Source organism: Cynocephalus volans, chromosome 5, assembly GCF_027409185.1.
Source record: "Cynocephalus volans isolate mCynVol1 chromosome 5, mCynVol1.pri, whole genome shotgun sequence".
Classification (NCBI taxonomy): Eukaryota; Metazoa; Chordata; class Mammalia; order Dermoptera; family Cynocephalidae; genus Cynocephalus; species Cynocephalus volans.
This window is the reverse complement of record NC_084464.1, coordinates 13,487,755-13,559,843: the sequence shown is the minus strand read 5'-3', so window position 1 is coordinate 13,559,843 and position 72,089 is coordinate 13,487,755. Positions and strand designations below refer to the sequence as shown.

Genomic DNA, 72,089 nt, shown 5'->3' with positions numbered 1-72,089 from the left:
TATAGTGATTTTCCTCTTCATCTTTGCTTTACTGAAATGCTTGAAAGCCTACTCTCTCTCTCTCTGAGCTGAAAGTATAATTTGCTATTCCCAAACTATTTTAGTCTGAGCAGAGATGGATCTTGCACGTGCATTTTCTACAACTAAGGCTGACTCCCATTAGGGGAAGGAAATAAAGTATGCGATTCAAAACAAGAGATTGCTGCCTTTGAAATCACTTCCTACCATAATACTGGCCACTTTATTACAGTGGTAATTAGAAAGAGAAAAGCCAGAAATGGCCATTTGAGGGGAAATTAGTGCTTAATTTCCAAGACTGTTTTATTTTAATGGATGCAACTCTGGCAAGATTTTATACTTAAATTGCAAACCTAAGAATGATAAGTCTAGTGCTTTAGATCTGTCTTCTAAATGGAAAACACTTAATGCAGCATGTGATGAAATAGTATCTAATGACCGAATACATCCCTTCAAGTCAAACATACTATCTTTGAAAGAGGATTTACAATATATATATATAGGAAGGCATGTGTGAGTGTAAGTGACATCCAGTTAAACAGTTGCTATTGTCATTAACCAAAGAGCTACTGTTTCAGTGTGCACCTTGAGCTTGCTAATAATACTCTAAGAGAAAGTACTATTAAAAAGAAAATCTCATGTTGAAAATATCTGATGCAGTCCAAAAGGAAAAAAATGGGTCTTTTCCTGGAAGTGGAAAGTAAGACTTAAGACAAAGAAATAAGCATAGGTTCATCTAAGAGTCCCCATTGTTTAGAGATCCAGTGAGTCATTTTCTAAAGAACATTTGTTTTATTTTTTTCTCCCTCTCCTTCTTTTAGAAAATTCTTTTATTGTGGAATGTAATACACATACAGAAAATTATACCTAATAAAAATATATGGCTCAATAATTTATCTCAAAGGGCACACTAGTGTAGCCATGACACAGGGCCATAGACCATTGCCTGCACCACACAAGCCTTCCTGGGTCACCCCTCCCCATCTCCCTTGCCCCCAAAATGCAACTGTCTTTTATGTTATCATTTCCTTACTTTTCTTGATAATTTTACCATCACAACCTGCATCCCTAATCATTATAGTTTTGCTTTCACTTTTTTGGGGGGAACTTTATATAAACAGAATCATACAGTTTATAGTCTTTTGTATCTATGCTTTCATGTGACAATATGTATGTGAAATTTATTCTTGCTGCTATGAGTTGTGGTAAATCTTTCTTATCTATTACATTATATGTACAAGTGGACTTCAAAAAGTTTGTGAAAAAAATGGTAAGATAAAAATAAAACATAAAAACTTTATTTCTCAACCTGAGCTCCATCAAGTTCAAGACACTTTTGTAAGGGATTACACCAACCATCTAGTTCCTCCCTAAAGAATTGAGCGTTCTGGGAATTTAACCATATCCATGTCATCTTCTTTTACATTAGTAAGTGAAGAAAAACGGGTGCCCTTTAAAGATATTTTAGGAATGGGAAACAAAAAGATGTCAGAAGGAGCCAAATCAGGCCTATAAGTTGGACTGTTGTAGAAACGGACTCAGTAAGGAAGTGTTGAACATTCAAGAGGATTGGACACAGTGAGGAGTTTATGAAGCCGGTGGGTCCAGACAGGCTACTGCCTGAAAAATCTGGACCCTGAGCTCAGATCTCACACAGTTTTTATAAGTGGACTCTTCCAGGGCTTTTACACATTTTTTTTTCTTTTTCTCAGCATTCACTAGGCCAGCAGTCTGTGCAGATAAGCGACTTCTTGTTACAAAAGCCAAAAATACAAGCAGTGATTACTAGCCAGGCTAGTGGAGCAAGCAAACATAGTTTCAAGGACAAGATATTACTTCAAGAACAAAGCACACTTATGAGAATATTATTTCAGCATTTTTCCCAACAGGATGCCTAATAACTTCCCATAGAAACTCTCACAAAATTGCCCTTTTTTTTGAGAGAAATTGTTTGATGCATTGTCGTGGTGGAGTAGGACTCCCTGGGGAAGCTTTCCTGGGCATTATTCTGCTAAATCTTTAGCTAACTTTCTCCAAACACTCTCATAATAAGCAGAAGTTACTGTTCTTTGGCCCTCCAGAAAGTCAACAAGCAAAATGCCTTGAGCATCCCCAAAAACTGTTGCGACGACACTTGCTCTTGACTGGTCACTCTGCTTTTGCTTTGACTGGACCACTGCCACCTCTAGGTAGCCACTGCATTGGTTGTGTATATACCACACTTTCTTCTTTTTTTTTTTTATTTACACATTTTACTGTAGGTGGATACTGTATCCGGGTGACTTGCAGTTTTTTCTTTTATGAATATTCTTGTGTCTTTTGATATACAGTGCACACTTTTCTGTTACATGTGCCTATGAGTGTAATTTCTGGGTCATCAGATATGCATTCAAATTTGGTAGATAATACCAAATAGTTTTCTGAAGTGACTATATCATTTCATGCTTCTACCATTGGCATATGAGAATTCCTCCTCCAGATGGTTGTCAATATTTACTAGCTCCAATCTTTTCCATTTTAGCCTTTCTGATAAGGTTGTAGTAGACTTTCACTTAGAATTCAATTTGATTTTCCTTGATGACTAGTTAGGTTGAGCACCTTTTCATTGTTTATGGCTATTAGGGTATCCTCTTTTGTAAAATACCTCAAGTCTCTTCCCAACTTTTGTATTAGGCTGTCCTTTTTCTTATTGATTTTTAGGGGCTTTTTCTATATTCTAGATACAAGCTCATTTTGGTTATACGTATGGTAAATTTCTTCTCCACTCCTGGCTTGCTTTTTTACTTTCTTAATGATATATTTTGATGAATATAATTTTTAAATTTTTGAAAAATTTTATTTTGATTTGCAGATTCACAGAAGAGTAGAAATGAGTACAAAGAACTCCCATATACCCTTCATCCTGCCTCTGCTAGTATTAACATATTGCATAACCATTTATCAAACATATCTAACACTTATCAAGCTGCAAAATTAAACTGGTATGATACTGTTAAGTAAACCACAGAGTTGATTCAGATTTTAACAGTTTTCCACTATTGTTCTTTTTCAGTTCCAGGATCCAATCCAGGATACCATGATGCATTTAGTTGTCATGTCTCCTGAGTCTCTTCTAATCTGTGGGCATTTCTCAGTTGATGTTTCTTATGGCCTTGGTCAGGCATTTAGCAGAATGAACCTCAATTTGAACTTTGCTGATATTTTATCATGATTTGATGGATTTATTAATGCTCAATGTAATATACTTCCAATCTTCTCCTTTATTCCTTAATGCTTTTTGTGTCCTCTTTAAAAATTCTTCTCTTTCCCACAAAGTTTCTGTTTTGCCTTTCATACCTTCAAAAAACCACTGTCCACTTCAATGTTTAATTTATAAGTTTAGGCCAAGTTTCATAGTTTTTGTGTCTAATCCAGCTCATTTATTGGAAAAAAAAAAAAGTTTCCTCAATGATCTGTAGTCCCATCTTTGAGGTAAACTAAATATCTTTGTGTACGTGCATTTATCTTTGAGCTTTCTAAGCTATTCCGGTAGTCTATTTGTCTCTTCTTGCCCTATAGTGCACTGCATTCATTACTGTAGCTTTGTGACAAGTCTTGATATCTGGTGGAGCACATGCCCCCACCACTTTGTTCTTCTCAAGAGACCATTGGCTATTTTGGCCCTTTGCATTTCCTTATAAATTTTAGAACCAACTTGTTGATTTTTACACATACACACAGAAACACAGGCATGCAGGAATTGATTTGAATCCACAAATCATTTGGGAAATGAAAATTTACAATATAGTATCTGCCAATACATGAGCATGATATCCCTTCATTTACATAGATATTCTTTCATTTTGCTCCATGATTTATAGCTTTCTGATAGAGATCTTGCATATCTTACATTTATCCCAAAGAATTTCATGGTATTTGACATATCTGTGGGGTACAGAGCCGAGTATCAATACCTGTGTGCAATATGTGATGCTCAAATTAGGATATTTAGTATATTCAGCATTATATAATGTAAATGTTTTTCATGCCTCTTTATCAATTCCTCCCTTACCAACCCAAACTCCTTTCCCACCTCTGGTAACCTCAGTTCTGTCCTCTCATTTTGAAAGTTCAATGTATTAATTATGATTGTTATATCTTTCTTTGTTTTTAAAAATTTGTTTACTTTTTAGCTCCCACTTGTGAGTGAGGACATACGGTATGTCTTTCTGTGCCTGGCTTATTTCACTTAATTTTCTCTAAGCTCATCCATGTTGCTGCGATTGGCAGTATTTCATTCTTTTTTATGGCAAAGTAGTATGCCACTGTGTATATACCACATTTTCCTTATCCAGGTATCCGATGCCAGACACTTAGGTTGGCTCCAGCTCTTGGCTGTCGTAAATAGAGCTGCGATAAACGGGAGTGCAGGTGTCCCTTCACCGTGATGATTTCCACTCCTTTGGGTATATACCCAGCAGTGGAATTGCTGAATTGTATGGCAGTTCAATCTGCAGTTGTTTGAGGAAACTCCACACTGTTTTACATAATGGCTGCACTAATTTACAGCCCCACCAACAGTGTAGAAGTAAGTGTTCCCCTTTCCCCACATCCTCACCAGCATTTGTTATTCTCCGTCTTTTTGATAATAGTCAGTCTAACTGGGATGAGATGATGTCTCAATGCGGTTTGGATTCGCATTTCCCTGATGCTTAGTGATTTGAGCATTTTTTCATGTGTCTGTTGGCCATTTGTATATCTCCCTTTGAGAAATGCCTACTCATCTCCTTTTTATCATTTTTTATTCATTTTTTTATTGTTAAGTTGTTTGAGTTCCTTGTATATTCTGGATATTAATCGTTTATCAGATGCATAGTTTTCAAGTACTTTCTCCCATTCTGTAGGTTGTCTTTTCAATCTACTGTTTCTTCTCCTGTGCAGAAACTTTTTAGTTTGATATAATCCCATTTGTTTATTTTTTCCTTCTGTTGCCTATGCTTTTTGGGTCATATTTGTAAAGTCTTAGCCCAGTCCTACTTCCTGAAGTGTTTCCCATATGTTTTCTTTTAGGAGTTTTATATTTTCAAGTCTTATATTTAAAACTTGAATCCATATTGAGTTGATTTGGTACATGGTGAAAAGAACAGGTCTAGTGTCATTCTTCTACACACGGATGTCCAGTTTTATTAGCACTATTTACTGAAGAGGCAGTCTTTTCCCCAATGTATGTACTTGGTGCCTTTGTCAAAGATCAGCTGGCTTTAAGTTTGTGGGTTGATTTCTGGGTTCTCTATTCTGTTTCATTGGTCCTAGTGTCTGTTTTTATGCCAGTACCATGCTGTTTTATTACTATAGCTCTGTAGTATAATTTGAAATCAGGTAAGTGTTATGCCTCCATGATTTTTTTTTCCCCTCAGGATTGCTTTGTCTATTTGGGTTTTTTGTTTTATTGTTCCATATGAATGTTAGGATTATTTCTTCTATAGCTGTGAATAATGTCTTTGGTATTTTGATGTGGATTGCACTGAAACTGTAGATCACTTTGGTAGTATGCACATTTTCACAATGTTAATTCTTCCAATCCAAGAGCATGGAATGTCTTTCCATCTTTGTGTCCTCTTTCACTTCTTTCAACAGTAATTTGTAGTTCTCATTGTAGCAATCTTTCACTTCCTTGCTTAAATTTCTTCCTAGGTATTTCATTTTTTTAGTGACTATTTTAAATGGGCTTGCTTTCTTGATTTCTTTTTCTGCTAGTTTGTTGTTGGAGTATAAAAATGCTACTGATTTTGGGGTGTTGATTTTGTATCCTGCAACTTTACTGTAATTGTTTATCAACTCTAAGAAATTTTTTTTTGTAAAGTTTTTAGGTTTTTCTATATATAGGATCTTGTCATCTGCAAACAGGGACAGTTTGACTTCATCTTTTCCAATCTGGATGCCCTTTATTTCTTTCTCTTGCCTGATTTCTCTAACTAGTACTTTAAATACTACGTTAAATAGGAGTGGTGAGAGAGGGCATCCTTGTCTTGTTCCCGTTTATAAGGGAAAAGCTTTCATTTTCCCCCATTCAGGATGATATTGGAGGTGGGTTTGTGTATATTGCTTTGACTGTGTTGAGATACTTTCCTCCTATACCTAATTTGCTGCGAGTCTTTTTCATGAAGGGATGTTGAATTTTGTCAAATGCCTTTTCTGCATCTGTTGAGATAATCATATGTTTTTGTCCTTCATTTTGTTAATGTGATGTACCACATTGATTAACTTGCATATATTGAACCATCCTTACATCTCTGTGATGAATCCTCTTTGATTGAGGTGTACAATTTTTTGATGTGTTGCTGTATTCTATTTGTTAATATTTCATTGAGGATTTTTGTATCTGTGTTCATCAGAGATATTGGCCTATTGTATCCTTTCTTTTTTGTTGCTGTATCTGTGTCTGTTTTGGTATGAGGGTGATGCTGGTCTCATAGAATGAGTTTAGGAGAATGTCCTATGTTTTAATTTTTTGGAATAGTTTGAAGAGAATTGGTATTAATTTTTTGGGGGGAGAATTCAGCAGTAAAGTCACCCTGTCCTGAGCTTTTCTTTGTTGGGAGACTGCTTCAATCTCATTGCTTGTTATTGGTTTTGTTCAGGTTTTCTGTTTCTTCTGGGTACAGTCTTGGTAGTTTGTATGTGTCCAGAAATTTATCCATTTCCTCCAAGTTTTCAAATTTGTTGGCATATAGTGGTTTTTGCTAGTCTCTAATGATTATTTGTATATCTGTGGTATCAGTTTTAATATCTCCTTTTTCATTTCTGATTTTTGTTATTTGGGTCTTCTCTCTTCTTTCTTTAATTAGCCTTGCTAATTGTTTGCTATTTTGTTTATCTTCTTACCAATTTTTTTTTTCACTGATATTCTTTATCATTTTTTAGGTTATTTCATTTAGTTCTGCTCTGATCTTAATTATTTTTTATCTACTAATTTTGGGATTGCATTGTTCTTTTTTTTTAGTTTTTTGAAGTGTAGCATTAGGTTGCTTATTTGAAATCTTTCTATTCTTTTGATGTAAGAATTTATTGCAATAAAATTCTCTCTTAGCATCCCACAGGTTTTGGTCAGATGTGTCTTTATTTCCATTAGTTTTGAGAATTTTTTTGATTTCCTGTTTAATTTATTCTTGGACCCATTGTACAGGGGCATGTTGTTTAATTTCCATGTTTGTCTGGTTTCCAGAGTTTTGCTTGTTATTGATTTATAGTTTTAATCTGCTGTGATCTGAAAATATACTTGAAATGATTTCAATTTTTAAAAATTTGTTGAGACTTGATTTGTGACCTAAGATGTGGTCTATCCTGGAGAATGTTCCATGTGCTGATGAGAAGAATGTATATTCTGTGGTTGCTGCATGAAATGTGTTGTAGATATCTGCCAGATCCAATTGGCCTATAGTGTGGCTTAAATCCTGTGTTTCTCTGTTGATTTGTTGCCTAGATGATCTGTCCAATGTTGAAAAAGGAGTGTTCAGGTCCACAATTGTTTTTGTACTTGGTCTATTTCTTTCCATAGGGCTAATAGTGTTTGCGGTATATACCTGGGTGCTCTGATGTCTGGTGCATGTATATTTGTACTTCTTATGTCTTTTTGCTGGATAGATCCCTTTATCATTATATATTGGCCTTCATTGCCTCTTTTTATAGTTTTTAGTTTAAAGTCTTTTTTATCCAATGTAAGGATAGCTACTCCTGCTTGCTTTTGATTTACATTTGCATGGTATATCTTTTTTGCATCCCTTCACTCTTAGTCTGTGTCTGTCTTTACAGGTGAGGCGAGTCTCATAGACAGCATCTAGTTGGGTCTAGCTTTTTAATCCAATCAGCCAGTCTGTGTCTTTTGAGAGGGGAATTTAATTCATTTATATTAGGGTTGGTACTGAAAGGTATTGTCTTACTCCTGGAGTTTTATCAGTTTTCATGTGGATGTTTTAAATGTCTTTTGTTTCTTTCTTTCTCTTTTATTGTTTGTCTTCAGTGTTTGTTGGTTTTTGAGGTGGTAAGAAACAGTGTGTCTTTCTTATTTGCATTTCTGTTCTACCAGTGGGTTTTGTTCTTTCTTGTACATTCATGGTAGTGATTATCGTTCTTTTGGATTCCAGATGTAGGACTCCCTTGAGGATTTCTTGTAGGACTGGTTATGTGGTGATGAACCCCTACAGTTTTTGTTTGTCTGGGAAATACACTATTTATTCATTTCTGAAAGATAGCCTTGCTGGGTATAGTATTCTTGGCTGGCAGGGGTTTTTTTGTTTGTTTATTTTTGTTTAGTTTTAGTACTTTGAATAAATTATATCATCCACTTCTGGCCTGTAGAGTTTCTGTTGAGAAGTCTGCTCTTAGTCTGATGGAGACTCCCTTATATATGACTTGACATTTTCCTCTTGCTGGAAAATCCTTTTAGGATTTTTCTCTTTATCTTTGGGTTTTGCCAGTTTGACTATAAGATCTCAGAGAGGACCTATTTGGAATGAATCTGCTTAGGAATCTTTGATCTTCCTGAATCTGAGGGTTCGTGTCTCTTGCTATACCTCAGAAGTTTTCTTCTATTATTTCACTAAATCCATTATCATGCCTTTTCTTTTCTCCTCCCCATCAGATACACCCATGATTTGGATGTTTGTGCACATAAGGTGGTCTGCTGTCTCTCTCAGATTTTCTTCACTTAAAAAAATTTTTTTTCTTTTGTTTGCCTGAGTTAATTCAAAGAGACTGTCTTCAAGATCAGAAATTCTGCTTGCTCTAGCTGCTGCTAGAAACTCTCAGTTGTGGGGTTTTTTTTTTTTATTTCATTGAATGACTCATTTGGTTCCATGAGCTATGCTACATTCTTTCTAAAAGTATTAATCTCTTTGTAAATTTCCTCCTTCTTATACTGGATAGTTTTACTCAGTTCCATGTGTTGCCTAACTCCCATCTTCTTGCATCTCATTGAGTTTCCTTTAGGCCTAATTCCTTTTCAGTCATTTCTAGGGTTTCTTGCTCTATTGAGTCTAGTTCTTGAGAGTTATTGTGTTCCTTTGGTAGACTCATATTTTCTGGCTTTTTTCTATTTCTAGTTATCTCTACTTTGATGTCTGGTCATCTGGTAGAGCAGTTGCTTCTTCTATTACTCTCCTTTCCTGGTCTCCACTGGTGACCCTTTTAGTGTCAATGCAGTCAAGTGGTTAGCAATCCACCTGTACAGTGGCAGTGGCTGCTGTTGTGGTAACAGGCCACCATTGTGGTGATCATGGTTGTGGTGGTGGCTTTCGCAGGCTGCCCACATGGCAGCCATGGCTCCAGCTTTGGTGGCTGCTTGCATAATGATGGTGGCTGCTTAGCAGCACCGGTGTTAGCATCAACTGCTGTAGTGGCAGTTGCAGAAGCTGCCTGCTTAGCTGTGGGGACTGCAGTGATGGCCCATTCAGCTACAGTGTCCGCAGTGGAAGTAGGGCAGCAGTGGCACTGGGGGTGGCAGTAGCGCTGTGGGCTGCAACGGCCTTCCTGGTGTTTGTGGTGTCTGTGGTAGCAGCAACTCCCTCCCTGGTGTCTGCAGTGTTCTTAGAGGCAGCAGGGTCACCTTGTAGGGGCTGCAGTGGTTATGGTGGCTCCAACTGCCTCCCTGGCACCTGCAGTGTCCTTGGTGGCAGTAGGGTTACTTTGTTGTGGCAGCAGTGGTGCTGGTGGCTGCAACTGCCTCCTTCAATCTGTGGTGTCCATAGTGGCAGTGGGGTTAGTTCGTGGTGGTGGCAGCAGTGGCAGCAGTGTCAGTGGCTGCAATTGCCTCTGTCACATCTGTGGTGTCCTTGGCAACAATGGGTTTAACTTGTGGTGGCAGCTGCAGTGCTGGCGGCTGCAACAGCCTCTCTCACATCTGTGGAGTCCACAGCTGCAGGGATGGGCCACTCACAGGACTGCTGCTCTGTGGGGAGCTATTCTGCAATGGGCAATGGTTCTGGGACCAGACAATGGCTCTGGTGACTTTGGCAGCAGTGGCAGAGGGCCCATTTTGATCTTCTTCTACAGGAGGAATGCTCCTGGGCACCTCTAGTCCACCATCTTCTCAGAAGTCTTTAGAATCATTTTTAAAATTTAATTTTTCTAATTGATTTTTGCTGGTATATAGAAGTAAAATTGACTTTTTTTTTTTGCATATTGACCTTGTATCTGGAGACTTTGCCAAATCCTCTTAATTGCTGTAGATTGGATGTCCCCCGCAACCTCACTTAAATCTCCACTGTAACAGTTGACAGTGAGAGATCCTATTATGGTAATTGAAAGGTGGGGCCTTGAAGAAGTGATGACATTGTAGGACCATGCTATAGTGAATGGATTAATAATTGTGATCAGGGCATGGTTCTAGGGGCTTTAAAAGAAGAGCATATAAGAAGTTCTCTCTCTCTGCTCCACCATTTCTGTCATGTGAGACTCCTGGGTCACTGTCACCGCCAACAAAACCCGCACCAGATGTGTTGCTTGGACTTTGGATTTCCTAGCCTTCAAAGCTGTAGGCAATATATGTAATACATTTCATTTTCATCATAAAAAACTCAGTTCTGTGTATTTTGTTATAAGCAACAGAAACAGACTAATACAATTGCACAGACACAAAACTTAAACTACAAACTATTATGAACTATTGTGAATAAAAACAGTTTTTTTACCTATAGTTTTTATTTCCTCTTCTTGCTTTTTCTTTTTTTTTTTTTGTCTTTTTCGTGACCGGCACTCAGCCAGTGAGTGCACTGGCCAGTCCTATATGGGATCTGAACCTGCGGTGGGAGCGTCGCTGCGCTCCCAAGCACTGCACTCTCCTGAGTGCGCCACGGGGCCGGCCCTTCTTGCTTTTTCTGTATTGGCCACAGACTCCAGTGCAATTTTGAAAAGGTGTAGATAGAAACAAATAGTAGGAATCTCATGTATTCCTAAAATCAAAGTAAATACATTCAGCAATTTGCCATTAAGTATTATGCTTGAAGTTGGGTTTTTTTGTTTGTTTTTGTAGGTACTTTGTTATCTATTATTTGTTTGCTAAGGATATGTATCAAGAATTGATACTCAATTTTATCAAGTAGTTTTTATGCATCTATTGAGATGATCATATACTTTTTTCTTTTATTCTATTAATGGGGTGAATTACATCAACCGATTTTCAAATGTTAAGCCTGCTTGGTTGTTGAAAGAACTTCAACTTGGTAATGATAAATTATGCTTTTTATGTATCACTGAACTTGGTAAATATTTCATTAGGATATTTGTGTTTACATTCATGAGGGGGACTGGCCAGCAATTTTCCTTTTTCATAACGTCCTGGTCAGGTTTTGTTTTCAAGATCATATTAACCTCATAAAAGAATTGGGAAAGGTTCATCTTTTTTGTACTCTCCAGAAAGGTTTTTGTAGGATTGGTGTTTCTTTTTTTTAAACGTTTGTTAGAGTTCACTGGGAAAGACTTCGGGCCTGGAGTTTTCTTTGTGGGAAGGCTTTTAATTAGATACATTTACCTTAAAAAAAAAAAAAGATACAGAACTATTCATGTTTTTTTCTTCTATGTCAGTTTTGGTAGACTGTATTTTCATAGAAATTTGTCTCTTTCATCTAAACTTTCAAATTTATTGGCATAAAGGGCTTCAAAACACTCTTATTTTTATTAAATGTGTGTAGGATATATAGTAATATTCCCTTTTTCATTTAAAATATTGCTTATTTGTATCTTTTAAATTTCTTGGTCAGATAAGCTAGAAGTTTATTAATTTTAATAGTTTTAAAAATAATCAACTTCTGTCTTAATATTTTCTATGTTATATTTTATTTATTATTTCATTAATTTCTCATCTTATTGTATACTTCTTTCTACTTTCTTTGGTCTTCATTTGCTGAATATTTTCTTAACTTCTCAAAATAGATACTTAAAACAATAATCATGTATGGAAAATGGGTTTTTTTTTCTGTGAATTATTTTGTTCGAGCTTCAAAATCACCTTGCAAAGATGTGCTAATTCCATTTTTTCTTGATAAAGAAAATGAGAAGGTAAATAATTTAGTCAAGATTAATTGTGAAGCCGTAATTTAAATTAGGTCTATTTGTATGGAAAGTCTATATGCTTTTAAAATAGCCTGCACTTAAACATGATTAATATAAAGTATAAAATACAATTTTATTTTCTTCAAAAAATTATATTTTGTGATTAAAGAAAAATTTGGAATATGGTAAATATTTCATTTTTGCCTTATGAAGAATATAGTGTCAATAAAGGAATTTAATTTTTTAAAATCCATCTTATGGCTGATCATGTTTTGAAAATTTTTCAATTATCTCAAAAACAGAGCTGACCACTTACTCCTTTTGACCCTGTGTCTCCTTCTTTTGGCTTCCTTGAGATCGTGCTCTCCGCCTACTCCTCTGCCCACTCATTTTCAATCTATTTGCAGGTCCCTCTTGCTTTGTCCACCATTAAATGTCAGTGTTTCTCAAGTCTCTGTAAGCACTCTCTTCACTTAAAAAAAAATCTACTGGAAAGCTTACTCATGCTCACTACTTTAACTGTTACCATACTAATGACTCCCAAATCCAGATCCCCAGACCTCTGGAACTACATACTCTCACTGCCTTCTGAAATTGTTCATCTGGAGGTTCCAAATGCAAGACTTTAAGCTCAGTCATGTCCAAAACTATACTTCAACTTCACCCTATATATACTCTTTCTCTGGAATTGCTTATCTCAGCAAATAACATTCATAACAGAACCACAAGTAATCCTGAAACGTTTCCCTTCTCCCATGCCCCCTTATTAATCACCTACTAGATATCTCTATTATTGGTTCCATGCTCTGTAGCCCCAATGCCTGAGTGCTTACTTAGGTCCTCATAATTTCTCACCTAGACTTGTTTAAATGCTATCTCTTGGAAAAAGTCTTTCTGAACACTTCTATTACACTTCATACATATTCACATAGTAGAAATTATTGTACCATAACTCTATGCCTGCTTCTCTTTTCACTAAGCTAATTGAGTTAAGGAGCTATGATGGTGTGTATGTTTATGTGTGTGTATTTCCAAAGAGCCTTGCAAATTGCTCAATACATATTTGGTCAATGGATATCACTAAGAAAAAAAAAAAAAAAAAAAAAGGAAAGCTTACTATTTTCTCAGTGGTTGTTATAATTGTGGATAATTCATACTTTTCAGTGAAGGGGTCATGTGGGCCCATGGTTTGTTATTATTAACCTTTTTGAATAGTCAGTTCATTTGGAACTATTAATTTGAGTGAACTTGTGTTTTCACTTTATAGAAATAGAGCTGAACCATTTATGATCATACTCTGCTGTCTGGGAAAAGTCTGTTCATACAGTCATAATAAATAAAGCCTTCTAACATTATAGCCACTTCATTTGAATAGTCATGTCTATTTGGAAGATAATAGTCAAATCATAATACTATTGAAGTTGTATGCTTAGAAAAGCTCAGGATACGAGTTTTGAATATTATAATTTCAAATTATATACCACTTATTAACAAAGCTATCGTAAAGAAGTAAACGTAATTCTATGGAGAGGGTTGTTTTAAATCCCTTCTTTCAATGTGGTGAATGAAGCATAATAAAATCAAGCAATTTATGCTAGATCTCATCACATTATTGACAATAATTCAGAAGTATAGCTTCCTAATTCTAGATTCTCCCCTTTCTTACTGTGGTAACAATGTTTCCAGCTAACACAGGAGAGTCACATAAAATCATTACGTATAACTTCTAATCTGGCTCTTACGTCCCTTATTTTTAAAATTTCCATTGTTAATTACATTTAATCCCTGCCCCTTCAGGATCTCTTGCTGTGGGAAACAGAAAGACCTTGGAGTTTATAGCTTAGCAAGGCTGATTCTCCTTGGTTCTCCTCTGACTTTGAGTCCACATTCTCTATTTTCTCTCCTTATGATTAAGTTTCTGCCTTATATTCTATTTCCAGTGACACCTTCTTTGTCTTCATGGCACCTTCTTTGCCTTGGCTCTTTGCTCCGTACCTCACCTCAATTGAAACTCAGATCCTGATTGGTCCTTTGATTCTATCTTCTACTCCCAGTTGCCCCTAAACACCTCTCTCTGTGGTTGCTGCATTACCTGCTAATAGACCACTCGAAGTGCCTACCTGTAAAATAGGCTATCTCACTCACGCACAGGTGGATTTGGCTGATCAGGAACAGCAGGCAGATAATCCCTTCTTCTTTCACCACTGCATATGCAATCTTCTAAAGCCTGGCTGAGGAAGCCAATCTCCTTAAATGTGTTAATAGGTACACTAGCAGGATTGTCCACAAAGTCCTTCCTTGGAAAAAGTTTCCCTCAGTTTAAGTGAGCCAGCGAAGGAAGGCAATGTTACGTCTTTTGGGGGGACACAAATAGCAGGAGAGGATGCCAATCCTAACTTGGTGGTGCAGTGGCTGGAAAGCACAGGGATTCAGAAATGGTGGGTTATCAGATACACTTTAGGATCCAGAGTAAAAGACACTGATTAGGTCCATTCTGCCATTTACTACATGTGAACCTTTGGCACAGCATCTGTCTTCCTGAAGCCTATTTCCATGTCTGCAAAATACAAATTCCCTGACAGTTACAGAGGATTTTGTAAAAATGATGTGCACCAGACAATAGCAGAATTGGGGAATCTCACAAGGTGTATGAATTGGTATCATCTCAAAATATCAAAGCTTTAAGATGAAGTAGTTTTCCAATCTCAAAGAATTATGCACATGTATTAAAAGCAATCTTATCTAATTAGACATCACATGAAACATAACTTTCTATTTATTGTTAGGACTGACTTCTATTTTATACTTCCATCACTTATTCTCCCAGAAGAATTGTAAAACATGACAAATCTTACTGCCTAAATTTGAATTTTACCAATTTAAATTGGTAAATGAACCAATTTTTTCTAAAATAAATTGAATCGAAATAGCAGCAAGCAAACTATCATTTACATGTATGAGAATGACAAATCCAAGAATCATTAGAATGAACCACTAAGACAAAGAGCTGGGAAAACTTCCCTTTTTAAAGTCTTGGCTCCTATCAAAGTGGTGAGCTAGCACAGGCTTCGGGCTTTGCCCAAAATAGTCCAGGAGAAACTAGGAGAGAGACAGAAAGAGAGATACAGAGATTGAGATCGATTCTGACAGACAGGTGGGTGGTGGATTCTGTGAAAAAACCAAACAATATCAAAAAGTGAGATATTCTGGGAGACTGAGGCTGTCATAACCTTGGCGTAGGGACTAGAGAAGGAGGAGGAGCAAGGTGCAGAAGGCAGTGAGAAGAAAGGTTGGAGGGAAACAGCTAAGTGCTATGTTAAGGATTATAATTACTGTAAAAGAAAGACAACTAACTGAAAGACATCTGCCACTAGAAACAGAATGACAAGAACAGAGAGCTCAGGAATTTAAAATAACCATGATAAGTATAAGGAAATGAGGAAAAATACTGATAACATAAAGCAAAACCAAGAAATCATTTAAAAAATCCAAGTGGAAACATTAGGTATGAATATAAAACAGTTGAAATACAGGAAAAAACACCACCACAATGAATAGGATAAGTAGGTTGAATAAATGAAGAACAGATTACTGTGCTGAAAGATCAGACTGAAAAACTGTCCCAGAAGCAGCAACAACCAGTGGAGATGGAAACCACTAAATAGCTCAGGGATATGTAGATAAAAGTATAATTGCCAACACAGGAGTCCCAGAAGTAAACAAACAAACAAAAAGAATAATCAAACTATTATAGATGTTCTTAGAATCTCTACACGGACAAGCCCTCAGAATTACAAAATAAAAGACTGTTACCCATCCTTCAGTTTTATGAGAAGGGCAACCTGCTAAGAAATGAGTAAACAATAATTAAATATGTAATAGTTAGATTAATTTGCAGAATTTACCAAATAGCCAGGACATTTAAAGCAATAAATCTCTTTATTCAGTGTATGACTAATTGCCTGTGGATCTTACCATTCTTACATAGACCTGGTTAGGTCTAATCAACCACCTTGTGTCAACAACGCTGCAGCACTCTTCTGATTCTATACTTTTCCTGAATTGAGCAATAATTCCTAGTTGTTTAAAGATAGACATCTATTTCACTCCAACTGGCTATGGATGACTCAAACTGGCTATGTTTTGTAGACATTTTACAATCAATTTCCCCCCACCCTATTAGATCAAGTCTTTTTAAGAGCAGACATTTTGATTGTCTTTTAATGACAGGTGTCCAAACATCCAGTCCTGAGATTTTGTAATTTTGTGTTGCTTAACACAGATATGTAGACCATCATCATCAATTAAAACGTGGTTAAAAACTGAAGAAAATATTACTTGCCTATATGAATCTTCTCTGGTTATATATACAAAAAATATTCCACACAATTAAAATTAAAATATACATTAATGAATTTTTTTCCAAAGTCTTATTGCTATCATTGTCCATCGTGAATAGTTATTCACATTTCTTTATCTATTTGAATCTTATCAATTGTGTTAAAACCGATTAAAATGGTCTAATTAATTATGTTTTAGAAATTTTGGGTTATCATTGGATTAAGATATTTAATAAAAACATTTTGTGATTAAAGTCTCAGAAGAATCCCTGACGTGTTAAGACCTACTTCCCTAACCCTCTGTAATACACAATTCATTCCAAAACAGCAGTAGATCATGGAAGTGAACATCTTCTTCATAATGTCACTATAAAATAACTTAAAAAGTATCCTAACTACATGCCATGAAATTACAACAACAGACCATGACTGGGAGGTAATTATGGGTTTATCTTACTTTTGTGAAGATTGAAAAAAAGGTAACATTTATGGAGAAAGTAATGAATATGAAATCTGTCAAACACCTACAATGAGTTAAGAACTCTTTTCACTTCTGCCAGCATCTCTTCAATATAAGATTTCTGTTCAGTTTTAACAAAGAAACTTAGAGATGTTAAACAGAATGGGAAGTTTAAAAAGCAAATGGAAGAAAACGAGGTGAAAATTATCCAGATAATTTAAGATGTCCACTAAATTAAGATATTGAAAACGTGCAGGTTTGTAAGATACACCCTCAATACTCCAACTCTGGTTAATGGATCAAAAGGATCAGCATACCTTGAGAGCTTGTTGGAGCAGAATCTCAGGCCCTACCTCAACCCTGCTGAATTAAAATCCTCTTTTTAAAGAAGATTCTCAGGTGGTTCATATGCACGTTGAAGTTTCAGAAGCACTACCACAGTGCGGGAATATTCTGAAAACTTAGGGCTAATGTGGTACTCCGTGACTGCCAGGAAACCAGCATAAGCTTAAGTATTTTTTATATAGCAATCACAGCAAATCTTCTCTAGTCTAGAAGTTCCTCCTGAGTGGGGCTGAAGTTTTACTATTTTTTGCATCCTCAGCATCCAGCTAAATGCTTGGCTCATATTTGATCCAGTGAGGATGATGAATGATGCAATAATAACAATAGAGCAGTCATGTAGCAATGATGCTACATTACCTGTTAACAAAGGTTAAATTAAGATGATTGGCTCAACTGGCAAGTATAGTCATACCTCGGAGATATTGCAGGTTCCGTTCCAGATCACTACAATAATGCAAATACTGCAATAAAGTGAGTCACACAAATATTTTGACTTCCTAGTGCATTAAAAATTATGTTTACACTACAGTGTAGTCTATTAAGTGTGCAATAGCATTATATCTAAAAAAAATTGTACACGCCTTAATTAAAAATCTTTACTGCTCAAAAATGCTAATAGTCATCTGAGCCTCCAGCGAGTTGTAATTTTTTTGCTGGTGGAGGATCTTGCCTTGATGTTGCTGGCTGCTGACTACCCAGGGTTGTGCTAGTTGAAGGTCAGGGTGGCTATGGCAATTTCTTAAAAAAGACAATGAAGTTTGCCGACTGACACTTCCTTTCACTTGGACATGTACAGGCCATTGTATTAATTGTGATACACAATATTGTTGAAAGTAGGACAATTAATACAATGCTACACAACAATATTGAAATTAGGCCAATTAATACAATGGCCTTTAAGTGTGAAAGGGTGGCCTGAGGGGAGGGAGAGAATGGGGAAATGCTGGTCAGTGGAGCAATCAGAACACGTACAATGTTTATTGATTCAGTTTGCTGTCATATATGGGCACAGTTTGCAGTGCCCCAAAACAATTACAGTAACATTGAAAATCACTGATCACAGATCACCATAATAGATATAATAACAATGAAAAACCTTGACATATTGTGAGAATTACCAAAATGTGACAGAGACATGAAGTGAGCACATGCTGTTGGAAAAATGGTGCTAACAGACTTGCTTGATGCTGGTTGCCACAAACCTTCACTTTGTAAAACATGCAGTATCTGGGAAGCTCAATAAAGTGCAGTGCAATAAAACAAGGTATGCCTGTATAAAAACATTCAATAGGGACCAATGAAAAGGAAAATAAGTATAAAATGTTTTTGCTCAAACACATAATAAGGAAAACTTGTCAAGTGCTTAATTAGGAAGGAAGCACACAGCAAAGGTTTTGTGTCGATATATAACCTGATTCTTTGATAACCAGGTAGTTTAAAGAACAGACGTGATTTTGCAATGCATAAATATTTTCAGTACACTAAGCTGTATTACTGGTCCATTACCATGCTCAAATTTTACTAGAATGCTACGCTCCTTGACCAAGGAAGAATCTAGAATGTAAAGTGGGTTTAAGATAAAAATTACTTGGGAAAATTAACAGCATTAGGTAACAGCCCAGAGAATGTTAATGGTTATTTAAAAACGATTGTTAACAAGCATGAAGTATGCAGTGCAATTCTGATCCTAACTACCCAGAGTTAAGTCAAATGTCACAGGTGAAGCAAACAGTCTCCACAAGACTGCCTTCAATTCAGACACCAGTTGCAAGCTTCGGGGTCCCCAGGCGACTCCCACTTCTGACTAACTGGCTACAAATTCAGGGGTTGCTACTATTTCTCAGGTTCAATAATTCACTAGACTTACTGAACTTAAGAAAGTGGCTATACTTTCTATTAGAGTTTTATTATAAATATCAGGACTGGCGTAAAGAGACACATAAGGGCGAGGTATGGGAGGGTTGCAAACACTAAGTTTCCGTGTCCTCAGGACACATCACCCTCCTGGCACATAGGCATGTCTCACCAACCAGGGAAGCTCTCCCAAGCCTCCATGTACAGAGTTTTTATTGGGGTTTCACTATGTAGCCCATATGATTAATTAAGCCATTGGCCACACAATTGAACTTAATCTTCAGCTTCCCTCCTTTCCCTGGAGGTTGAGCTGATGTTACATGACTTAAAGCCTCAACACTACAGTCACGTCGTTACTCTTTCCAGCATGGCCAGCCCCAACCCTAAGACTATCTAGGAACCCATCATGAATAAGATAGACACTTCTATAAGTTGGTAAGTTCCAAGGATTTAGAGGCTCCCTCCTAGGAACCAGGGACAGTGGTCAGCCAAATTCCTTATTATATAACATTGCCTTATTGAGAATTATGGCTAGACTGGCTTAACTCTAGGTCAAACCTTAACGTAGCGATCAACAAGACTTGGACAGATTCTTATGCTGTTATCTTGTTGCATGGAATTTTATGCCAAAAAAAGGGAACATGATATGGTAGATTTCAGAACATTAACTATCCAGTATATTTTTGGTCTAAGTGTATTCTTTGTGCATTTATTTGTCTTGCATGACACATATTTACTGAGTGCCTATTATATGACTGGCAGCTAACATAAGCACATCTGAAGAAACAATTTTTTTTTTTTTTTTTTGTGACCGGCACTCAGCCAGTGAGTGCACTGGTCAGTCTTATATAGGATCCGAACCCGCGGCGGGAGCGTCGCCGCGCTGCCAGCGCAGCACTCTACCAAGTGTGCCACGGGCTCGGCCCCTGAAGAAACAATTTATGTCTACATACTGCCTTAAAAATTACATCTATCTATATTTGATTATTGTTTCAATCAAATGATCCTTGCCTGTTCATTTAAATATGTCTTATAAATTCTTTGTCTTAGTTTGGGCTGCTATAAAAAAGGCACCATACAGGGCCGGCCCATGGCTCACTCGGGAGAGTGCGGTGCTGAGAAAAAGGCACCATAGATTGGGTATCTTAAACAACAGAAATTTATTTCTCAAAGATCGGGAGAACAGAAGTCAAAGATGAGCCTGCCAGCAATGGTTGAGTTGTGGTGAGGACCTTCTTCTGGGTTGCAGATTGCCATCTTCTCATTGTAGCTTCATATGGTGAAAAGAGAGCAAGAGAGCTCTCTGGGGCATCTTTTATGGGTAATAATCCCATTCATGAGGGCTCCACTCTCATGACTTAATCACCACCTGTATTAGTCTGTTCCTGTTGCTTATAACAAAATTCCTGAATCTGGGTGATTTATAAAGAAAATGAAATTTCTTGCTTATGGTTTCTGAGGCTGGGAAGTCCAAAGTTCAGGGAACCTAGCTGGAACATAGGCCTTGGTGGTGGTGACAGTGACCACCACCATTGCAAAATGGTGGAGTAGAGAGAGACTAACCTCTTCATTCACTCTCCTTTTAAAGACCTCCAAACCACATCCGTGACCACCATTTTTAACCCATTCATTACAGCATAGCGTACAATCTAATCACCTCTTCAAGGCCCTATCTTTCAATTACCCTAATAGGATTTCCCATCCTTAACAATTACAACGGGGGTTAAGCTCCTAATGTATGAAATTTGGGAGACACAATTCAATCATTGCATTCCACCCTGGTCCCCCAAATTCATGTCCTTCTCACAGGTAAATACATTCATTTTGTTCCCAAAGTCTTAACCTGTTTCAACTCAAAAGTCCAAAGTCCCATCTGTGAAATCAAAAGGAAGTTATCTACTTCCAGGATACAATGGTGTAACAAACAGGGTACATATTCTCATTCAAAAAGGGAGAAATAGGCCAAAAGAAAGAGGTAATAGGTCCTAAACAAGTCCAAAACCCAGCAGGGCAGGCATCAAATCTTACAGCTGGTGAATCATGTACCTTGACTCCACGTTTGGTGTCCTCTGCATGCTGGTGTGGAGGTTGGTATTTTGATGGGGTTTCAATTCAATCTGTATATCGCTTGCAGTGGTATGGACATTTTCACAACATTGATTTTTTTCAATTTAACAGCATGGAATGTCTTTCCATATTTTTGTGTCCTCTTTAATTTTTTTCAACAGTGATTTGTAGTTCTCATTATAGAGATCTTTCATTTCCTCAGTTAAATTTATTCCTAGGTATTTTGTTTTTGTGTGAGTGTGACTATTATAAACGGGCTTGCTTTCTTGATTTTTCTGCTAGTTTGTTATTGGAGTATAGAAACACTACTGATTTCTGGGTGTTGATTTTGTACTCTGCAACTTTACCGAAATTGTTTATCACCTCTAAGAATTTCTTTGTAGTCTTTAGGCTTTTCTGTACATAGGATCATGTCATCAGCAAACAGGAACAGCTTGTCTTTGTCTTCTCCAATCTGGATGCCCTTTATTTCTTCCTCTTGCCTGATTGCTCTACTAGTACTTCCAATACTATGTTAATTAGGAGTGGTGAGTGTGGGCATCCTGTCTCGTTCCCGTTCTTTCAGTTTTTCCCCATTCATGATGATACTGGTGGTGGGCTTGTCATATATGGCTTTTATTATGTTGAGATATTTTCCTTCTACATGTAAATTGCTGAGTCTTTATCATGAAACAATGTTGAATCTTGTTAAATGTTTATTCTGTGCCTATTGAGATAATCATTTGGTTTTTGTCCTTGATTTTGTTGATATTGACTTGCATATATTGAACCATCCTTGCATCCATGAGATTAATCCCACTTGACTGTGGTGTATAATTTTTTTGACATATTGCTGTATTCTATTTGCTAATATTTTATTGAGGTTTTTTGAATCTATGTTCATCAAAGATATTGGCTTATAGTTTTCTTTTTTTGTAGTATCTTTGTCTGGTTTTGGTATGAAGGTGATGCTGGCCTCACAGAATGAATTTGGGAGAATGGCCTCTCTTTCAAATGCTGGTGAGGATGCAGAGAAAGGGGAACTTTCTTACACTGTTGGTGGAACTGTAAATTGGTTCAGCCATTATGGAAAACAGTATGGAGTTTCCTCAAACAACTACAGATAAAACTGCCATAAGATCCAGTAATTACGCTTTTAGGAATATACTCAAAGGAACAGAAATCATCATGTCCAAAGGATATCTGCACTCCTATGTTTATCACAGCTCTATTTACAACAGCCAAGAGTTGGAACCAACCCAAGTATCCATCATTGAACTGGATAAGGAAAATGTGGTATATTTACACAATGGAATACTCCTTGGCCACAAAAGATAGTAAAATCTTGCCATTCACAGCAACATGGATGAACTTAGAGAAAATTATGCTAAGTGAAATAAGCCAGGAATGAAAGAGAAATACCACATGTCTTAACTCATAAGTGGGAGCTAAAAAAATAAACAAATACATAAAAAATTGAAAGAAAGAAACAACAATCACAATAATACATTGAATTTTCAAAAAGCAAGAACAGAACTGAGGGTACCATAGGTGGGAAAGTGGGTAAGGGGTAATAAGGGAGGAATTGGTGAAGGGCCAGAAAAAACGATTACCGTCTATAATGTTGAACATGCTCATTATCTTGATTTGAGCATCACACATTGCATGCAGGTATTGATATTTAACTCTGCACCCCACAGATATGTGCAATCAACTATGTTTCAATTAAAAAGAAAAAAGAGTTTAAGGCAACATAACAAATTTCAAATTCAAATCTTTTCCATCTTAAGATATAAAAATTTGAAAATGATTACCAGTTGGGAAAAAAATAACAAGAGCATCTTAACACAAGAGACAAATGAAAAACAGAATGCCTTATGCTAGACCATGCCATCACCATGGGTTCTGTTGTACCCACATATGCTATGTACATAATGGGTTAAAGTAACCATTAGCATAAAATGAAATTTTAATAATAAGTTAAATATTCCAAGTATATTATACTCACAAAATAGAAATCATATCACCAATAGCACACAGATAGTAAGCTTTTTAAACCAACATTACTTACATTGAAAATAAAGATTAAAAGGATTTTTTTTTTTTTAATACAGTGGAAGCAACTCCAAAAATCACTGTTAATGAGAAGGGCTGAAATCTTTGAGTTTAGACTCAAAACTATGCAAACAACATTGCTATGGTCTGAATACATACATTGTGTCTACCTTCCTCAGTTCCTTACCCCCTGCAATTCACACTCTGAAATCCCAACTGCCACGTTAATTGCATTAGGACGTGAGGTCTTTTGGGAGGTGATTAGGTCATGAGGGCATAGCCCTCATAAAAAGGATTAGTGCCCGTATAAAATAGACCCAAGGAAGCTTGTTTGCCCTTTCCACCATATGAAGACACAATGAGAAGTTATCATCTATGAACCAGAAACCAGGCCCTCATCAGATACCAAATCTGCCAGAAGCTTATTCTTAGACTTGCCAGCACCCAAAACTATGAGAAATAAATTTCTATTGTTTATAAGCTACCCAGTTTATGGTATTTTATTATAGCAGCCTGAATGGACAAAGAGATAAAAAATTGTCCAAATTTGCTAAATCTACTTGTATTTCTTAAATTTATGCTACTTCATCTTCAAACTTCCATGTTAAATTTCTTTCATGGGAAAAACTAGGAGGATTTTATTTTATAATAATTTCAAAACATCAATTACTTTCCCTTCAATTAAAAAATCCAAATCATTATTCTTTTAGTACTTCTTTGGTAAACAGTAGTAAATTTTTCTTGTGATACATACTTCTGTGACGTGGGATGATGGCTGCTTTTACTGTCTTGCTTATAGTCTACATAAAACTTAAAGCATGTTTCCTCTAATTAGGACACTTTAAATTATGAAAGAAAAACCTAAGTTTTAAAGTTTATTTTAAGCCTTACTCCAACCTCCACTTCCTTCTTTATAACAAAAATCTATTAACACATTCTTTAAAAAAATCACAGAATAATTTTATTTATAATGAATATTAATCTCTCCAAAGTTTAAATCATCAGTTTATACTTATAAACAGAGAATCAATTTAGACAACACAACCAAAATGAAATGAAGACAAAACAATCCGCTATTACGTATCAATTTCTTTGATATGTCATGATTATATCCAATTGGTCTTGCAGCACGGTCCATTCCCAGTGGAATCCTCAATGAGCTGCTAGGAATGACAGTCCTTCACACTGACGTTCTATTGTGAGGCGCGCCAGATGTGGCTGTTGTGCTTGCTTCAGAAACCAGTCGAACAAGAGTGAGGGAAAGGCTGACACCACAAAACCACTGCATATGTAACCCATCCACAAATGAATAGCACACCTGCAGATCCTTTGGTTTTTATAACAATCCCTTAATTAATGATTGTTCCCTTAAAATTCTATTTTAAATAGGACAAATCACTGCCTATACAGTTTGTGCCAAAGTCCTTGACTTTCTTGCTTCCACTGATCTGCTTATCAGATCACAGAGTGATGGTAGTCTTATTTTATCCATATTTTTGCTGTAAACATTGAGAAATATACCAAGGACAACTAACAAACCAGACCATACATACCTAAAAGAAAGAAATAAGGAAAAAACAATGTTAAAATTAATAAGGTGATTATTTATTATTAACCACAGAATTTGGTGATCAGTCCATAATAATTCTTCAACTACATAAAATTTTGCTACTGGAAGCCTACAATAATAGCACTAAAATAAAGACAGTATTCTTAGATAAGATTAGATAGAATTCCATATCTTTTATGTTGAGTATATATGCAGAAAAGGTATTTTACAAAATATTATACAAAACGTAGTTCATTTGAACTTTGGGGATAACAGCAAATTCAAAGTCCAGCCCCTATCAAAAGTCGATGGATATGGGCCCCATCTTAGGAATGCAACTCAGCAGTCCAAGTAATTGTCCCAGCTGGGTAGAATATAAAGGAATTAAAAAGGGACACATCCTGAGAAAGTAGAAATCACTGTAATTACTATTATGTATACCTAGCATGCAGAAAGAAAAACTTATTTATAGACAACAAATAATAACCTACAATACATTGATGGAAATTTATTTTATGGTTACCTTTAAACTTATATTTTGGTAAATTTTAGGTTTGCAACTTCATAGTTACTAACTAACAAAAGTTTAAATAATGCTAATTTCAAACATGTACTAGACAGTAAAGATAACAGTAAACACTTTCACAAAAAACCGAAACTAAATAAGTCATTAGGACTCAACTTACGGAATACTTCTCTACCTTAGATCTTTTATGGAAAGAGGCAGCATCTAAACTAATAATTTTTAAAAGCATGTACTGTAAATATATAATTTATATATAAGAATTTGCACCAGGGCAAGGAGAAATCCCTTAATCTCAACAACATATACATCACTAACATTCATTCATATTGAAATGTACACATCACTCAACATTCATTCATATTGAAAACAGGGTCACATTTGTAGTGGGCTCTGGTTAGGAAATTTAAGTATACAAAATGATAAATTCAAAATAGAAAATTATAAATATTTCTAAAACAGCAGAAGACATCAAGATAAGATGAAAAGGATTCTTTACAAAACATAACAGAAAAAACACACATTAATCTATACAAAAATTAAAACACTGCAAAAAAGGAAAAGCAGAAAAGTTGAATTACGGCTATTTAAGAGGAAATGTGATACTTAGTATCTAAAAATTGAGAAACTTCTTGAATTAAAAGTACTTACTGAAATGTGAATGGTTTAGCAAAGAATATAAATGAAAGTACAATGGTCATTGCTTTTCTTCCTGTTGTCACTGTAGAGGCAAAAAAACTTGGTTTAGAATGTGCCTACTCTCTAGGCAATATTCTGGAAATCATTATCCAACAAATATTTACAGAGCCAACGATATGCCAGAATCTACGTAAAGTGCCAAGGAAACAACGAAAAGTAAAAACCAACCACCCCACAAACCAACAAGTCACTGTTCTTGTTACTATGGAATTTATGGTCTTGTAGGGGAACAGACATCAAATAATTAGTACAGTTAAAGTACAACTGTACTAAGTACCATACTTGATGGAGGCCATGGTACTATGGAGCCATGTCATTCCTCAGAGAGACTTAAGTTTGGCAGAAAAGAAAGGCATTCCTAAGGAAGATATGATTATGTAGAACAAGGAAGATATGATTATTCGTTACAAGTAGTAATCTAAAGGATACACTAATATCTTTATAGTGGTCACCTCTGGATAAGACTATAAGTAATTTTTACAATCCTTTTTATATATGTGTATTAACTTTTCCCTGTCCTTTTAAAGTATTATACCTCAGAGTCTGCCATAATGCCTGAAACCTTCCTCCCTTGTCCCAGACAGATAGAGGTAGGGACTCTGCATAAGTCTCCATGACAGCTCTTTCTCCCACACTGCAGTTTCCCCACTAGACCGTGTGCTTTACTTAGTTCCTTGCCTTATTCATTCTTACAGCCCCAGACTCTACAGTTCCTGGCACTTAATATTCTATGAGTGCACGAATGAATACCAAATGAAGAAACGGTTCTGGAAGCATGTGTCAGAGTCTGATTCCTAATACCTGTTTTTCTCTTCTACTTTGTAAAAGAAACCCTATTTTTAGCTGGGCATCCATTCCATCCTCTCCTACTGATACATATGGACATGTGACTAGGCTATGGCAAGGGAAGTGTGAGCAGAAGTGCTGTTTCTAGGAAGTTTCCATAAAGAGAAGGGTGTATCTTTCATCTTCTCTTACTCTGTCCTACTGCCTAATGTGAGGATGAAGATGGAACAGCATGTAGAAGGAACCTGGGTTTCTGATGACCATAGAGTCACCACACCAGCTTGGGAGGCAATATAGTACACAGTGACGAGCCCAGGTATACAGCCAGACTGCTTTGGTTGAAATCCTGACTCAGGTTGACTATTACATAAGTCACTTAACTTCCCTTTGCCTCAGCTTATCCATCTGTAAAATGGAACAATAGTGCCTATTTCACAGCACTGTTATGAGATTGAAATGATTAATACATATATAAAATATCTAGAATGGCATCTGGTACATAATACTAAGGGTTATGTATGTGTTAGCCATTATTGCCATCTCTGTCTTTCTCTTATATGAGAGAGAAAAAAACCCTGCCTGTACCTTCAAGACAAAGCTGTATCTCACAGTTTTGACAAATGACACAGGGAGCACATCTGAGTTATCTGTTCCCTTCACTAGGCTGTACAGACCTCCAAAGAAGAACACAACTTTCATTCTTCTATAGTGCCATGTAGAGTTCCTGCACAGAGGAGGCACATAATTTTCATTAGTGAAAAGAGAAGCTAATCTTCTGTTGAAACAGAAAATATGAAATTGAAAGGCCCAAAGAATTTTGTTTAAAATGTATCTTTCACTGTAAATGCAACAAAACTAGAATTTTCACCTATAAATGAAAAGCATATAGAGGCAGTGTTTTCTTTGAAGATACTCTTCCCATCATATTTTATTGCAAGTTCTTTTAATGTATTTAAATGTACACATTTGATTTTAAAATTAAACCATCAAAACAAAAACTTAAGATGAAACGTCATTTTCTTTAGGATATTAAAGAAACACCATAATTCAAAGAATAAATAGGTGAAATAAGGCAATTTTCTTTTTAATGAAGAGGAGATGTTGTCCATATCTTTGTGAAAAGAGCATCAGAGAAAATGTAAATGCTTATTTCATAATCTAAGCAAGTAAATCCCTCTCACCTGTTACAGCAAGAAGTGCACCAAAATTTTTAATCAAAGCCAGAACAAAGGAGATTCCGAAATACCCAGTGAGGGAAAAAAGGAAAGCATAACCGTAGGTCCGAAATGGATTCTGCAACAAATGAAAAAAGCCTGTTAGAAAAATACAACATAAACCCTGAGATATTATAAATGAAATAAAACTACAGATTTTAATCAACTTCTTGAGTAATAATAAGCCATTTGACAATGCAGCCAAGCAAAGATTCTCATTTAGTTTTGATTTAATGGAAAAATAATGATAAAATTAAAAATCTCCAACTTTACATTATGAACAACTTAAAAATTAACTTATAGGATACAGGAAGAAAATAAATTTAAATATCAATCATCCATTTCTGAAATAATTTCTGATATGCACATATTATAGTCAAGGAGTTATCAAATTATATCAACAATAACCATTTCTGAACAAAGGGAATTAGAAATATAGAGAAAATATTTAATGGAAGATGTTTATTTTAAAAAAATGTGATTAACTCAATTCCTAAGTATTTTATTTTGGAATTGAGTTAATCACATTTCTTGAGAGAATTATATTAAGTGAAACAAGTCAGGCACAGAAAGAGAAATACCACATGTTCTCACTTATTGGTGGGAGCTAAAAATTAATATATAAATTCACACACACACACACACACACACACACACACACACACACACACACACACACACACACACACACACACACACAAAAACCGGGGGGGGGAAGAAGATATAACAACTACAATTATTTGAAGTTGATACGACAAGCAAACAGAAAGGACATTGTTGGGGGGGAGGGGGGAGGGAGGAGGGAGGGAGGTTTTGGTGATGGGGAGCAATAATCAGCCACAATGTATATCGACAAAATAAAATTAAAAAAAAAAAAAAATGTGATTAGTGTTTACCTTTGAACAAAATGTAACTGCAGGGCCTAATCCGCTAGTGCATGTCAATCCCAACAAAATGTACACAAAACCGATTGAATAAGAATACAAAACCTAGAGTAGATAAAAATAAAGTGGAAAAAATACTATCAAACCAAAAATGGAAGATTAAGGATTGATTTTAAGTATACGGCTCAATTAATCTAGTCAATTAAGTCTGCAAAACAAAACATTTTTAAAGTAATATCTTCATTTCAATATGGCTTAACATTCTGGAAATGATGGTTGATTCTAATGGTTTATAAGTCCACACCTTATTTTATGTGCAAAATAACAGTAGTACTGATCCTTTCATATATATGCTTATATAATTATTCATTTCTTGCCTGGCTTAATAACTAAATTTAAACCGTATTTTAATGGTAGGATCCTAAAAATATACATAAACAAAATAAAATTAAAACATTTAAAGCTACTTACAAAACATGAGACCAAACATTAAATTTGCAAAAGACATTAAAATATAATAAAAATAAGCAGTATATGACATATCTATTACTTAATTTCCCTATTTTTTTAAACCAATCCTTTTATCCCAGTTTATTTTATTCCTAATAATTAGAATCAGCAAGAGCAGCACTGTGCAAACTTAAATATCTGCTATGTCAGGTACTGTTCTAATGCTGTGTGTGGATTATTCCATTACTTCTCACAACCAACCCACGAGATAGGTATTCTTAATCATCATCACTCAATTTCTAGATTAAAAAAACAAAAACTTAGATATATTAAGTAATTTTCCCCAAATGAGAACCAGTAACACTGGGATTTGAACTGAGGATAACCTTATTCCAGAGACCACAATCTTAACTAACCACTGCATTATATTAACTTTTTAATTACCTATACTTCCTTAACTCTTCTTGAGGCCACCTTTACTTTATCTAGAAAGAACGGTAATGATGATCAAGAAAGCTCTTCACCAAGATTAAAGTTCCTATGTTACTAGGGACTACTTAAGATGCCCCATTCTGTGCCAAGAGAATGACAGGAAAGAACAGTCTATATATCCTTAATGCAGTATGCTCTACCAACAAGGAAGTTGGTTATAAAATTAATGTAAACATATACACAAACACACACAATAATTTTCCTATATACAAATAAAAACCAGTTAGAAGATATATTGAAAGAAAAGATGTTATTTACAGTAACAACAGCAAAATGATGAAATATCTAAAAATTACTTTAATAAGAAATGTGTTGGCTTTATATAAAGAAAACTTTAAACTCTGATGGACATTAAAAAAAAAAACACTTGAATAAAAGGAAAGTCATACCTTATTCTTGGACTGAAAGAACCAAGTGTATAGATGCCATTCTCCCTAAATTAATTTATAATTCAATGCCATACCAATCACAATACCAATGGGATTTCTAGTTTATTTGGGGATATGAACACCCAAGAATAACTACTGGTAGTAATATTCTGAAAAAGAAAAGGAACAATGGTGGCTAGTCCTAACAGATGGTAAATGTAAGGTAAAACTCCTGTTGTTAAAAGTACTGGTGCAGAAATAAGTTAAAAAAAATACAGTTCTGATCCCTACATTAGAATGTGATAATGATAAAGAAGGCATTTAAAATAAGCTGGAAAGGTGGATTACTCAATAAATGGTACTGGGAAAAATGGGTAGCCACATGGAAGGACATTTTAAAAAAAGTTTTAGATTGGATCAAGGATTTAATAAAAAAGAAAATCATAAAACTAGTAGTTAACATGGGTGAAACTTTTTAAATCTTAGAACTGGGAAAGCCCTTTCAACCATGATACATAGCCAGAAGCCATGAAGAAAAAGATAAATTGGACCACAGAAAAATTACAAACTTCTACATGGAAAAATAACACCAAATACAAAGAAGGGAGAAAAATGAGGCAATGAAGAATTTTTTAATACATAAAAACCTCTATAAATCAATGAGGAAAATAATTTACCAAATATGCAAGCTGTTAGCAGTGGTAGTGACAATTTTACTTTTTATCTTCCTATAATTTTTTAATGTACTACTTTTAAGGAAATAATTATTTTAAACTAGTTTAAATATGCAATGCAAGTCTTTGCTACTATAACTATTTCATAAAATTACATCACCATTTTTAGTTTGTCTGATATGAGGAAAAAGCACTGGAGTATTTACCATTTCAGAATTAGAAGCATTATGCAGTTTCATGGCTTTCTCTTGAACATTTCCAATGACAGCATCTGCACATAGTGCCAGGGAAATAAGCATCACACCTTCAAGAAGGTATAAAAAAGACTCCTTATTTAAACATTTGAACTATCATCAAGTTTTATCAGAAATATAATTGGGCTAAAAAAACAAAAGCAGATCTTTAACCAAATTTGCTCAGTAATGCTGAACATTCTTATCCACAATGGATTGTAACAAGTACAAAGGTGATAATATTAAAGCAAACAAACAAAAGTAACTAACACTAATAAACTGACTTAAAAGCAAACAAACAAAAGTAACTAATACTAATAAACTGACTTAATGCCGTCACCATTACTGAATGTCAATGTCATGTGAAATAATATTCTGCTTTTACATTAGATTTCATGTTTGAAAGAAATACTGTATTAAACAAGTATAGAAGAAACTCAATGATCTATTGGGATTGGTGGTCAGTAAGTTAATTGAAAAAAAAAGATGAAGAGGAAAATCATTAAAAAAAAAAATACCTATATTACTAAAATGTTAAATTTAAAACACATAATCATGTAGGTAGTTGCCAAGACCTTTTCTTTGAGTATGGGTGCTTACTAGAATTCTATACTTTCTCTTTTGTGTAAGCCACACTCATACACACATTCTATATGATTTCCAAGTTTTTTTTGTTGTTTACATGTACACCCAAAACTTAGGAACTTCTGAAACAACTGGAGAGAATCCTCTCATTTGTGTATGCATTCCCCCAATTTTACAGTTGTTTCACCCACACCTAATTCGATAGTGATTTTACTGACTTGTGAACCAAATATTTTCAATTAGTTTTCACAGAAACAATTCTACCTCTTTTCATATTTATTTCTGAACAGTTTAAATAACATTGAGTTATTACATAATTATAATAACAGGCACACTGGCATAAACAAATCTGGGTGTCAGCACCTTGTTTCTACGAAGCATACAAGTGTGCATACGTACTTGGAAAGTAGGCTATTAACCGAAAGCGTTTAGGATACATGCTCGAGGAACAGTCTCAGTTACATCTCTAAGTCTGATGGGCTTTACAGAAGTTTTTTCTTTTTTTTTATGTATAAATAGTCATAGGTAGCAGAAAAGCATATTTATTTCTAAACATACTGTAATACCTATTCTGCTTCTGAAAAATCTAAATTCATTTTACAAAATTTTGCACAGCATACAGCAGAGTAAACTTGTTTATGGTGGAAACCTTAAACACTTTAAGGTAATGTCCATATTTATATTGTACTGTTATACATTAAAGTACGGTATAATTTTCCTTCTTCAGCTAAAACATTGACAAGTACATGTATTTGCACAAGTTACAGAGTTGATTTTTTTTTTTGAGAGTAAAAACAATTACCACTGTGATTCCCCTATAACTCATGCATACATTTTCAATTCAGCTCATAAAAAACTAATCTATCACGTACTCAATAATCCGAGATTTGACGGGGAAACATCCTCCTGTCATGTCAAAATACAACACTAAAAAAAATTATCATATTTCCAGAGTTGTGATATTTTTACTACATCTTACATGGTAAAGCCAAAAGCTTTATGTTAGATATGAAAATCCAAATGTCATACCATCATTTAAAATCCTTATGAAATTTTAGAGATCCTTACTCTAAAATGCCTCTAAAACCTAGGAATATAAATAAATTCTTTACCTGTCAGGTTGAAATTTGGTGCAATGGTGCTGTCAGCTAGGGTAAACCATATCAGGCCAAGGCTCATGCACAGTGCAGCAGACACATCTGCAACATTATAGCGCTTTCCTGTATAAAACAAATGTAAGTCAGTCTCATGCAAACACCTTTCCCCACAGCCTAGTGTCAGATCTAAGTGTCTAACCAAATAGTAACAAGGATCTGTTTTTTATATCCAATGCCAAAAATATGTGAAGGTGAAGGCATATTTTAGGTCAAGGCATAAGACAGTCACAAATATCTTAGGTAAAGGCATAAGACAGTCACAGAAGGGGTTCTGAAGATTAAAGTACCAATGGGCACCAACAAATTCTTACAAGTTAGAAATAAGATCCTACTTTATGTGTTGATAGTGAATAAAACACTATTTTGGCAAAAACTGACAGCAAGAATAACGTGCACCAACAAACATTTTAAAATTTTGTGGAAATTAGTGCCTCTTTTACTTTACATATACTAAAGGCCACGAATTTTCTTGTCCTTATATAAATTTAAAAAGTAACAAGAGTAATGATCCTAGCCACATAACTGTTTAGGTTTGTAAATGCCATAATGAGGTAACATCGAGGCAGGTGACAATTAACTTACTTTACTACATCCATATTTAAAAAATGAAATGTAGTATAACTTTTTGTAAGGATCATAAGAGAATACTATATGTGCCCTGTCAGAATGTTAAATGTGACTTTTAAAAGAGATAGAGGTCAATATTTTTTCCTATGTGAACAGTTATCCCAAAATGATATGTGAAGTAGTTGACAGACTATCATTTTAAAAGGCTTACTTTGGGAAGGCATTTAATTAATGAAATAAAGTCAGGCTTATAAGAAGTTTAGTGATACAGAAACACTCAACTACTAAAATATGAATACTCCTCATGACAGTTGGTAGGAACAAAAGCAACAAAAACTTGTCCCACATCATTGCCTCTTTTTTTTTTTTTTTTACTATTTCCACATTGTAACTTAGCTGAGGCTCTAAGATATCAATAAGCCAGCAGCAGGAGTAAAAAAGCAGTTCTGCTTAGATTAAGCTTTACTTCAGTATGAGAACTGCACACTGTATAATGGAGCTACCTCCACCATGTGTGGATCCCTGAAGAGTAAAAGAATAAAAAAATTGAATAAAAACAATTTCCAAGTACTTTTGAGCTAGGCCTTCAATATGTCAATACGGTACTGCTGAAACTCACAGATTCCAAAATAAAAAAATAAAATGTTATTTTTTTCTTTTTTCAAGTCCAAAGTATTGATTTAAGATACTATGGTGTATCAGAAAAATATCAGTGTTTTCATAATATCTTATTTTTGTAAGATATCACTCAGAATTGTTATAATATCTAGAATGCTCATTCTAAATATTAATAGTTTAATGTTTTTCCTAATGCTAGATGCTATAACATATCCTATTAGTTTCAAATAGTATGAAAATATATCATTACTATACCTTGAATAAAAACTCCTCCTAGCATAACAGGAATCAATTTGCAGCACTTGAAGATGACTTGGGTAGGATAATTCAGGTAGCCCAGGGAAGTGTTTGATAACCCCATAGTACCCACAGTTAGAAAAGCTATTATCATGTAGGTTTTTCCTGGTATTCTGTAAAAGACAATTTTTAAAACCTTCATTTTGGGACCCAATTCATACTGTTGTAAGATGATGTGTTTACAATGTATAAATGTCTAATTACTTTTCTAATTTCTGGTTAATTTTTCCGGAAATATCTGTAAAAATATCCTTAAAGTTGTAACACTGTTTACTTGTATCAAAAATGCTGATAAAAATAACTATGTGAAAAAGTGGTATATTAAGAGAGTTACTTAGATTTTTACAGAAGGTATAAATGCTGATAAAAGGTTAATAGTTCTAGTCACAGATTAAAACTATCTTGACTAAATTTAGAAAAAAAAGAATTCATTTAAAAAAATATTAGTTTCTATAATGGTAAAATGCACCCTAACTAATTTTTAAACTAATTTTTAACTTCTACATTGTTGTTTTGTTTCCTAATGTTTCCATCTAGCATTAGGAAAAATACAAGTACATCTACCCATTCTGCTAGAATAACCTAAGCAGAATTTCTCTAGAAAAAGTACATGTGGTCTAAAACGCTAGACATGATTTTTATCATGATATCTTATGAGTCACCTCTGAGTATTCTACAAGATGTTGCAATAATCAACTTCAAGATGTGGTATGTGACTCTCTCCTCATGATCGCAAGTATTTTAACTTTGGCTCTATCTGGATTTCCTAAGGGAAATTCTTAATTTGGCATATTCACTTAATTTGGCATATGCTCATTCTGACTATATATTTAATGGTTTAATATGATAATCTTGTACACCAATGTGATGAATACGAGACACCATTCACATAATTTGATTATGCTGCACACTTAGATATAATTTCCATTCTGAGATTTGTGTTCATATTTAAATTAAGGTGACAAAATTCCTCCATTTCTTTTATATAGTCAGATATTAGGTAAAATAATTTACTGGAAAAATTCAATTGGAATACATTATTTACATTTCAATTTTGAGGCCTTTCCTACTTGACTACTAACACGGTTGTCAACATTTAAAATCCACGTGGGAATAAATTGGCATGCATGTAGGCATCAGTGTACACAACACACTTCCATGCTGTTTGTAGGGATTGACCCTGAGTGGGACATCATCAGTGAAGGAGGACAGCACCACTTCTCCAGGTAATGATATCAGTCACAGCAGTGAAATTTCCTCAAAGGTAAATTGCTAACAGTAGTCAGAAAATAAAAATTCAAGTCAGAAAAATCACAACGAATGATTAGAAAAGCAGTACAGGTAGAAACAAAATCAGCCTGAAATTCAGGGGACCTAAATGCAAAAGATTCCAGCTCTGACAGCAACTTGCTATATGATCTCATAAAATCCCAGTACTCCTCTAGGTCTTTATTTTCTCACTGGTAAAATGACGAAGTTGGATTTCATAAGTTTGCCTCTAGGATTCTCATTGTTTCTATTTTATTTAATGCTTCAATTACTTGTTTCTTTGGAAATGGTGGGAAATTTGTAACTTAAAAAACAAAAAACATCAAAAAAAAAAAAAAACGCCCAAACACCTTCAAAACCAATTTGACAGGTTTCCTTTATTAAAAATTCAAAGTAATGAATAATAAGTTTACAAAGTAATCTTTGGTGAAAAAAACAATAAGCAGTATATTTAGAGTATTACAGTTCACATGGTGTACACATTACCACATTTGATCCTCAAAAAAAAAAAAAAAAAAAAAAAAAAACAACCCTGAGAGTTACAGAATTTCAGAAACTTCTCCAGGGTCAAGACAGAGCTAATAAGAGTTAGTGCCAAGACTCAGACCCATGTTTTCTAACTCCAAATCCTGTTATCTTTTCAGTATATAGGTATTCATATAAATGTAGGAAGAAAGAAAAAAAAATAGGCAAAGTGTTTAGTTAATTAAACGTCTAAAGAGCAGTACCACTTAAATAAATTGAAAAATGGATTGGTATTTCAAAAAGTTGGCATTAAAAATAGAATTGAAAGATATACAAATCTCTCCATGAACTTTCTGAAGTGCCCTCATATATTCAGAAATAAATTAAATATGTGATTGGGCATATTTTCACTTAACATACCTTTAAAGACTTCAAAAGAAATTTTTAATGTGCTTGGAAGTAAAAGATCTTAATTCACAATTACATTTATTATAAGTCTATAAATTTTTCTCCCATATTCTTTCACTTATGTTTAAATGAAACACAAGTTATTTTATTTTTAGATATGCTATGCTCATGTGATTTAAAGGTTAGGATAAACGTGGCTTGAGGACCATTCCCATCTCATCTGGGTAGCTGATGGGTAGGTGTTTCTTTTTGAAATATCTTTGAGTGACTTTTCACTTAAATCTTTTATCTTTGAAGCAATCAGAGGCCCAGTAGTTTGCATTAGGTAATGAATCATCGGGCTTACTTATATACTAGTCTTAACAGACTTATTTAATTATTTTCTATTCTATCACCTGTGGCTATCTATACCTTGTAGAGTTTCAGAGAATAAAGATAATAAAGATGATATTCTCAGATTCAAATATTTTTACTATAATAATTTATTGGTGATAAAGAGAGGTTGGGAGACAAAATCAGACCCATGAATAAACATTTGTGCCACAGATTTAAATATTTAAAATTGCACAGTTACCTTTATATAAACGTCAAAACCATTTTATGCAAAGAAAAAAAATTGTGAACATTTTTTTATTTTCACTAAAGGATTAAACATTTCAAGACAGAATGTCAGTATTATAGTCCTTACTATATTTAAACTGCCCAACAGATACATGAAATATACACACATTAGGGTGTAATATGATAGGATGACCACACTTCTTAGATTACCCAAGAAAATTTTATATTCAAATTCCTAACCACCTTCTGTTTATAATCATAGACTATGTTTTATTGCATAATATTCTATATGCCATTAAAAAATACAAAGATACTTCTCAAACCTAAATAGTTGTTAATTTAAAAGATATTGTCAAATGAGCTCTTTTGGTTTCAATGCAAAAGGAGTAAAATGTTTCTCTAATGTTTAAGAATATAATTTCAGCTACTGGACATTACATGACAATGTTAGCTGCAATATATTCTACAAAACAAAATATTAAATTCACATTTTAAAAACCACTGTAAAAACACATATTTCATTTCACCACTTTGATGTTAACTGCATTGTAAATCTTTCTGTAATCACACCTATTTCAGTGAAATTTATAAAATACAAACGTGTATCTGAATAAGTTTCTTGTGTTTTAAGATAAATATTATGATAAGTTGAGCCTAAGCTATATTTCTTTTATTTTGTAACATTAAATTTAAAGAGACCTCACTTTTCTCAGTGTATAAATAAAGGAAACATAATACTTAATATTTTTAGTATGTTGGCTATACTGATAAAAATTCATGGTTACTGGATATATTTGGTTAATAGCAAATGTAAATTTCATGCATATTATGCCAGAAATTAAAAAAAGATTCAATGGAAACTAGTGAACTTAACTATCAAAAATTAAAAACGAACAAACCACATACCTTCTCCTTTTGTCCTGAATAAGCTGAAGTTCTATGAGGCCAAATATGGAGTAAAATGCAAACTGCACTAAAGTAAGGTACCAGCCATAGGACTTAAAACCCTCCACTGAAAATATTAATTCCTGTCAAAAGACACACAAATACTGTTAAGTTCAAGAGGGCAGACCAATTTCCTCACAATAAATTGTTACAAACACATAGAAAAAATAAAAAGCCCCACTTCCAATTAAAATAAAAATCAAATCACAAGGTTTCTCATAGGTTAATTAGAGGTTAGAAAAACCCTTTCAAAAGAACTGACACTAGACATACCCAAGTTTGAAAATCAGCAGAAAAACAAGTAACTATGAAGCAACACTATCTTATACTTTTTTTGCTGGAAAAAAGACCAAAATTAAAAGAGTTGCCAAAAACAATGAGAAAGGTGGCTGATTTCAGAACTCACTTACTATATAAAAAACATACTTCATTAGAACTCTATCATTTCAGGCTTGTTTTTCTATAGGAACACAGTCAGTTCACAGGGATGTTATATTTGAAATTCTTGTGCCACCGATTGTATAAAACTTCACCTTGTAGAGGGAATGGTTAATTTGCCTAAACATAATGTTATATTATGAAGTAAAATTTACATCAATTATTAATAAGTCATTCTTAACAAGTCCTTAAGATGTATTCTAATAAAGTTATCTGGATTAATTTTGAATTGAATAAACTTTCCACCGTGTGTGTGTGTGTGTGTGTATGTTCGTTTCAAAAATGAACTTAAAAGATATTACAATCCTTCCATGAAGACCTCTCATATATATATGTAATATATATATACACAAATATATGTGTATATATATAACACTTTATTACCAAACCCTAACCATTTTCTTTGATCTATTTGATATTCAATTATATTTGAGTTAGTAGCAATGTCAGTTTTCACAAAGTGAAAGTGGTAAAGTTACAAACATAATTAGCAGTGGTTTATGTATTTTTTAAAATGCTTTGCACACACCAGTTATAAATTAAAAATACCTAATCATAAACTAAATAGAAAGTTTATTTAATGAAATTTTTAGGGGAAATTTCTAATTTATTTGCCTTTACAATGGCTAACTTTGCTCCTACGCTATTTGGTAACAGTGGTATGCTGAAGGAAAAAGTGTTTCTCAACAAGAAATTCTAATCACTTTTAATGGTTCTTCATTGTGATATCTCAAGTTTCATACAACTGAAAATGGCAAATCAGTTACTATAAATATTAAGAGTTTTAATTAATGTTTTTATCTTACATTAACATTCCCCATAGCATTCTTGCAAGCTAACTAAAAAATAAAGTGAAAATTACATTTACTTTTATATTTCATCTCTATAAGACAATGAACAAGAGTACAACAATTTTTAAGATGACCCTAATTTAGAACTAAAAAATATAGAAATATTATTTTGCACAAGCAGAAAACACTTAAGATTGACTATGAGAGAAAATCAGCAAGAATGAAAACATAGCTGCAAAAAAAATGCTGCAAAAAAAAAAAAAAAGATTCAAATATTTCAGGATTAAAGAGATATCCTTGGAAAAACCTAAAATTTCTTGATATACTTTCACAAAAATGACCTTTTATTATTGAGCTCCATCCAAGAATCAAGAGTAAACTGGGTTAACATTTATTTTTTTGGAAAATTATGTTCCAAGATATGAATCTTGACTCACTCTTTTTTTCAAAAACTAATACACGGTTACAATTATTACCCGCATTTTATTAAATATAATATTTTAGAGTTTATTATCATAATTTTATTTTTTCAAGGTAGTTTCTCCATGCCCCTCCCTTCCCACTTAAAATATTTAAATCTGAATCTTTTTTTTTTAATCTGAAATTTTGACCTCTGTTTTCAGCAGACTTACTTTTAAGAAGCTGTTTTCTATTACTCTACTAAAAAACTAAAATTTATAAATCAACTGGTACCTGGTAAATGAGTATACCTTGGACAAAACTACTAGTAAGGGCCCATTCTGACTTCAATTGCTATAAACAATTAACATATTACAAACAAATAACTATTTTTTACCTGTAAATATCCATAAATTAGGTAAAATACAAAAACTCCAGCAACACATATGAAAAATTGAGTAAGTTTGTTAAATTTGCTGAGATTTATCCCAAGTACTATAATGTCATCAACTGACTTGATGTGTGGTGACATTGCTTGGGTTTTAGATGGCACAGTGATAGAAATATATTTCCTGGAGTTGTTGAACTTGAGATCCATTTTTCTTATTTCGATGCATTCAGTGCTTCTAAAGTTATCTTTGTTGGTTTCCTTTCTTTCCTTCAGTCTTTCTTGTGCTTGCTGTGCCAAGTCCTAGAGAAGGAAATAAGCCAAGCAAAACATTTACCTTAAAATATTATGCTCCAAATAATATTCTAAACCATACTTTAAAATTATACAGGTATGTCTGATTCTCTCTGTATATTAATATATTAATTCTCCTATTCCAGATTTTAAACAACCAAAAACAATATGCCTACTCACCAAACCATTTATTTTTACCTCACACATCAATACATCACTAAATTAACATACACCATATTTACTTCCACAGCAACAAACCAAAAGCTAACCTAGTATTTGTTTCATCAAAGAACTAAGCATGCCTTTATGTTTTTACATATAGTAAATATATAATTTTTTAAAGCCTGCAACAGCTTATGCAGAGCATTATCAACATTAAAGTCAATCTTTACTGGTAAATAAGTGATGCTCCTTTAAATACTAACACAATTGTAAAATTTATTTTCTAATGACATGTCAAAAATAAAGTTAAACAACAGTTAAGAAACTTAAAAAGCTAGATTTATCAGAGACTGTAGAAAGGATAATATGCTTCAGCCAAAGCATATATTAGGTTAAAAGAAAACATTTTCTTCCTTAAGAGAAAATCATTCTAATTTAACAAGTCCTTGGGAGGTAAAAGGCTGGAAAATGTGCCATTTTTTTGGTTAGCCTATGGAAAAAAAAAATTATGAAGGCACCAGAGATGACTGTCAATTTCTCTTTGGATTTACATAAACTGAAAAAGGAAATTCCATGTAAAGGTTAAGGAAAGACTGAAGAATTATGACAATTTACGTATAGAACAATCCTATGACGAAACAATTATTTTCCTGGAAAAGACTATCTAATTGCAGTGAGAACAAAAATTTAGACTCTGGGTTGAAGAGAGCTAAGAATAATTTTGACAGTGAGCTCTCCTTTGGAAATCTTTTTAAAAGAAACTGTCTGTCATATGATGGTTTAAAATGGCAAGAATGAGTGTCACCTCTTCATGATCCCTTCTAGCTTGCTGACTTACAGAGATTAACTAAGCCCTCTTCAGTAAATCAAACGAAGGGTCATGGTTTTGAATATAACTTGTAACTAACAATACTCTGGCATCAAAACATTTGTTTTATAGGGCATCTGCCATATTTCCAAATAGAAAATGTACAGTTTTACTGTTTCTTTTCCTTTACTTATTTCTTCTTTTTACTTTGTCCTTGCTTCCCACACTATGTTTCAATCACTGTCATTTCTGAGTGAGACTTTTTTATATCATCTTGTAGCATATACTTCAGATGTGTCTTTCTTTATAAACCATGCTTTAAATATCTCCCTGAAACATTTGGCCAAACCTGTACTTGCATGTAAAAGAAACAAAAACCTTAACAACTATTTTCCATACATGTAGGCACGGACATAAAGCACCATTTAAATAAATTTAGCCCCACATTAGTCTCTAAGCTTCTTCTCCCTCTTCTTTCAATAAAACCCTAAACCACCCACGTTTCATTCCTGAAATACACCACGGACTTCCAAACACCCTTGTCTTTTGTTCATAATGTCCTTTCATCCTGTCTTCTTTCTCTGGGTCAGGTTTTGAAGCTCAGCTTTAATATTCTCTTTTTTGTGTGATATACTCCTTAATCTCCCAGTTGAGAGAAGACAGAAATTGAAAGGCAAGACTCAAATCTTGTATCTGCATCCAATACGCAAGTGAACTAAATAAACTGGTCCTTCCTCTGGATGCCTCAAACTTCAGCTTGCAATCACTCATCCTCTGCCTGGATACAATTTTTGAAATGGACTGTGGTGTTGGCAAACTTTATTGGCAAAACTGAAAACCATACAGAAAACAGAGATTGGGAGAAAAGTACAAAAAATGATTACTTATTCTATGCCTGTATAGAATAAAACTTCTAGAAAATCTTTTTCCTGCTTTTATTGTTATCAAAAAATTTCTCCAGAAGTTAACCCTTTCCCAAAGTCACCTTCTTTTGAGATGTAGTTTAGCAAAATGCCAAGCATAGTGTAATGACTGAATACCATTATTACTAATATTATAAGAATGTAGCATAGCAGCATGCTTTCCTCATGCTTTGGAATTTTGACAGATGACTTCAAGATCAGGCTTTGCCACTTATTAGCTGAAGAGTCTTGGGCAAATTATTTAACCTGAGTTTTAGGTTATTTTTAAAAGGGGAGGTGGACTAAAAATGTGCCTATCGTAGGCTTTTTATTAGGACTATATGAAATTAATGTACAAGTGTACTGCATTGTATGACAGTCCAAAAATGTTAGCTATCATTATTCAACTTTTTAGAAATATTGCTAGGGTGGTTTGGTGTACTGAAGAGTTGGTTCACCTCTTTGATGTGCAGTTGGAAATATGGATCTGGATTAGCGACCCAGACTTCTCACCTGAAATCCAGATCTATATTTCCAAATGATACTTCTACTCATAACCTCCACTGGTACCTCATATTAAATATGTCCAAAGCTGAACTCATTATTTTTCCTTCAAAACAAATCTACGTTTCTTCCTACATTCCCAATTTACTTAACCATACCTAGAATGAAACATAAGCTAAAAATCTGGGAGTTATCTTAAGATTCTTTCCTCTTCCTTACATTCTATATTTTGCTAAGACTCCTGTTGTCTCTCTATCCATAAATATATCTAAAATCTGTTTCTGACCCTAACGTCAAGCAGCCGTTTTTCTCTTGCCAAGATTACTAGATTAGCCTGTGTATAATCTTTTCTTCCCTTTCTTACCCATCTTTAGCAATGCTCAACATGAATTCTGGTAATGCTGCACCCTGCCTAAGGCCCTGTAAGTTAAAAACTAGTTGATGCCCTGGACTCTCACAGCATATTATACATATTGTTTTTCAAATACAGTTGGCCTTCTGTATCTGTGGGTTCTGCATCCACAGATTCAACCAACTACTGATTGGAAATATTCAGAGGGAAAAATAAAAAATAACAACACAGCAATAATGAACAATACAAACAATACAGTATAACAATTATTTACATAGCATTTACACTGCATTAGGTATTCCAAGTAATCTAGAGATGATTTAAAGTATACAAGAGGATGTGTAGGTTATAGGCAAATATCAGGCCATTTTATATGAGGGACTCAGCATCCACGGATTTTGGAATCTGATGGGGTCCTGGAACCAATCCCCATTGGATGCTGAAGGACAACTGTACCTAATTTATAATGGCACAACATTTTGTTGTTCATGTCTGCTTCTCTTTAAAGCAAGAGACGACATCATCTTCAAACAATGTTCTAGCAAATAACAAAAATGTAAGATATTAAATGAAGGACTTCATTGCACTTTATTAAACACTGTTTAATCAACATTATTCTGCTCCTTTCCAACACTTTACCACCTCTAACACATCTCTTGGAAACCTAATGAGCTGCAGATCTCGGCCACATGTGCAGTTAAATCCCTCCAGCACTACTGTTTCTAAATACATGTGCCAAAATACTGACATTTCTCCTGAAGTTTCCCGCAAATCATCTGAAATGAACATGGAAATAAATTCATTTCCTTTGCTTACTTGAGGCATCAGTACCACAAAACCTGCCCTTTAAAGTCTTGCACCTAGAATGCGGTTTTGTTTTTAGTAATCAGAACATCACTGAACAGAAACTGTGACCGATGAAGGCCTTTCATACTTAGTAACAGTTATCTCCATTGTTTGCTAGTCTCTTCCATTTCAAACATTAATGACTGATACTATCACCTAAAGAAAATGAACCAAATTCCTTGTGGTGCAGGAATAAAAAAAAAATCAAGCATGGAATTAAAAATTAGTTTTCAAATTAAGTGATCAATATTTTGCCGTGCTTTACAAGTTCACAGTAACCCTTGGAAATAAAATATAAAAAAAAATCACAGTTGTGAATCACTGCCTGAGGCCTCTTCTTAAAGTCAACACAGATATTTGAGTTCCTTGAAAGTACAAGTAACTGCTAAAATGGAATCAAAAAGGTAGCATTTCCAGCACATAATGAACATTTAAAAATGATAAATAACTGATGATAATTTGATTTACAATGACCAACTGAGGTCAAAGTTATTTCAGTTGACTTCTTAATCTAGTCTTTGCCAACATGAAAGATGAAAGTCTCCACCACAAAAAGGTAGAATATGAGGAAAACGAGTCCTTATGGTGTAAATAACCTGAAAAAACGAAATTCCATCCATTTTCGCACACTCAATGCTACAAGTAAAAGAATCTTGTCATTATAACTTGATTAACTGCATTCTGGATACTAATCATGGCCTACGGGGTATGAAAAAAAAGCAAAGAAAAACAAGATTCTGTCTCATTTCTTTGTACACACTTCATTACACAAAGTTCAAGAAATTGCACTAATTCTGAAAGGTAACTCTTTTTCAAGAAAGAAAGCTAAAATTAGGATTTAATCGCTATATAAAGTAATTAGATACAAATAACGCTATCTAAAATATTTTCAAATGCTGGACGTATCTCTCTTTTCCAAGCCCCCAAATCTGAATTCACTCAGAAACACATTTAATTGAAAAAATAATTCTAGACGTCTGATATCGTACTATAGAAGAAATGCCGAGGCCCAACACTTAAAACTGTTAGTACACCAAATCATCCCACCTTCTCCTTTCAACATATCTTTAAAAAATAAAATAAGAAGATGGGGGAGAGAATTCAGCTACAAAAACTAGAGGAACTTGCAGAACTTCTAGTGGACGTTTAGCACATAAAGTTAATAACCCGGCAAGAACAATCACCTCCCTCTGCAAGTCAAACGGACTTCAGAGCACCATGGAGAGAGTCCCTATCTAACGCAGACCCAGGAAGTGATTCTTAACTGCAGACGCAGTCTTGGGGAATCCAAGCTCTGACAGTTCTCCAGAGGCCCCTAGAACAGCCTGAAACACCCCTGGGGGTGGCCTCATCTCTGCGAGTCCACAGTCGGGGCCTGAGAGAGTTCTCGCCAGCCCGAAGGCAGAAAAGGGGTGAAGACAAGCAGATAATACTCCCTGGAAACCGTGCTAATAGGCTGCCGTTGTTTTTAAAAAGAATGTCATCCGTTCCTCGAATACTCATTCTGGAAAAGGAGGACGGGCCGTGCCAAGGTTCTGTGGGGAAGAGATGCTCTGGGTCCCGAACACAGGAAGGGCCCGGGGACACGCCCACCCCAAAGCCGGTATGTCACCTGGAAGGGTGACCCCAGGCCGGGCGGCGCCTCAGCCAGTCGGAGCGTCTCCCCCTCCCCAGGTCCGTCGCCATCACCTCCACTTCCTCCTTCTCCTCTCCAAGTCCTGCACTTTGCACCGCGGAGGCTGTCTCCCCGGAAGGTGCTCGCATCACCAGCGGCCGCGCGCCACTTCCGCCTATGTGTCCTCGCGCGTGCGCAGGCGAGCATCCCCGCCCCCTCCGGCCCGCGCACCGTTGGCTCTTGCGCATGCGCTATCGCTCCAGGGCTCAGGGCGGGTGTAGCCAAGGTGGGCCCGGCGGTTCGAGGACCTCGCTTCAGCTCTTCTCACTGAAAGTGGAGTAGGGACGGCGAGCCCCGGTCTGGTCGAGAGTCTCATCCTACGGTCGGTGCTCGGCGTTTACTTGGCCTCCGACCCTCTGCAGCCTCCGGAGTTGAAGCCATCGGGTACTCGCCGGGTTCCCGCTGGGTGCCCACGAGGGTGGCAACTTCCACTTCAGTGGCCTTGGGCTGAGATTTGAGAAGGTGGCCACGAGGAGAATGTTGGACCCAGATTTAAAAGTCCCTGAGTTCCTCTTCCTCTCCCGCCCACCATCACTTGATTTAAATGGTATGCGACAAAGTCAAGGTACCTTTCTAAGCTTCCATGCACTTGCGCTTGGTACCTGCTTTCCGGTGAAGGTGGGCTGAAGTAACACTTGGGAAGCGTGTGACATTATAATTCAGCGTGTAGCTACAGCAACCCTGATCGTGACAACGTCCGACAAATGTTGCTAGTACTGTTTTCACAGTGGCTCTTACCTGCTTGGAAGGTAAATTCCAGAGTTTGAAGACCAGCCATCAAAACTTTCCTAAACGTTTGCCCTGCATTTAGGGCTATGTCTATAATAATCACTGAGATGTAATGATGTACACACCAAGATGGGATAGGTGATGAGTTTTTTAGATAATACTTAAAGAATCAAAACATTACTCTAACGAACGAAATTAAGCAATTTTTGAGAGCATGCTTTTGGATACCAGAAAAGGCATGAATTGGATCAAATATTTGTGTTAGAATCCAGTCAGTTATTTACAACTTTTAAAATTTCACGGGAGTTATGCAGAAAGGGCAGCATTTGTATCTTGAATTGGAAGTGAGTTATATTGAAGCAAGGCAGATGTGGTGAGAAAAAAGGGTCTGGTTAGGCATTTTCATTATTAAATTAATTTTTTAAGACTCAACAATCTCGTTAGGCCAGTGTTTTCAGCATTTTATGAGTGTTGAAGCTAAGCCTTAGAAAACTTAAGTTTCTTAAAGAGATAGTAAATCACAAAGCCTTTCAATGATGCCACACTCACTGAATAATATGGACTTAATTATTACTATTAGCCATTTATACAACAGTTATTTATCAAGTACCTACTAAATAGGCATATGTATAGATCATATACGTAACCCATCAATTACAAGTATGAGCTCCCTGCCCTCAAAGTGTTATGGGATACACATAGGAAGGTAAATGGCAGTATGAAACAACGAGGGCTGTCGCAAGGTACCATCCATTTATGCCTGGACCATTGTAGTAGCCTTTGAACATGGCTTTCTACTTGCCCTTTATTTCTCTACAGCCTAGTTCTGTTCAGCAGCTGGCATGAACCTTTTAGAACCTTAGAATATGTCACTCCTCTACTCAGAACCCTTTAATGGCTTATTTTACTCAGATTAAAGTTCAAAACCCTTACCATGGCTTATAAGGCTGAACTTGTTCTTGATTGGTCATGTCCAAGTATTTTTCAGAGCCCATCTAACCCTTTTCAAGCACACCAAGCATCAGTGCATTGGATCTACTGTTGTTTCTGCATGGAACACTGCCCTCACAGATATCGACACAACATGCTTCCTCATCTTACAGTCACTGCTCAAATGTCACCTGATTATAGTTCTTCACTGACTACATTTTCCATGAAATATTTCTACATGTCAAATGTGGAATGTATGAGAAACTATCTGCAGTAGTGCAGGGCACTTCAAAAAATTTGTAGAAAATTAGTATTAAAAGATAATACAAATCCTTCCATGAACTCTTTGAAGTACCCTTGTACCTGTTATAGACTAGGTGTTCAATAAATATTGACTCAGCATTACTGCCCATTTACTCCTGTGATAAACATGTAGTAAAAAAAATTAAAGGTTTGCAGCTATGAATTGGTTTTTGATTTCTAAGAAATTAATAATCCTGTTGTGTCAGAAGCCTTTGGTGTCCTGATTCACATGTTCTGAGCATTACCTCTGATTTCTGACTTGTTTGGGGGACAGTTTCATGCAAACTTTCATACACTTCTCCCTGACAGCGTTTTTTCTCTCAAGTTTACCAGGACTCTTTGCTTTTTGCCCCAAGGTTCTTCTGACTTAGCAGATGCCAGCAGTAGCTCTCTCATTTCACGCCATGCACAGCTTTAAAGTGTTGGTAAGTAAACACATCTGGGCCCCAGAGAACCTTGGCACTGCCCATCCTCCTTGTCCAAAACGAGTATTCGAGGTTCGGATGACTTTCTTTTTTAAAATAGGAAACCTGTTAGCATAGTTATGCTTTTGGTGGAAATCAAGCTAAGAAAGTTGGTTTAAGAAAGAATGCAGTTCTTCATAACTCTGGACCTCTGGATTACTTGCCAGTGAGATGGGAACAAGGACTTTGTTGGTGCTGTTAAGGAGGGGAACACATGCATGCCCAGTAATTCAGGTTCTCTTTTACGGTCTTCTAGAAGTCAAGTGAAGAGTGTGTTTTAAGGAGGAAGCAGTCATCAATTGTGTCAATTAATGCCAGCTGATGTCACTTAGTGGTGTGTCTGTGAAGACTCATCTTGCATAGTGAAGAGTTAGGCTCTAGAGTCAGATTAAATTTAAATCCTTGCACCACCACCTGCTTGTTGAGGGTCTTTGTGAATATTACTTAAATAAGTCTCAGTCTCCCCACTGGTAAAATGGGAATGATAAAACATGTAGTACCTACCTGGTGAGTTGTTGTGATAATTAAGTGAAAAAGGGTTAAATATGATTAAATGGTTACCACGGTGCCTATCATGTGACAAGCACTCAGTAAATATTAGCTGTTATTATTTTTATTAATATCACCTGTCATTGACATCATCAAATATCATTACTTGTCTCTTTTCTATCTCTGGCATAAAGAATAGCTTATATAGCATTTTCAAGCTAGGCAATTCATTGGTAAATGTGTGGTTCTAGATGCACTGAACAGAAGAACTAGTTTATTCAATTTTCATTAAACATTCATTTAATAAATATTTATTGAGCATTTACTATACATGTTATTGAGCATTCCAGATATGCCAGTAAACATGACAGACATGGGTCCTTGTCCTCACAAAGCTCACACTCTTGTGGTGAAGATAATTAATTATACAAGTGTGATTACAGTGTGATTAGTGTTAATAATAAAGGAATTAACTATAGGATGCTATGGGCTCTATAGTCTGCTAATGAGGCTATGGTTATAGATTCAATTCCGTTATAGGTTGGTTAACTTCCAAGGCTATAAATTTTCATTGCCCTTTCCCAAATGCACAGAGGTTTGCAGAACTGGGCCTTGGACACCAGCCCTGACTTCCCTTCTTTCCCAGCACTAACAATATGTGTGCTTCAAAATTCTACATGAAGAGGTAGTATATATAATGAGATGGAGAAATATTTTGCTTGTTTAATGCCTGGTTTGAGAACTCCTTTTGAGACAATTTTTTTTTTAAAGAAGTAAATTGATTAGCCTCTTAGACTGTTATTCCCTCCTGTGGAGGGCTGATCCTGTTAACATGAAGTTCTTTTCACTTAGAGCAGTACTATCCAGTAGAAATATAATGTATGCCACATAGGTTATTTTAAATTTGCTGCTAGCTACATTAAAAAGGTAAAACAAGTGAAATTAATTTTAATAATATATTTCATTTAACTTAGTATAGCCAAAATATCATTTCAACATGTAATCAACATAAAAAGTTATTGAGATATCTTACATTCTTTTTTAATACAAAGTCTCAGAAACCCACTGTGTATTTCACACTTCCAGCATATTTCATTCAGCCTAGCCACAATTCAGGTGCTCATAGTACATATGCCTACTGTCTACCACACTGGACAGCATAGTTTTATAACACTGATTAATTCTTATTGAACATTTGGAAGGAAACAGTCTAAAATGCTAGAGAAAATCCAGGGGCATGCATCAATGCTGTGTGGAGAAAGGAGAGAGAAAAGAGGAATACCAGGGTGGTATGGCTGAGAAGGGGGCTTTGGGGAGAATTTAAGTATATAAATGTAATCTTTAAGTTGCTTTATCAGGGTTGTCATTTGTAATTCCACCACTCCATCTTCTTAAAAAACTTCAGTAAATCTGCTTTGCTCATTAATTAATGCCTCTGTGTAGGTGGATTATTTCAAATAATCTTAAAGGAGGCTAAATTCTGTGGTCAGGTGGGTGTGGTATAAAGATAGAGACTGCTTGCAGGGATGTAGGAGCAAGTGGGTGAGGAACTGCTAGAGCCTCTCCAGGATAAGCATTTCCCTTCCTCTGCTCTTCTACTGTGGCATAATTCCTAAAGGGTAATGACACTAATTATTCAACCTAAATAACTTTTATCAGGGCTGACATTTATCTCATGGCTGCAATTAGGACTGTTGAGAACCAGGTTCATTTTGAAACTTTCTTCTTTCTTGACTTCTATACCAGTGTACAGCTTGGTTTTCCAACCTCACTTGTTCTCCTTCTGTCCTCAGATTGTTCCATGTTTCAGTTTTTATTTCCCTGCTCTTTTGTACTAATTCCTCATGAGGAAATGAATTCAATTTAAGATGACAAACTTTCTTTTCTATTTATATCTGCACAATTAACTGCTAACCTGTGCTTTAGTTTTATTTCTCTAATTGCTTGCTAGATGTTGGATAGTAATATCACCTTGAAATCATCCTAAGCCTGAACTCAATTTATTTCACAAAACAGCATTTTCCCTCCTCATTTCTCTATTTGTGTAAATGAAATTTTCATTATTTGTTATCTCTATTTCTTTTCTCCATACTTCTTATTAGTACACTTTGGTTACATCTTGTGTATGGGTAACTGTATCAGCTTCCTATTGCTGCTGTAACAAATTACCACACATTTAGTGGCTTAAAATAGTACTTTCTTAAAATTTTACTGTTCTACAGGACAGAAATTTAAAATGGGTCTCATTGGGCTAAAAGAAAGTTGTCAGCAGAGCTGCATGCCTTTCTGGAGGCTCTGGGGGAGAATTCATATCCTTGACTATTCCAGCTTCTAGGGGCTGTTCACATTCCTTGGCTCATGTTCTCCTTCCATTTTCAAAGCCAGCAAAGCCATTTGAGTTTTTCTCACATAGAATCACTCTGTACTGACTCTTCTGCCTCCTCTTACACATTTTAAGGACCCTTGTGATTGCACTGGGTTCACCCAGATAATTCAAGATATTCTCCCTATTTTAAGGTCAGTTGATTAGCAACCTTAATTCCATCTGCAACGTAATGCATTCACAAGTTTCAGGGACTGGATATGGGCTTCTTTGAGAGGCCATTATTCTGCCTACCACAGTAACTGTACACATGCCCCTGATTGGACTTCTTGATGCCAATCTTACACCTGTGTTAGGTTGTGTTTACCCAGAAGCAGTCCCTAAGGCAAAGATTTGTGTGAAAGTTGGTTATTTGGGAGGTGATTTCTGGAAGCACAAGTAGGAAAATGGGGAAGTGAGTCAGAAAAAGGGAAGAAATTGATAAAGAGGGTGTTATCAAGCAGGTACCATTGTGGGCAATGGAGGCTCCATCCCACTGGGGACCTCTGAGAGACAGTGTAGAATACACTTCTGAGTTATTTCCCTTAAGGGACAAAGGAACTTGAATATATATTTCACAACTGTCTTTGATGAGGACTTTCCTTAAAGCTGTTAACTCCCTGAGTGGTTCCCTTTTACCCTTTCCCATTTCAGCAAACAAAGCAAAGAGAAAGCACTTAACTCAGGCAGAGAGTTAATAGGATACTGCTGGTGCCCTCCAGTCAGTGTCTACTGGGAACTGCCTATGGTTGAAGAACTCTCTGTTGATTGGCTCATTGCCAAAAGGGAGAAGACATATAATGGGGGAATTCTGGGGCATCTCAGTAAGAGTATTAGAAAGTATATTTTATAGGATTTGGGCTCATGTCAGGTGGCTTGGAGGAGGGTTCTAGGAAGTAGGGATTTGCTTCAGGATTGTCTGTTGCCAGGAAACATAGATCATCCTATGTTTGGGTATTTTTCAGAATTCTTACCTAGAAGGAAGGAGGAACAAAGGAAGCCAAAGCTGTAATTGGTAGAGAAGTGCCTGTCACACTAGTCCTGATAGGGAGATATTTGGCAATTACTGGAGTTTAGACAATATTCTTATTTTTGTCTGAATTCAAATATGATTACCCGGTGGTCTTATTTTAGTCCTGAGCTATCATGGTCACAGAATGGCCTTGTCTGATATTGGTGACATTGATTATGTATAACAGAAGGACACTAGTTTAGTGGACAGTGCCAGGCCAGCTCCCAGTTTTCAGGGGCTGCTTTTCTTTTTCTCAGTAAAAAAACAAATAATCTGGTTAAAAAATGGGCAAAGGAGCTGAACAGACATTTCTCAAAAGAAGACGTACAAATGACCAGCAAGTACATGAAAAAATGCTCAAGATCACTAATCATCAGGGAAATGCAAATCAACACCACATTGAGATATCATCTCACCCCAGTTAGACTGGCTGTTATCAGAAAGGCAGAGAATAACAAATACTGGCGAGTACATGGAGAAAAGGGAACTACACTGTTGGTGGGAGTGTGAATTAGTGTAGCCATTATGGAAAACAGTATGAAGGTTTCCTGAACAACTACATATAGAACTACCATATGAGCCAGCAATCCCACTACTCGGTATATACCCAAAAGAATGGAAATCATGTTGAAGGGATACCTGCACTCCCATGTTTATCACAGCTCTCTATATGGAATCAACCTAAATGTCCATTGACGAATAAGGAAAATGTGGTATATATACACAATGGAATACTTTTTCAGCCATGAAAAAGAGTGAAATTCTGTCATTCGCAGCTACATGGACGAACTTAGAGAAAATTATGTTGTGAAACAAGCCAGGCACAGAAAGAGAAATACTGCATCTCCTCATAAGTGGGAGCTAAAAAATGAAAGGAAGAAAGAGAAAGAAAAGGAAAAAGAAAAAAAAAAAAAACCAATCACAATAATGCATTGAACTTTCGGAAGGAGAGAATGAAACTGTGGTTACTAGAGGTGGGAAGGGGGAAAAGGAGGGGGGCTACAGAGAAATTGGTTAATAGACATGAGGAACGATTACAATTTGTAGTGATGGACATGCTAATTATCCTGATTTGATCATCACACATTGTATGCAGGTATTGATATTCAACTTGGTACCCCACAAATATGTTTAATCAATTATTTTTCGGTAAGAAAATACTATGGTCATACACTGGAATGGTGAGTGCCAAGAGAATTGAGACACCAACAGCATCTGCTACTCCTAACTACCCCCCAGCACACACACACACAAATTGCTGCCAGGTGAATACCGATGTTTCTGTAATACTTCTTTCATCATAGTTTTACCATGTGTATTAGTTTTATGTGCTGCAAAACAAACTATTGCAAACTTAGCAATTTAAAGCAACACTCACTTATTAGTTCAGTTTTGTAGATCAGAAGTCTGGGTATGGCCTGGCTGGGATCTCTGCTCAGGGTCTCACAAAACTGAAATCAGTATGTTGGTGACGACCGTCATCTTATCTTGAGCTTAGAACCTTTCTTCAAGCTCATTCAGGTCATTAGCAGAATCCAATTCTTTGCAGTTGTTGGACTGAGGTCCTTGTTTCTTTGCTGGCTGTTAGCTAAGGGGCCATTCTCAGCTTCTGGAGGCCACCTGTAATTCTTGCTGAGTGGTCCTTTCCATGGACAGAGCCAGCAATGGTGTGTCAAATCCTTCTTGTGCTTCAGAACGCTGACTTGCTCTCTCTCTGACCTCTAGACCCATATGTAAAGGACTCATGTTAAGTCAAGCGTATGAGTATAATCTCTCTTTTGATTGACTCAGAATCAACTAATTACTTACCTTGATGGTGACAAAATTTGTTTTTCCATATAACATTTTTCACTCAGATTTATTATTTTGAGAGTCATCTGTGTTGTGTTTATTGATGGTGCAATTCTTTTTATTGCTGAGTAATATTCCATCGCATGCATGGTGCAGTTTATCATTTCACTTGGTAATAGACACGTAGGTTGTTCCAAGTTTTGGCTGTTATGCATCAAGCTGCTATTAAGCATTTATGTACAAGTTTGGGTGTAGACTTAGGTTTTCATTTCTCTTGGGTAAATACCTAGAAGTGGAATGGCTTGGTCATGTTGTAGGTGTATATTTAACTTTTTATGAAACTGCTAAACTGTTTTCCAAAGTGGTTGTGCCATTTTGCATTCCTGCCATCAGTGGATGAGAACTCTAGTTGCTTCCCATCTTTATCATAAAGACTGGAATAGCCAGTCTTTTTCATTTTAGCCATTTTAATAGGTATGTAGTAGTATCTTATTGGAGTCTTAATTTGCAGTTTAATTTGCAGTTTGCGACTAATGATATTAAGCATCTTTTCATATGCTTTATTTATTTCTGTATATCTTCTTTAGTGAAGCTCAAGTCTGTTGCTATGAACAGGCATTTCTCATGGAAATGGCCAGCAGGCACATGAAAAAATGCCCAACATCACTAATCAGCAGGAAAATACAAATTAAAACCGCAATGGGATCTCATCTCACTCCGGTTAGAATGGCTATTATCAATAAGACAAAAAATAACAACTGCTGGCATGGATGCGGAGAAAAAGGAACTCTCTTACATTGCTGGTAGGGTGTAAATTGGTATAGCCACTGTGGAAAACTGTATGGAGGTTCCTCAGAGAACTAAAAATAGATCTACCTTATGGTCCAGCAATCCTGATACTGGGTATATACCCAAAGGAAATTAAAAAAAAAAAATAGATCTACATTACGACCTAGCAAACGTACTACTGGGTATATAAGCAAAGGAAATAGAAAAGAAAAAGAAATTGAAAAAAAAAAAAAACAGAAAAAAGATTGGGTTTTTTGTTTTCTTGTTTTAAATTTTAAAAAAAAATTGTATATTTTTAAGGTGTAAAACGTGATGTTTTCACATGCATGTATAGTCAAGAAGATTAATTTATCACCTCACACAATGAAGTATTTGTTTTCTTATTATCTCATTTTGAGAGTTCTTTGTATATTCTACACACAAGTCCTTCTATTAGACATGCAACTTGCAAATATTTTTCTCAATGCCGACACTTATTTCATCATTCTCTTCACCATGTCTTTTGAAGAGTACGAGTTCTTAATTTTGATGTCTCTTAATTTTGTGTCACATCTAACTTATCTTTGCCTAATCCAGTATCACAAAGATTTTTCCTGTTTGCTTTTAGAAGTTTTCTAGTTTTAGTTTCTACATCTAGGTCTATGCTCTATTTTGAGTTAATTTTTGTATATGTTGTTAAGTCTTTAGTTCACCTTTGTTTTTGAAAGTTATTGTCATTGGGTTTTAAATTCTAGGATGACAAATATTTTTCATTCAATACTTTAACGATGTTGCTGCACTGTCTTGCTTGCATTGTTTCCAATGAGAAATCTGCTTCTTAGGATACATTAAAGATGAAAATTATTCTTGTGGAGTTTTGTTGTTGTTGTTCATATATTTTCTGAACACAGATTGTGACTGTTTACCAACTGGAAGTATGTTATTTTATAACAAATTAAATTTAAATACCCATCTAAAAGTGATTGTTTTATATTTTCAAATAAATTCAGTAGAAATGGTCCTCCAGAGATACAAAGGCCTTTATTATTGATGTAGTAGCTGAGCCCAGGGAAACACATAAGTATCGTTCCAGGGGCTCCATGGTGGTATTTTACGAGAGATTGGATGGCAGAGATTAGATGGCTACTCAGCATTTTTGGAATAAGTAGCAACTGCTTCTTAGTAAAACCCAGGATTAGACAAATCAATTTTGTACCTATTGCAAAGGGAGAAGTACTGAAGTCTCTGTTAACAAATTTCACCGATGGTGCTTTTAAGGAAAGGACAGGTTTCAATTTGTTTAGACATTGAATGAAGTAAAAAGTTATAGTTATCATTGAAGCTTTTATTTGGCTATAAAATGTATTATAATGTGTTATTTTAAATCTTTTTTAACTGACATGAAATAAATAAGGTCAAAGATTTCATTATTAAACTAGCCTGATATATGAAAATTACACTAATTTTTGGTTAATTATAATTGAAGTTAAAGGAATTTGCTATATTTAATACTAGAAAATATGTGAAAGTCTCAAGCTACCATGTAGAATCATTCTAAAGCTCTGCAAAAAAAAAAAAATTTAATAGCATATCTAGATACATTACCAACCCAAATGTCTATCAACAGATGACTGGATAAAAAATGTGGTATATATACACAATGGAAAACTACTCAGCTATAGAAAAGATGGAAATTTTGCCATTTGCAGCAACATGGATGAGCTTGGAGAAAATTATGTTAAGTGAAATAAGCCAGGCACAGAAAGAGAAATACTGAATGTCCTCACTCATAAATGGGAGCTAAGGAACAAAGAAAGAAAGAAAGACCATAATAAAACGTTGAACTTTCTGAAGGAACAAATAGAGTAGAGGTGGGAAAGGGGGAGGTGGAGGGAAGATAGGGAGTAATTGGATAAGGGACACAAAAAGTAATTATGATTTGTAATGATGAATATGCTTATAATATTGATTTGATCATCACATACTCTACACAAATACTGATAGTCAACTCTGTACCCAATAAATATGTATACATAAAATTATACACATACATATACTAAAGTAAGAGAGAACAAGATATATCTAATTTTTTCACTAGAACATATAAAAGAATAAAAGACAATACTTAAAAATTATAAAATATAATGCATAAATAATATATAAAATAATATTCATATACAATTGATGTAAATACTGACTTCCAAATACATTGTATTTTTACATTTCAAAGAAATGAGGAATCAAAACTAGGAAAGAATTTGTTTTATTCTATTTCTGTTTCTAACTAATATTAGACTAATTCATGACAGAAAGATACATATAAATACTTATTTCTGAAAGTTTCTACAGTTGAATAAATACAATTAAGTGAAGTCTGGAGAGGTATATGATGTGGCTATTTCCTTTAATCTTTTAAGATGTTTAGATATAAAATTTAAGGAAATAATTACTTCTTTCAGCTTAAAAGCTAAAATCCTTAAGTGGAAATATTATAATAAATGACCAGAAAAGCAATCCAAAAAAACTATAATGATAAATTAATAACCCTAGACAAATATTACCCCACTTTTTAAAATGAGTCACGTGTTCCTAATGACTGAGCACCACTAGTTTCCTTTATCGTATTATAAGTATCATGATACATTTTTATATACACACCTACCTAAGATAGTCATATGTATCCCTGTTATTTTTATACAGAGGAAGAGGGAAATACAAGGATGAGGTTTAATGTTATTAAGGTTTTTCTCAGCTCTTTGAATTAGTCTTAAGAATGCAAATTTGTCTTTTCTTATAAAAAAATTTGTGCTCAGCTATGTTTGTGAATAGTTTCTTCTTTGTGTCATGTGTATTATATTTCTGATTGCCAATCTGATTATTCTATATCATAAAAATTTAGTATCTTTCTATTGGAGTTGTTACTGAGTTATTGTTCATTTTGAAGGTGTAATCAAGTCTATAAATTGCTAACATGACTGTTGAATTTAAAGCAACTAGCTAAAGTCTCTTTTACCAATAATCTTTTTAACAGCTCCCTTCCCCACCTCTGAAGTTCTTTGAATCAATTTTCATCACAACTAAATAATATATGACCATGGTTCAGCTGCGTTTAGTTTGATTTAATCACACTAGTCTTTCATAAATTAAGTTTTGCTATATTTACACTATGTGTGATTATTTTGATGTAATTTATGTCTTAACAACAACATAACTTCTTCTAGAAGTAGAGTGGCCGGCTTTCATTCATTTGAACATTTAGGATTATCTTCAATAGGGCTAGTATGGAAAGAGAAATTTTACTTTAGATGTCTTCTTGTAACAATAGTCTATTGGATTAATAAGGAAAAAGGGCTATTGGGACCAACATAGCCTGGAGAAAAATAGTAGCATTTTGGTTTAGTCCATTTTAGTATACCAGGATGTGGAGTATGGTTTCTTCTTTACCCTTTTTTTGGTTCTAAGTTGATAAAAATAGTGGAATAATAACAGTGTATTTTCCAGCCTTAGGAGATACAGAAGAAGTTCCATTCACATGTGGGGCAGCCTAAATAACTGAGGGACTGGAGAATGAGCCTAATTGGCACCACAATGCACTTAAACGTTAGACACAAGCTTTATTTCCAAGGGCATGCTGCTGAATATCACCTCTGTGAGGAATACCTGCTTTGGGGGAGCTATAGTACACTTCACTTTGATAAATAACTCTCAGATTATCTTAAAGGCCATGTTTTATAGGAGCTTTGAGAATACCAAGAGTTGTGCACAAGCTTTATCTTCTTGTTTAAGATTGTTGAGGTGGCAGTATCCACTGACCGTTATCTGCTATAATTACTATTGGCTCTGAAAGATGAATATGTTCTTCCCCTAAAGCCAATGGATTGCCACAGTGCAAGTATTTTCAGTTATGTGAAAGAGTAAGAGTTATCTATTACAGTGCCAAACTTGGTCTTTTCGATATGTTGGGAATTGACATTTGGTGTGTTCTAGTACTTCATTTCTTATCGAACATAACATCAGAGGTTTTAATTGCTTTGCACATATTTGAAGAGTGTATCAGGACAATCTAAGTTGCCAACTGAATTTTGTTTTGAATGTGTTGCATTAAGTCAGGTAATCCCTCTGAAACACATTCTGTTAAATAAGAGAGAGGACAGTAATGAAAAGATCCATCCTTGGTTCCAGTCTAAGTACAGTATCCTGCTGGGATAATAGTTTTGCAGCAGCACAGTCTGACAGCTGGTTAGTTAATAAACTTTCAGCACCAAAGTGATTATAAGTAAACTAAATTGCATTTGTGGTTTTGAAATAATACTCACCATGAGCTATGGGTACCTGTTGACTTCTATGTGAAACTATATGTACATACACACGTATGTGAGTATGTATATCATACTATACATGTCTATGAGTATTAAGTGCTTTAGGTACAAGTTAGAGTTGTTTAAAAGGTCTTTCTTCATTCTGTGAAGTAGGTAATTGTTAGCAAGATGCTGTTTAAAAACATTGCTTAAATTAAATCTTACTCATGTGTGTGTGCTGTAGCTATAGTATTGATGATCTTTAACCCAGTTGTTAAGGAACTGTGTGGCCAAATGAATACTACCTGGAAATCCCAAGGTCTAAATTTGAGTGAGGTTCTCCCACTGTCAAACTCTATAACAGTGAGAAGTAGCATCCTCCTAAATATCCCACCCCATCCCCTTCTTTGCCAAGTAGATTAACAATTCCCTCTCTCAGGCCATCATAATTACACCCACTTCTGTTTGATTCTATTAGAGCAGTGATCGTGGTGTTTTGCAGTGTTTATACATTTATTTCTCTCTCCCTCCTTTTCTGGGCTGTGATCTCTTAGAAGGCAGTGACTATGTTCTGTGTTTATCCTCACTGTCTAATGCAGTGCTTGCCATATTTCACAATGAATATATGCTGGATGAACAGATTTGCATATGAGGGTTCAGGAACAGAGTAAGTTTAACAACTCAATATATTACAGGCAATTGGTCTGTAATATATTTAGTTGAGAGAATGATTTCTAAACCTATCATTGGGTTATGCCAGATTACAAATTCCTGGCACGACTAGGTTTGTAATAGATATCTGAGGTGTGTTATTCCATTGGTTTGTGATTTACTGAAATAACCTGCGATCTGCAGGTTGTTTTGCCATATCTTTAAAAATGTATTTCTGGTTATTAATCTCATTGAACACACATTGCTAAAATGAGCAACAATGTCATAATTTTATCATAATTTTAATTTTCTTGAAACTTCCACGCAGGACTTAGATGCACAGTCTGATTCTGGATGAAATATCTAAAGGCATGAAAATTTAAAGGTGAGATAATATAAAGATGTGATTTTGAGACTCAAACATGAGGATTGCGTTACCCCTCCATTTCTGTGTATATGTAGGGATGAATCTTGGTCTGGATCTGAACCTTGGAAGACAGTCAGCAATTTGGGACTGACTTCAACTCTTGGATTATTTCATTTTCCTTTGTATGTAATTAATAGGCTATGCATCATGCATAGAGAAAATACCCCAGACATGTTTTATTCTGGCAATACTGGTTATTCTGGGATTCTTTGTTAAATTATTTTATATATTTTTATTTTATTGTCCTCTTTTAGTTTTAATGTTATTTATGATTATGAAATATATCCACAGAGTTAAAAATTTAAAAGTTGCAAAAGCATGTGTAATGAGAAGTTGATCACATCTCCTGGCCTTATTCACCTAGTTCCCCTCTCCTAGGGTAGCCAGTGTTACCATATCTTAATATATTTTAAGCAATATATATGCATAAGAAATACACACATAAATTAATTTTTAAAAAAAATCTTTTTACTTTTTTAAAAAAAACTTAAGATGGTAATATAATACATAATTTTCTGCATCTGCCTTTTTTCATCTAGTGAGGGTACTTCAAAAAATCCATAGAAAAATTAATATTATCTTTCAGTTTAGTTTTTCCATGAACTTTTTGAAGTATACTTGTATCTTAGAGATTTCCTAGGTTTTATGGCTGAAAAAACTACATTCAGCCAAAATGGGAGCTTATGTTGTATAAAATGTACAATTTCTGGGCTGGTGAGTTAGCACAGTTGGTTAGAGTATGGTGTTATAGCACCAAGGTCAAGTGTTCAGATCTCCTACTAGCCTACCGCAAAAAAAATAAAAATAAAAAAAATGTACAATTTTTTTGCTGTTCTATTCATGTATATTTGTTTTATTTATAGCTTCTATTCTTACACTTATATTTTCTTCACATATATTTCTATTATGTATACTTTTTGGTCTATTCAGTCATCATGCACTTAATCATGACATATTCAGTATGATCAATGATCAACTGTTCCTTTCAAATTAATTTTTGGGGAGCTCTTACTCTGCCATCACCATGTGATACTCTGTATCACCTCAGGACTTTGAAAATTCCCACTCTTTAGAAAATTCATCACCTCAAACCCCTCAGAAAGAAGGCCCTTACTAGATGCACCACCTGGACCTTGAACATCCCAGCCTCTAAAACTGTAAAAAATAAATATTATTTTCTTTATAATTATCCAGTTTCAGATATTCTGTTATAATCAGCAGAAAACGAAAATTGGTACAAAGAAGTGGGATGTTGCTCATAACAAATACCTGAAAATGTGGAAGCAGCTTTGGAACCGGGTAATGGGCAGAAGCTGGAAGACTTTGGAAGAGCAGGCTATAAAAAGCCTAGATTTTAGTGAGAGCTTAGAAGAGAAGACCAGGGAAAGTTTGGAACATCTTACAGATTGGTTAAGTAGTAGTGACCAAAATGCTGATGGGAATATGTACAGTAAAGGCCATTCTGAGAAGGTCTGAAATGGAAATAAGGAGGAGTTTATTGGAAATTGGAGCAAAAATCACCCTTGTTATAAACTTACAAAGAACTTGGCTGGATTGCATTTATGCTTGAGAACTTTATGAAATGCAGAACTTAAGAACAATGAATTAGAAAATCTAGAGGAAGAAATATCTAAGCAGTGAATCATTCAGGCTGCTATATGGCTGCTTTTAACTACATATAGTGAAATGAGATAACAAAAGGATGACTTAAAGATAGAATTTATAATTAAAAGGAAAGCAGAGAATTAAAATTTGGAAAATTTACAGCCTGCTCATGTGAAAAGTGAAAAGTCATGTTTGGGAGAGAGTGCCTAGATTGCCGAAGAGCTACTACCAGTTGCAAAAGTGATCAGCACTGTTAAGAAGGAATCAGGACAGTGGGAAAAAGATCTCAAAGCCATTTCAGAGATTTTCAAGGCTGTCCCTCCCATCACAGGCCTGAGGCCTAGGAAGACAATGGTTTTTGGGAACAGGCCTAAGTTGCATTCCTTGCTGCCCAGGGCTGCCTCAAGACTCTGATGCCTGAATTCTGGCACAACGCTCCTTGTGCCCCAGCAGTAGCTAAACTGCACTGGCAGTAGCAGTAAAAATGGGATGGACCTACTGCTTAGGAAGATGCAAGCTGTAAGCCTTTGCCATGTCCACATAGTGTTATGTCTTCAGGCTTGCAGAATACAAGAGCTGTGAAGGCATGGCAGCCTCCACCCAGATTCCAAAGGATGTATGCAAAAGTGTGGGGATCCAGGCAGAGACTTGTTACAGGGGCAGAACCACCTCAGACAGCCTCAACTAGAGCAATGCTAAGTGCAAATGGGAAGTTGAATCTGCCACCCCCCCCACCCCAAGGGTCATGCCTAGTGGAGCCATGGTAGTGGAACTATCAACAAGTCCCCAGAACTATAGAGCTACCAGCATGCAACACCAGCCTGGGAGAGCTGAAGTGTGGGCTGAGCCCAGGAAAGCTATAGGGGCAACCTGGTGCTTGAGGTTTTGGGGGCTCAGCCCCTGCACCAGTGTGCAGAGGATGCTGAACATGGAGTCAAGAAAGATTATTCTGAAGTCTTAAGAACAATGTCTGCCCTCTTAGGTTTTGGACTTGCTTGGGACCTGTTACCCCTTACTTTTGGCTCATTTCTCCCTTTTGCAACAGGAATGTCTGTCTTATGCCTGTCCCACCATTTTATCTTGGAGGTAGATAACTTGTTTTGAATTCATAGGCTCATGGGTGAGGCTTTGGACTTTTGAGTTGGTGCTGGAACAAGTTAAGACTTTGGGGCTATGGGGATTGAATGAGAGTATTTAGCTGTGAAAAGGACATGGATTTTGGGGGCCAGGGGCAGAATGCTGTGGTTTGAATGTATCCCCCACAAATGTTCATGTGATGCAAACTTAATCCCCATTGTAACAATGTTAAGAGAGTAAGAAATCCGACTATGGTATTTGAAAGGGCACTGGATTGTGAGGGCTCTGCCCTCATGAATGAATTAATCCATTCATGGATTAATGGGCTAATCAATAAATGGCTAAGAGTGGCACTGGTGGCTTTGTAAGGAGAGCAAGTGAACACACTCTTGCTCCTGCTTCCTGGACATGTGATTCTCTGCTCTGCCTCAGGGCTCTGTGGAGAGTCCTCACTGAGAAAAAGGCCCTCGCCAGATGTGCCCCTCAACCTTTGACTTCCTAGCCTCTAAAACTGTAAGAAACAAATTCTGTTTCTTTGTAAATTACCCTCTTTGTGTTACTCTGTTGTAAGAGACAGAAAACTGATCAAGGGATCTGACTTGTGTCTGCTTCTCTGGACCTGCCCACCCCAGCTACCCAGTGCTGGCTCATATATCTACTACACTACCATTAGTTCAACTCAGTAGCTTCCAAACTTTTGGATTTCATGAGTCAGGGGGAAAAAAAAAACCCTAAAAGGGTAGTCGTCTTTATCATGAAGAGATGCTGAATTTGGTCAATGCTTTTTCTGCATCTGTGGAGATAATCATGTTTTTTGTCCTTGCTTTTGTTGATGTGGTGTATCACATTTATTGATTTGCATATTTTGAACCATCTTTGCATCCCTAGGATGAATCCCACTTGATCATGTTGTATAAGATTTTTGATGTGTTGCTGTGTTCTGTTTGCTATTATCTTGTTGAGGATTTTTACGTCTATGTTCATCAAGGATATTGGCTTGTAGCTTTCTTCTGTTGTTGTGTCTTTGTCTGGTTTTGGTATCAGGGTGATGCTGCTTTCATAGAATGAATTTAGGAGGATAGTCTCTGTTTCAATTTTTTGGAATAGTTTGAGAAGAATTGGCGTTAATTTCTCTTTAAAGGTTTGGTAGAATTCAGCGGTGAAGCCCTTTGGTCCTGGGCTTTTCTTTGTTGGGAGACTGCTGATTACTGCTTCAGTCTTGTTGCTTGTTATTGGTCTGCTCAGGTTTTCTATTTTTTCTTGGTTCAGTCTTGGTAGTTTATATGTGTCCAGTAAGTTATCCGTTTCCTCCAGGTTTTCAAATTTGTTGGCATTATATGTATAAATAAAAAAATAAAAATAAAACTAGAAATAAACAAATTGTTATAAAATAAAAAAAGGGTAGTAAATTAAACACAGGCTTGCTAACTTTTTATTTGCAATAAAAAATTTCAAACAAAAACAAAATCTACAATTTGCTAACATTTATTTTACAAAAAAAGTTAAAAAGGACATAATCTTACAATTTTAAAACTTGAATAAATTTAATTTTAGAAATAAAAAGCTCATTGCATTGCCCCACTTCCTATTTCATAATCTACTTAACTGCACACTAGTGAAAATTTTTCTATGAACTTGTTTAATGAAACTACTGCCCTAACTCATTATGCCTTTATGTCCCCATGCATGCTGTCCCTCTGCTGAAGCATCTGTTCTTCCCCCCCATCCCCTTTTTTCACCTGTATAACTGCTACATCGTTCAACACTCACCTTAAAGGGCAGTTCTTTTCAAGTTTTTCTGTGAGGAACAATAACCTAGGATCTTGTTAAAATGCAGATTCTTGTCACAAATATTTTGCCCTATGTTTCTTCTAGAAGTTTTATGATTTTAGGTTTTACGTTTATGATCTGCTTTGTGTTCATTTTTGTATGTGGTTTGAGATGTGAATTAAAGTGCATTTTTTCATGTGTCTATCTAATTGTTCTAGTACCATTTGTGGAAAAGGCTATCCTTTCTCCACTGAGTTGCTTTTACTCTTTTGTCAAAAACCAATTGACTATATATGTGTGGATCTCTTTCTGTTCCATTGGCTTTTTTGTCTAGGCAAAGATATCTTACATGTATCGAGATACAGATGGCTCATGATCCAAAGATGAAGAACATTCTGTGCAAATGAGAGAGAGAGGACTTGGGATATCCCAAACCTCCTTGATGTTTGCCCTTGTTTTCTTTCCCCTTCTATATTGTATCCTTTGTCTTTATTAAAGCTTTGGATAAATATTAAAAAAAAATTATATGTGGGAGAGAGAAGCAAAGGGCAAGTTTTTATAGGCATGGTATAACTTTAAACTTTAGACTTCCAAACAAAAATTTTTATGCAGAACAGAATGACTATGTTATTCCAGGATTGGAAACTGTAACATAATAATGAAGAATCATTGAAAGAAATGAGCATGCAATTATTGTCCTCGAGTAGTTAAATGCCTATTATATAAAAAAGAATTAGACTTATATGGCTCTGGAAGGCAGAACTAGAACAAAACTGAAATCTCTGGTATATGAGTACTTCAAAATTTCGTGGAAAAATAGAATTGGAAGATAATACGAATCTTTCCACAAACTTTTTGAAGTAGTTTCTTATGTAATTTCTTGTTCCCCTGACTTTAAGCATAGTAACTTTCCAGAATGAAATGGCCTGTTTTATGAGGTGCACAGTAGAGACTAGAATCATTTTTCTGGGTTGTTATTATACAAGGTATCTTTGTACCATAGATATGAACTACATAACCTTAGGTTCCCAAACCTAAGATGCTGTCTTCCAGACCAGTGATCCTTATAAGGCCTTGCCATTCCTTGGCACTTTTGATGGCTAAATGTGTTCCTTCTTGGTCAAGCAATTCCCTATAGAAGGAGCAATGCAGAGAGATAAGCCATGCCAACAGCAGCTTATGGGTTATAGGACAGAGTGGATGGTTGCAGACCTCTTACATACCAACAGATACGTAGAATAAAGATAAAAATGCGCAAAACATTTCAGACCTAAACAGCATCATTCTGTGCTGAAGGAAAGAGTCACGCAGAAATAATTTTCCCCATTAAGAGCACTTGGCTGTATATGTCAGTTGCAGTGCATTTGTAGTGAATAGTTGGACAAAAAAGCTTTTTTTAGGGGTGAACCAGTTCCTTGATCAACTCTTTATTCTCAGATTTATGACTTTAAGGAGTGGCAACACATGCCATCCAGCAGGCTTCTTGAGGGCAGTGTGGATATCTGGAAACATCCAGAAACGCTACAGTCCTTTCACAATGTCTTGTTCAAATAAATATTTGTTGATTGTATCAGGAAATGACAAGTTCAGTCAAGGCCAATTTCTTCACCGTCCTGTATGTATATTTATAATGTTCACTATTGTTAGTAGGAGTACACCTTCTAACAGCGTTACTCTTTTTGTACCTTCATTCATTTTGCTTCACTAGCCTAGATTGTGTCCTTTTCTTCGCTTTTCTCCAAATTCTACAGTCCTTCAAATTTGGGATCTACTCTTTCACACCTTATGATTGCCTCTTTTTCTGATTCAAATACCTTAATACTGGTTTCATACAATTTATAGTTAATTATCACAATCTTTTATTATATATATTGCATATGGAGCCTGTGTGGTTTACACAAAAAGCAAGCAGAAACTACAGAGTTCCTACATACCTCATCCTCACCAGTTTCCCCTATTATTAACATCATGCATTTGTTACAGTTGATAAGCCAATATTGATATTATTATTAGCTAAAGTCTGTAATTTACATTAGGGTTCACTAATTTGTTGTACACGTTCTATGGTTTGGGCAAATGTATAATGACATGTTTCCACCATTATAGCATCATACAGAGTAGTGTCACTGCTCTAAAAATCCCCTGTGGTCTACCTATGTATCCCTCCCTCTCCTTGAACTCCTGGCAACCACTAATCTTTTTACTGTCTCCATAGTTTTGCCTTTTCCAGAAGTTCATATAATTGGGATCATACAGTATGTAGCCTTTCTAGATTGGCTTTTTTTGCTTACAATATATACTTAAGTTCCCTTCATGTCTTTTTGTGGCTTGATAGCTCATTTCTTTTTATTGTTGAATGATATTCCAGGATATGGATATACCACATTTTGTTTGTCTATTCACCCACTGAAGGATATTTCTGTTATTTTTTAAAGAATAATTTTTCCTTTATGCAGTGTTTAAAAGATTGATTTAATGCAGGGGTAGAAACTAAAGCTCGTGTGGTTTATAACTTCCAGAAGCCAAAGAGATTAGAATACATGTCTAATTGTGAAGCATTCAACTAGAGACTCTTTAGCTATAATATCAATGCCTAAATTACATCAATATATGACAATATTTAGATTTTATAAATAAGCACATTATTTTTATAATCAGAAACACAAACTTTTAAAATTTCATTTTCCACATAATCAAGATTTCCAAAGATGTGAAAGTGTAGAGAGAAATCTTTTTTCTTATGGATATTTATCTCTTTATTACATTTCACAAAATGAAAACTTTTTAAATGTTGCTATGGTTTGAATGTGTGTTCTATCCAAAATTCATGAGTTGAAATCTAAACCAATATGATAGTATTAAGAGGTGGGGCCCTTTGGGAAGTGATTAAGTCGTGAGGACTCTGCCCCTGAGTGGATTAATGCCATTATAGAAGAGGCTTCAGAGCGCTCTCTTTCCCTTCTACCTTCCGACACATGAGGATGCAGTAACAAGGCATCATTAATGAAGAACGGTGCCCTCCAGACACCCAGCCTGCTGGCACCTTGATCTTGGACTTCCCAGCCTCCAGAACAATGAGAAAATGAACTTCTATTATTTATAAGTTACCCAGTCTGTGGTATTCTATTACAGAGCACAAATATACTGACTGAGACAAATGTATATTTTGTTAAGGCTTATATTTACAGAGTCCTACAGTGCAAAGAGGGAGCGTAGGGTAATCTGGTCCAGTTGGTTTCCAGTATCTTCTCAGACACGGCAGGCAGGTGCTTTTACAGTACATGTCTGAACATTTTGAATGATAGGAAGAGTACTCTCTTATAAGACAACTGGTTTCACTTTTTTAGAACTCTAATCATTAAAAAGTTCTTTCTTTTATTTAACAAAATCTGTTTTCCCATAATTTCTACACATTCATTCTAATTCTACTCCATGAATTATGAACAATAAATTTAATCTTTTCCCCAATGATAGACCTTTAAATATTCCAAAGATAGCTATAATGTCAGTTTCCATATTAAACTTCTTAAGCATCTTATCATCTTAGACATTTTCCTCTGAATGGTTTTCCTGATTTATTTTTGCGGCTTTTAAAAAACATTTTGTGGATGCATACCTATGTTATTTTATTCCTTCATTCATTTGTTCATTCAGCAACTATTTTTAGAGACACTGTTAAAAATTGGGGATGTAGTGGTAAACCAGACAACAGCTGGCCCTTCCATCATGAAACATACAAGAGGCAGACACAGGGATTAATGGAGTGGGGAAGCCACTTTAGAGAGGAGTTGAGGGAAGGTCAGCGAGAGGAGGTACCTTCCTGGAGATGTGTCCACATGTGAAAGAACTCAGAGGTAGAAAGGAGTTTAGCAAATTGTAGGAACTGAGTTTAGCAAATTGAAGACCACTAGAACTAGGCAATGAGAAAAGGTACATGTGGCTGTTTTGAAATGTCTGAAAATTCTTCCCTAAAATGGATCCTAAATCTCTTCTCTTAAATTTGGATTGGACTTAGTGACTCCCTTCTAACGAACAGAATGTGCAAAAATGATGCTATGTGAGTTCTGAGGTTAGGTCATGAAAAAGAATGGTCTGCTCTTGGCTTGCTTATTCTTGGATCACTCACTTGTGGAGAAGTCAACTGCCATGCTGGGAGGACTCCCAGCAGCTTGTGGAGAATCCATGTGGGGAGGAACTGAGGCCTCCGTCAACAGCAGACACCAAGTTGTATATGTGAATGAACCATGTGAACGAACCATTTTTGGAAGTGGATCCAAGTGGATTCAAATAACACAAGACTCAATTAAGGTTACCTTAAAATAAGGAGGAATTTATTGTATCATCAAATAAAAAGTGCAGAAGTAGGACTCCTCCAGGGTTGGTCAAGTCTTTGGCCTATTCAGGTACCCAGGTGCTCAGCATCTTTCTGCTCTGCCACCTTTACCATGTTAGTGATGTCTCCTCTTAGAACTGCAAAATTGTAGTAGCAGTTTCCGTCATCCCCAAGACAAGAGAGGCGCTTCCTCCTGCCTTTCTTTTTATAGATAAGGAAAATCGTTCCCTTATTCTTGGAGGCCAGAACTGGATAAAATATCCACCCTTCAATCTATATCTGGCAAATGAGATGGGGAGAGCAGGGGCTTTGGAGACAGAATAGGTTGGATATGCCAATGGCTTGGATGTGGAGCATGAGAAGAAATGGGGGAGAATTAAAGAAGAGCTAGATGTCTCGCATGAGCAACTGGATGGAAGGCAGGTGAATGGAATGAAGTGACTTTTTCTTTCTTTTATTGCTTTTTCCTTTTTTGGTGGGGAAGACCAGGAGTTGTGTGGGAAAATCAAGAGTTCCATTCTGTATATATTAAATCTGAGAGCTCTATCAGACATCTAAATTGGGATGTGAGGGAGCAGTTGGATATTTGCCTTTGAAATGAAAAGCAGAGATAAAAACGTAAGCATAATCAGCCAAAGGATGATTTTTGAATCCATGCACTGGGTGACTTGACCATGGGGGAGTGGGTGAGAGATGACAGAGGGAGGCCCAGAAGCATGCTGTGAAAAACCTCAACACCTGGAAGCTGGGTAAAAGAGGAGGAGCCCTCGAAGGAAACCCAGGGAGAAAGCGGTGGTGCCGGGGAAGCCACGAGGGGAGCGTTTTCCCAAGAAGCAGATGTTAGTTGTGTCCTGTTTGCCAGAAGTTTGAACAAAATGACACAAAAGTGATCTCTGGATTTAGCACAGCAGTTTCTGTGGACTGGTGAGGAAAGAAGCAGATTTGTAAGGGGTTGACCAATGAATAGGATGACGTGAGGAAGTAGAGACAGTACGTGAATACAACTTCTCAGAGAAGTTTTACCATGAAGGGGTGAGGGTAGCTACAAGGGGATGCAGGATCAAAGAGATGGAGGGTAAAGTGGAAGAAACCAGAGCACTAATCTTCATGCTAATGGGAACTTTCCCACACAGAAAAGGAATGATTAATAAATAATGCAAGAGAAAGGAGGAAAAGCCCAGCACACAGCCTACACACACACACATCTATGTATATTCATACCTAATTTTAAGATCAATTAATTATCAGAGTACAAATATAATGTCCATCGTTTGGAGATAGTAATTTAAGCTGTATGTTGGATGTATTAACTGTGTTTTGGTGAGGCAATTTTGCAAAGTGGGAAGAACCTAGACTTCTGGAGAAAGAGTTTTTGGGGTTTCATATCAGCTGTGTGACCTTGGAGAATTTACTTAACCACTCAGTGCTCTCATTCCCTAATCAATAAAATGAAGGTAGTAATAATAGTACCTACATCATAGGCTTGTCTTCAAGGTGACCTTGTTAAGTTAATATACGTTAAGCAGAGCAATGTCGATTCATGATAGATGCTCTATGTGCCAGGCACCGCCTTGCTAGTATTTTCTGGGTTTGGTTTTACTAAGTAACTCTGGTTAAAGGTGCTGTCTTCAGACAGAATTTATTGACTTAAATATTATTATTATTTCTACATGCTTTTTGGATTATGTGTATAATTGTATACAGAGTGTCATATATTAAGGTGCAACTTCAAGAGAGAAAATGAAATTTACATTTTGAAAGATAGTTATCTGAGCGTTAGTGATAAACATAGGTTAGTATTTGGTATTTATTATTTTCTGCCTTTTGGACCTCTTGCTTTGAAATATAAGAATATAAAAAATGTGATAGCAAGACATTCGTCAGAAAGCATCCAAAGAATATTTGGGTGGAACAGCCAGGGTGCTAAATTAAACAACATAGGATGAAATGGAAAATGGATATGAATCTTGTACTACTACCTGTGCAGCACTTCCTTCCTCCCTCACTGAATGTTAATTTCCACCTAAGACTGTCTAGTCGTTTGCAGGAGTCTGCAAAGATAGAACATTTATAGGAATTAATGCTCTGTGGGTATACAACATGGAGACCCTGAAGAACTAAAAAAGCATGAATAAATGCGTTCCAATTACAGGCTAATGCAGGTAATGGGTTTATAGTAGTTTGAGGTCTGGATCTGTTCTCTGACAGCCTGCAGACATTAGGGGCCCCTCATGGCTCGCTTGCAATGTAGGCATTATGGAGTGATTTTTACTTTACTGCCTTTTCCATCAGATCATCCCCTTTCTTTCACACACAAGGTTAATTCACTTCTTGATCACATTATTTCCTGGCTGCTCTTTGACAATATAAAAATTCTGAGTGGACAGCTCAATCCCTCTTCCATCTCAGATTTGATTGTTATGGTATTGCCTGGCGTCCCTCAGAGGCCTCCAGCAGCCTTTGCTGCACTTTATGACACTTAAATGGCTCGGCTACAATTTCTCCATCTATTCACGAAATGCTGTTAATAACTCATTTCCAAAGAGGCCCTTCTTTATGTCTTGGCATTAAAGGAATTTTTATTAGGTGCCAGGATAGGTGACACACAGCCCCAGTAACCAAAGAGTTAATTAATCTGTTGAAATTTATTGCCTTTTATACTGCACTCAGTGTGACAGTCCCTAAGAGAAACAGATACTATATTTACAGCCCGGGTTGAAATATTCAGTAATATCGTCTGCATACTGACCTACTCCATCAGTGTATGCCTTTTGCTGGAACATCCATTAATCACAGAAGATGAATTTGTGTAATCTATCTTCTTTCTTATTCTGAGATTCCAATAAATATTGAAATAATAATTTATTGATTATCTTGCAATATAAATGTGTAGTATAGGCACCCAAGACATTTATATGGTAATGTATTTTGGAAGTTCTTCGCATTCCATGGGAATGAAAGGAAAAGCTGGAAGAAGAGTGGCATGGAGTACTCTTGTGGATGAAATACCAAACTAATTTCTTACTTTGTGGAGAGAAATGAGAAAGTATTTTTTAACTACCAAAAATCGTGATTGTAGCCACAATCATTATATTCTCCAATCATGAATATTTATTATCACATCAGCACCTTACCTTCTTTAAGCTTTATTCCCAGAATACTTTAGATCACAAATAACTTCTCTGTGCTACAATTTCACTTGCAAAGGCACCTCCTGCCGCATTTAATCCAGGTGAAGATGAAAAGTGTGTAGCATGTGGGGTGCTGTCTTCAATATAGTACAGTGAAGTCTTCTGGGACCATTCTATAATTTCTTCAGGCTGTAATATGTATTTTCTAGGACCATACTTTGGATAGTGCTTTGGGCTGTTGGCCTAAATCTAAATTCAGTTCTTCAATTTTCGTTAATTCTTCCTGTTACTTATGGGGGCATTAGTTTTGTCATGATTTTAGCATCTTAATTTTTGCATCAATTCTGATTTGATCCAGAAACATTGGAGAAGAACATGAAGTGTTCTAGAATATTGAGGTACTCTTGTGGATCAAGCATATTTATTTTTAAATGAATAAATGTATTTGTATCTGGATATCTTTTCAATGTCCTTATGCTGTGCTGGGAAAAGGTGAACTGA

At 35.6% G+C, this 72,089-nt stretch overlaps 1 protein-coding gene across 1 annotated transcript; it reads right to left on the bottom strand.

The window, feature by feature from the left end:
- Positions 1-24,222: 24,222 nt before the first annotated feature.
- On the bottom strand, positions 24,223-45,513 carry SLC35B3 (solute carrier family 35 member B3). Its single transcript, XM_063097774.1, has 10 exons — positions 45,386-45,513; positions 39,915-40,208; positions 37,851-37,972; positions 34,200-34,354; positions 32,715-32,822; positions 30,991-31,088; positions 28,813-28,905; positions 27,884-27,995; positions 25,869-25,938; positions 24,223-24,698 (listed from the first exon to the last, which is right to left on the bottom strand). Exons 2-10 carry the CDS (start codon positions 40,113-40,115, stop codon positions 24,548-24,550), a joined length of 1,110 nt encoding a protein of 369 aa, XP_062953844.1. The 5' UTR covers positions 40,116-40,208; positions 45,386-45,513; the 3' UTR covers positions 24,223-24,547.
- Between the last annotated feature and the right edge of the window lie 26,576 nt (positions 45,514-72,089).

Bases quoted from the DNA above. Each gene is read 5' to 3' on its own strand.
- SLC35B3 (XM_063097774.1), bottom strand. From the start codon at position 40,115: ATGGATCTCAAGTTCAACAACTCCAGGAAATATATTTCTATCACTGTG. The intron at 32,823-34,199 runs GTATAGTAATGA...TGTTTTATACAG, and splicing joins AGGAGGAGTTTTTATTCAAG to GAAAGCGCTATAATGTTGCA. The intron at 28,906-30,990 runs GTAAATACTCCA...TATCTACTCTAG, and splicing joins ATGCTTCTAATTCTGAAATG to GTTTTGTATTCTTATTCAAT.